General features: G+C 41.2%; 1 protein-coding gene and 1 pseudogene across 2 annotated transcripts; both read left to right on the top strand.

Moving 5' to 3' along the window:
- The first annotated feature begins 204 nt into the window (after nucleotides 1-204).
- Nucleotides 205-13,475, top strand: LOC140909026 (pantetheinase-like; annotated as a pseudogene). The gene is made up of 6 exons (XR_013635565.1): nucleotides 205-285; nucleotides 5,296-5,469; nucleotides 7,204-7,495; nucleotides 8,863-9,234; nucleotides 10,192-10,362; nucleotides 10,634-13,475. The product of XR_013635565.1 is annotated as a pantetheinase-like (transcript).
- A 4,891-nt stretch (nucleotides 13,476-18,366) lies between these two features.
- Nucleotides 18,367-28,466, top strand: VNN1 (vanin 1). The gene is made up of 7 exons (XM_073337344.2): nucleotides 18,367-18,617; nucleotides 18,691-18,821; nucleotides 21,421-21,613; nucleotides 22,448-22,739; nucleotides 25,135-25,508; nucleotides 27,606-27,776; nucleotides 28,103-28,466. The coding sequence occupies exons 1-7, from the start codon at nucleotides 18,405-18,407 to the stop codon at nucleotides 28,211-28,213; spliced, it is 1,485 nt and encodes a 494-aa protein (XP_073193445.1). The 5' UTR covers nucleotides 18,367-18,404; the 3' UTR covers nucleotides 28,214-28,466.
- The last annotated feature ends 32,482 nt before the right edge of the window (nucleotides 28,467-60,948 follow it).

Raw genomic sequence — 60,948 nt, 5'->3', positions numbered from 1 at the left:
CTCCTGAAGATGCTTTGATGCTGATGAACAAAAATATGGATATTTGTGGAAGGGGCCATCAAAGCAGCAGCCCTGCGGCTACTGTCATTGGCTATTCTGTACTGAGATGTATTTATTTAAGTGGAGACTTATTTAATTTAGTCTGTTTTGCCAGGATGCACGTATCATTGTGACTCCTGAAGATGGTATTTATGGCTGGGTTTTCACAAGAGAAACCATTTACCCCTATCTTGAGGACATCCCAGATCCACAGGTGAACTGGATTCCATGTACTGAGCCTGAAAGGTATTGTCTTTGCTACTAAAAGGGGGAGTGGGATGGTGGGGGAGAGGCAAAAATCTCCATTCAGCCGTGGAGATGAGCGAATTCATAAGGGCTTGGTTTCAGTGGTAGCTGTGTTAGTCTGTATCAGCAAAAAAACCCGAGGCACTTCAGAGACTAACAAATTAACCTGTGGCACTTCAGAGACTAACAAATTTATTTGGGCATAAGCTTTCATGGACTAGAACCCACATCATCAGATGTATGTCATAAAAGATACAGGAGCAGGTATATATACACGAAAGGATGTGGGTTGCTTTACCAAGTGTTAGGTCAGTCTAACGAGAGTAGCCTAATCACAAGAACGTACTATCTGATAAGTTTTTCATGATTTGTTTTTTCCCCATAAAGTATAGTCTAATATACAGGTTTCAGAGTAGTAGCCATGTTAGTCTGTATTCGCAAAAAGAAAAGGAGGACTTGTGGCACGTTAGAGACTAACAAATTTATTTGAGCATAAGCTTTTGTGAGCTACAGCTTACTTCATCGGATGCATCATTAGTCTAATTACAGTTTCTCGGTTTCATTTAATGTACTCGTTGGGTTCAATGCTTATTTGAAAGAAAAACATGAAATGCAAGTTATAAGGGCTCTGCTTTTTCAATGAGCTCTATGTGGGAGCTGGGACACGATCAGGACCTAAGAAATGTTCACTATTGAAATGGGGGAAACCTGCTCCAAGGTTTAAAAAATAAATCCTATAATCTGTGTTTTTATCTGAACCCCAGTTGAGCAATGAGCTGTGACATAATGATCTTTTGTTAGTGCTTGAACGCATTTTTGGTGATTAAGTAAAAGTCAAAATCCAGTCAGTGTTAACTGGCGATCCTTGTAACCAGGTCCTAAGAGATATTCTGTGATGTCACAGTGCAATAATTTATGAAGAGCAAATATGAAAGAAATATTTCTAAGATGAAGGAATAACTTTATTTTAATAGGTTTAGGGTGCATTTAAGGGAAAATAATCCAAATAACTTTATGCATTTTAGTACTAATATGTTAACAGTGTAAAGAAAAACACGACTGAACAAACAAAAATCAAAATTCAACTTGAATTACTTCAAAGAAGGACTTTCAGACCCTAATAATTTAAAGTCCTTGTTTTTTTTTAAGCAATTGCTATCTCTGTATCAGAGTGCCCTGTTTAGCAGAATTGGGAAATGATTATAAAGTAACGGAAGCTGTCAACCTTTTTTTTTCCTTTGTAAACTGTAACATTAGTTGAGATCATAAAATTTCAGTTTTTAAAATTATTTATTTTTCAATGATCTTAAGACACATCACATCATCTTTAGTATTTTAATATGGTAGGATTACAGGAATCTCCTCAATCAATAGCTAATCATAGGAAAGGAAGGACCTCGAGAGGTCTTCTAGTCCAGTCCCCTGCACTCATGCCAGGACTAAGTATGATCTAGACCACTCCTGAGAGGTGTTTGTCTAATAAAAGGCAGTGATGTAATTTGGACACATCAGGGTACAATCCAGACAAATGAGTAGCTGTCACCCCGCCCTTAACTTGGGGTGTCCTTTACTCTGCTTTGTTGATGTAGCCTCCAGATAATCTGGACCGCTCACAAACAGCAGCAGCAAGTCACTCCCAACTGTGTATGCTGCAGCCTGCCAACCACACCCTGATTTGTGTTCCAGGGTGACACCTGCAACACCTCCCTCTCCTATATTTTCCCCTAGAAATGTATGTCCTGTGCTGCTCAACCCCCTCCTGGACAAGACAGTCATAAAAAAGTCTTTCTTTAATAGAAATAATATGCACACATATTTGTTACCCCAAATTGAGTTTCCCAGTTACTTCAATTTAAACACACTGGATTAGATTAAAACACTAAAACAAGTTTATAAACTAACAAGTGAGAGATTTTAAGTGAATACAAGTAATGAGGTATAAAAATTAGATACAAGAAAAATAAATATAAAACACAACTGGTACTTGTTAAATTTAACTGTGTTAAATTCAAAGCAAAATTGTTCTCACCACATGTTCTCAGAAGTCTTACTGGCCAAACTTCTTAGGCCAGGACCCCTTCTTCTATGTAATGGTTGCTTCCTTTGTCCCTTCTCACTTAGTTAATCAATGGACACAGTGAGAGGAAGGAGGTGGGGTGCCTTGGGGTGTCTTCCCCCTTCTTTTTATAAGATGCATTTCCAGCTGGGAGCATGGCAACAGGCAGTCTGTGTGGAAGGGAACTCCATGCTGCTTCTTTGTTAAGATTTTTTTTTTTTTTGCCCCTGCCCCCTTTCTTGCCAAAGAATGGCCACTTAGCAGGTAATGGCCTGTTGACCTTGTTTACACCTAGCTGAGGCACTCTGAGGAACTGGTTTGGCCACTTCCCAGACTCTTCTGGAAAACATACTTTTACTCATGATCTCAGCTCATGTTTATAACTTCACATATAACGCTGCTATGTGAATTTTGCCACGATATTATATTGATCAGCAAATGATGAGTTTTTAAATGATATCTCCTAAGGCATACTTTGTACAAAGACTGTTACAATAGCGTGTAGAGTGTGGACATGAGTACATCCCGTCACAGTAATGTCAATACAGGACAGCAATAGTGCTTGGCTACAATTAATGATTAATAATATATAGTCATAGAAATATTTGTTAATGTTTTGCCACTAGGTGGTACTAGAAGAACGAGTCAGTTTGTTTTCTCATCTACACAAGGGTGATTTTCCCCAGCGGTGTTGGATTGCAGATATTCCACCATCACTTGCGGCTAAGTCAAGCCAGAGTTTAGCCATTCTAATGTTTATAATACAGTAAATACTGGCTTTGTGTTTCAGCTGTGTTTACCTTTAAAATATTGTTGTGACTGTTTGAGCAATGACATGGTAATCAATATTGTACAAAAGTAAAGAGATTTGGAGTTAAATACTAGCTCCATTGAAGTCCAATGGCAAAAATTTCCACTGATTTTACTGGGGCCAAGATTTTGCCCAACAATTTGTATAGTGAGGGTGCTGTGAGCCATTGAACCCAACTAAATCCTGTATATAATGGAAACCACTTCAAGACAGGGGGTGCTGCAGCATCCCCCAAACCCATAGTTCCCTGCATCAAAGAATTTGCAATCCAAAGCGGAAACAAGCAAAAGAAACTCAAATATTTTTGAGCTGGAGATTTAGGCTGAAGTGGGTCTTGTTTAAAGGCTTAAACATAGTTATGGGTTCCTAGAGAAAATGTTTAATACATCTTGGACCATCTTTCAATAATTTAATTTAAAAAAAGCTGTATGTACATTAATCTCTGCAAACTATTATGGAACAGCCCCAAATTTTAAAATAAGTTTAAAAACTCACTTACCTCATATGAGGTAGCATGGTGTGTGTGCATGTGTCCAGGCGCCTAGACAAAAAACTCAGTTAAGATAGAAACCACATGAAAATTTAAGGGTAAAAAACATTACAAAGGTATTTCAGTTATCCCAGAAACTAGCATTATAAATAGAGTTGGGAGAATGACTGACTGATTTTTTGTTTGGTTGGTTGGTTTGCTGGCAGTTTGGAATAATTAAAAAAACAAACAAACAAAAACTCCAACCCTTTGGTTCAGGTAAAACTCCAATTTTATTTATTTATTTTTTAAAATTTTGACTAATGGAAAATGTCTGTTCCAAGTTCACCAAAATGTTTTATGTTACATGAAGTGTTTTTGTTTCTGGGCATTTTAAGGGCTAGATTTACAAAATTGGGGGTTAGGGGAAGGAAAGGTGGTGGTGTTGGTACACATCCCTCCCCCCAATAACCTGTAGCCCAAGGTTAGGTTATTCACCAGGGATGGTATTGGTTACTTAAGGTAGGTCTCCGTCAGCCTTTCCTGTTGAAACTGTTCAACTTTGTGTAAAATATTTGAATGCTCATTGGGCCAGAGGACAACTCTGTAGCCTGGTGATTTTGCCCATGTCTAATTATAAACTCAGGGAAACTCAAGAGTTTCAAAGCAATTCAAACCTGTTAAGGTGTGGAAATGTACAATTTAAGCACTCAAACAATGTTAATTCCTGCCCTGTAGTGATGCCATTCAATAACCATACAGTTATGACAAGGGCATTGTAGTGTTTGTGGTCATAGATTAAATTAAATTGATTTTTAAAGATACATTGATTTTTTTACCCCATTTTCCCCACTTATGGTATAGAGGCCGGGCAAAAGAATGAAGGGATTTGCATGAACAGAATAAAAACTTCCTTCTGCAACGAGCTCCAAGCAGGTTCCAGGGTCTGCTTATGTGGAGCTTATTGTAGGATCAGAGCCTAAGAAATGTTCAGCATTAAGATAGGTGGTACCTGCTCAAAGATAAGATGGCACACAACATGTGCAATTGTTCCTGAACTCAGATTGAACAGTGAGATGTGACATTGTCCTTATCTTATATTTTGGTAACTAGTTAAACATTTGGATTTCAAGAATAAGCAAACAAACAAAACCCATACATCCTCCCCGGGATGTTTGTGGGGTGGGACAAAGGAGGGTTTGTTGTAATGTTGTTCTTTCACTTTTCCTCTTTCCCAAACCTCATTTCTGGCACTTAGTTTTGGCATTTCCTAATTGTGGAACCATAATAATGTTTGTTTATTTGTTGTGTGAATACACGTACATGTGTGTGGGGTTTTTTTCAGTGGAACCCAAACCCAATTCCTTGTGAGAGGAATCTAGTCTAAGACGAAAATGAGGTGTGGTGTGTGTGGGGAGAGACTGGAAGCACAATATCAAACTGTTCTGTCCAGTTAGGATAACCCATACTGGCACAAAGGGAGACTTCTGGATTTTATTCTGAACACTTTGATAGACTCACCAATGGTCTATTCTGTACTTTCATTTGGTTACCCTACAACAGCAGTCTTCTAATTAAAATGATTAACTTAAATCCATCCTTCTTCTTCTCCAAAGTCTAAGAATTTTTTTTTTTTTAAATTTCTCACTGACCATTAAATTTGCTCCGCACCAGTGCAGGAAAGACTCAGCTGCATGGCAAGCAGCAGTGCTATCTATGTGGTTGCCAATATTGGGGACAAGAAGCCATGTAATTCCAGTGATCCCAAGTGCCCCAGCGATGGTCACTATCAGTACAATACTACATTGTCTTTGATTCAGAAGGAAATTGGTGGCACGCTACCATAAGGTAAGAAATAAACAACTTTGCACAGTTCAGTGCAGTAATTAACTCCTTTTAATGATATCTAGCATTTTCCCCCAAATTCTATAACTAAAACTATTGTGGAATGTATTTCGTGGTATGCAGAGGATCGGAGTGTAATGCCATGTTAAAGCAGGAAAGGTCACGTTTTCAGTGTCTGTAGTCAGAGGAATTCGTTTTCCCAGCCAGAGCTGCAGAATCTGAGCTGAGGAAGCTTTAACCCCTATTTGTCAAAACATTAACCTTAAATGTTCCAGTCCAATCTAGTTCTTGCTTCAATGGGCAGCCACAATTGACTGCTCTTTCACAAAACTTATAAAGGGCAGAAAATTAATGCCAAAAAATTAGCGTGAACCCCAGGCAATACCTACTTGGACTCTCTTAGGGCTTGTCTACACTGGCACTTTACAGTGCTGCAACTTTCTCGCTCGTGGGAAAGGGGGGGGAAACACCCCCCTGAGCGCAGCAAGTTTCAGCACTGTAAAGCACCAGTGTAGACAGTGCACCAGCGCTGGGAGCTGCGCTCCCCACTCTGGTAGGGGTTTTTTAGAGCACTGGGAGAGCTCTCCCCCATGGCAGCACTTTAGCTTTGCCGGTGTAGACTACCCTTAAGCAGCTGGTGACTTAAGTAGTCAGCTGAACTTGTGAGGCCGTACATTCAATTTGATGGTATTTCTTTGTTTGGGTGTAATGCAATAGCTTCTGAATGCCACATCCAATCAATTCCAAAGTTACAGGGAATGTTCTAGGCATCAGTGGGAAGAACCCTATGGATTTTGGTGAAAATTAGGAAAACCTGAAGGGTATAAATCTGATTAGCAGAGCCAGCAGCTGCAACCACTTTTGTAATTGTCTGTAGAACAAAGAACCAATTGACAGCAACCATTAATACTGTCCAGCATAAGAGCTTCCCCATCTCCGCTCTCTCCATCCTCCCGGTTGTTTAAAGTGTAATGCCCTGAAAGAGAAAGGAAAACATGAGAATAAGAATAGTGGTAGGAGGAAATAAGGAGCCATGAAGGTGCACACAAAGCCTCTGGTATGGGGCGGGGGGGGCTAGGAGGGAATGGAGGACACAAAGAACCCTGACATTAGGGTGTCTCTGAAATGGAGGGGGATGGGAGGATGGTAATGAAGAAGCTGGGTGGGGAGGAGTGCAAAGAGCCACGGGTGTGTGCACCCTCCTTCGCCTCTTGGCTCAGTGTGCAATGCTCAGCCTACAGATGCAACAAATCATGTCGCTCTCTAGTAAGGAATTATGAGAACAAACGGTGAAACTACAGTAAGTTCCCCAAACTTAAATTTATATGTAACTAAAATCATGGTTTAAAAGCAAGGACACTAGAAATGCTAGCCACTAACTTGCTGTATCACTTTTTCTGCTATTGTTGAAATTTAATTTGAGCTCCCAAAAGGCCATTTGGTCCCATTTATAAATATGAAGGGACAATCTCTGTGGGGTATGAAAAATCCAATATTTCATAAACTTCCTACCAATGAATAAATGCAAATACCATTCACGGAAGAGAAAAGGGAATCCTGTATAGTCCTGTCTGACTTTCCTTTGTATCGTAATCCAGCCTCTTTCGATGTGGAAAAAAATAGAATTTAACAGAAACATAGACTCTGTGTTCCCTGTATTTATGTAAACAATTTAACTGCACTGAGTTCTGATTTATATGGCCTAATATATTTCCTTTCTCTCTTTCCCATAAACAGCACAACCTCTTTGTGACAGAAACTCAGTTCGATTACCCTAAGGAGCCAGAGTTTGTCACCTTCAATACATCCTTTGGAAAGTTTGGCATTTTCACTTGTGCGGACATACTTTTCCATGATCCCGCTGTGGTCCTGGTGAGCAAGTTACAAGTGGATACTGTGCTGTTCCCGACAGCATGGATGAATACTCTACCACTTTTGTCTGCTTGTCAGTTCCACTCTGCATGGGCTATGGGAATGGGTGTCAATTTTCTTTCAGCGAATACACACAACTCCAGTTTAGATATGACAGGTAATTTACAATCTTGGGTTAACTGATTTGGCATCTTAGGCCCTGATCCTGCAAACTCTTATGCACCTGCTTCAAGTTCAGCATGTGAATAGTCTAACTGACTTCAGTAGAGCTACTCATATACTTAAATTTATGTATGCGTGTAAGTGTTTGGAGGATCTGAGTCTTAGTAATGAATGTTTACAGATAGAGCAGAAATAAAATGTTAAATTCAGAACGAAGGGATTTTTTAGGTTAATCTGTAGAATTTAAATTCCTTGTGAAGTAATAATTGCTGAAGTTCGATTTTACAGTTCAATGTAGTCTCACCACAGACCTTGATTTCAGAAATCCCATGTAACTATTGTTTGTTAATCTGATATAACAAACTTGTATCTCCACTAGATAGAGACTTAGTACTGATGAATACTCTTAATTGAGTTGTGATGGCTGATTTTCATGCAATATCTGTTTGCTTTATAAACTAGTGTAAAACTTTTTTTATAGACTTGTGTTCATTGACATTTTTTTTCAGACAGTTGCTAGGATTCATACATTGTAGTTGTCTTATGTTCATTGTCACAGAGCAATAGCGTAGTATACAATATGATATCTGTTAAGGATGGGCCTAACACTTGCATAACTATTACATTAATATGAACAGACTTGTCATTCCTTTTTCATATATGAGGCTTTTCCAATTTATAGCTTAGTATTACTGTGGGGGAGCATTTCCAGCTGATAGCTAGCACTAAACTTTTTGCTACTTGGGCTCTTTATTTAGGCATCTTCACAGCCATCTCCACTGATTTTGAGTCATTGCTATGCTAAAGTTAGATGGCCCCATTCTTTCCTCAGACATGTTTTTTGGGGGTGGGTGGGTGGGATGTTTTTGGTATTGTAAAATATAAAAATGATAGCCACACATTTAAGACCTACGTGGAGGTTCAAAGGTAAGGGATTTCTTGGCACATGTTTTCCTAAAATGTTGTATTTGCTTTACAGTGTTACCGGCCACTCTGCCAAATAAAAACTGCATAAGAGAGACAAGACCAAATTCAACAAGGAATATAAGAGTGTAATTTACACCTTCCTTCCCAATCACTGTAATTTACAACAGTTTAGTCACACTTACTAGCATGTGATTTATCGCCCATTACATGTCACTTACCTGCTGTGAAACCTTTGAATTTGGCCTTGTTCCCATTGACATCAATGAGCATTAGACCAGGCTTATAGTGTGTAAAAGCTTTAATTTTGATTTTAAAATAGTTCTGACAATAACAGAATAAAACTCTGCACATGTTTAACGTGTGATGATAAAGTGCATAATATGAAATGGGTAATTCCTTTCTGATTAAAAGCTCCCTCTTGTCTTTCACACACAGGGAGTGGCATCTATGCACCAAATGGACCCAGGGCATTTCATTACAATACAGAAATAGAACGGTCACCTCCTGGTTGCAGAGCTGATTTCACACCCTCGTCTTTCTCCCACTTACCCTATTGTTGTCAACTAGAGCTCATATACCACAAGCATCAAACGATTCTCACCAGATGACCATGATTTCAGCGGAGTCATTTACTTTGATCAGTTCACCTTCACTGAACTCACTAAGCCTGAAGGAAATCGTACACTTTGCCAGAAGGACCTTTGCTGTCATTTGAGCTACAGGATGGCGGAGAAGCGAGAAGATGAAGTTTATGTGCTGGGTGCTTTTGATGGCCTTCAAGTTGTTGAAAGAGAATACTATCCGCAGGTAAAGCTTTTCTCTTTATTTCTGATGGGGTAGGGTGGCGGAGGGCTGGAACATCCCTTTTCCATTTGGAGCTCTTCACATCTGCCCCAAGGGATAGTTAGATACTTCATCACACAGTGCTTTTCTTAAAACAAATGTTTGAGAAATAGGATGCTATTAACCCCACAGGTCGTCTTTACCCAGTTTAGGATCTTGATGCTTCCTGTTCTTTCTCTGATGTAAGTGATCAGAGGTGTTTTTCTTTTTCTTTTTTCTTTTTCTTTTTCTGGTCTTTTCCCAGCCAAAGGCCTGGATTTATCTTTGATTATAAGGGTTCAGAGAAGTTGGTGTCTGAACCTGGAAGGGAAGGCACACAGCCCCTCCCTAAAACCCATACTAACTTTAGGAGGACAGCCTGTTGCAGTGCTTCATGACTCAGCAGATATGCTCTATCCTGTGGGACAGCTTGTTTCAGCTGTGAACATTTTGCAACAGGTTGAAGCGATGCTTATGCTGATACGACTTTTTTATGTATTACTGGGATTGCAAGCTAATGTATCTAAGAAACAGGGATATAATCCACTCTTTACACACAGCTTTTGAGTTTGTTCTTATTTCCAGTGTAGTACCATTTCTACAGCATTGTGTAAGCCTAAATGGATCCTTCTGTGTAGGACAGGCAAATATCCCCATTTCACTGATAATGAAACTGAGACAGAGCTGAAGTGATTTGTTCAGGCCACAAATTGTGTCAACTGCAGAGCTATAGTTGAGTGGATAAATACACCCACACACCGGTGGCACAGGTGAAGCATTCTGTTGAATTACAAGGCATCAGAGCATCCATGGGTCTGACTTAATTACATGAGTAAATATTTTTATAATGCCTTGACAATGAGAGGCTTTTCCTGCTGTCTAAGCCTGGCTCTTGTTTACTGTAAGCTCTCCAAATGTATCCCCTCTGTTTCTTCCCCATAGATATGCACACTACTGAAGTGTAAAAGCACAGACTTGAAAACTTGTGGGTACCTAGTGGCTACTGCTGAAACCAGCTCTGACACATTCTCTCTCAGCGGCATGTTTGCCACTAGCTACGTCTTTCCAGATGTCTTGCTCACTGGGGTTCAGCTGGTGCCTGGAGAATTTCAGGTAAAAGGATGCCCTTGAGCTGTTTCAGACTTGCATTTCAAAGGATCTTACCCTAAGATGACAAAGGCTGGTGCTAAACATAAAAAGTGTCCAACAGTGACAGCTTGGGTATGCTTAGAGGCCTTCTGCTCTTGGTAATTGGCTTGAGTCAGAGATTGGGTTGTACATTACATGCCTTTTTTCCAAGCTAAACTGAAATACGTGAACATATGAATGTTGTCCACACACTGCTTTGTTAATGGTACTGTTTATCTTTCTTCTGTCAAACTAGGTATTAAGTGATGGATGTCTGATAAACCAGAATGGCACTTCTAAACCAGTCCTGTCAGTGACACTCTTTGGGAGGTGGTATGAAAAGGACCCTCCACACCCACAACAAGGTTTCCCAGGATGTGGCTATTGATGCTTTTTAGCCTTCTCAGAATAGGAACATCCTGAAATGTTAATCTGTGTTAACTACAGTCATTATCTAGTATCTTTTATTTTTCATATTCTGCAATGTGAATATATTCTGTCTAGTCAGTGCACATTACTTTATTGCCACGATTCCATTAGAAAACCAATTAATTGGACAGCAGCTCTGCATCTTTATTAACTGTTAGCCTCTACTTGCTACTGGCTTGATCTTGCTGCCATTCAAATTGATAGAAAAACTTCCACTAACTTCAATATGGTGGGATCAAGCCCTTTATCAGCAGATATTGGCCTGAGCAACAAAACTCACTTTAGAACCTGGATTTTTAATCCCCTTAAAACTTTTACTTTGCGAGTTGGGGTAGAGGTCAATTCTGGGATTTTGTTCAGGCCCACATCTAAACAAAACTGCTGATAAATCAGAGATTCATATAAACTACTAATTAGATCCATTCTCCTGAGTTGTCAATCCAATACCTTCCACAAGTACTATAATTACTTTGAAAAAGAGAAAAAATTGAAATCCTTCAATTATACAATGTAGTTACATTTTCAAAAAACATAGTCTTCAAACAGTGATCTGTACCCATGCAATAAGTCCTGAAAAAGCCAGGAAATGTCCAATAGCGTACATGCAGGTCTTTGTACCCTCACTATTTCTAATGCACCCATCACAATCAAAATAGCAAGATAAAAAAAAAAAAGGATTTGGGTGTGTTCTGTTGAATGATCTGTGTTTTTTAGGGTCCTACATATACTTAACCATATGGTTAACTTGACTTGTATTAGTTGTTCTGTTGTAGTCCGTGTACTCACGTGTGTAACTTCATATGTCTGAGTGTTCACATGAGTGAGGCCTATACTTTACTGGAAGTAGAACATATGAACTTCTTCTTTCTGGAGTGATTTAAATGGGGTGTTTGTTTTTTGACTCAGTTACTTTTCAAATTAAGATATGAGTATCCATTTTCTAATTATAATTAAATGCAATTGTTTAAGATGAAAAAAACCCTGCATTCAGATTGTGGTCTTCAGCAATTTTTATTTCTGCTTTTATTTTGTAGACGTACTTAATCAGGTATTCAACTATTGCACATGTGACCAAGGTTAAACATCATAAGATAGACTCACATTTTAGTCTGTATGCTGTCACTAAAATACAACCACCCTACATAACCCCAAAGGCAGCCAGAATAAAGAGAATGGGAAAAACTCTTTTTAACTCAGGTTTCAGAGTAGCAGCCGTGTTAGTCTGTATCCGCAAAAACAAGAGGAGTGCTTGTGGCACTTTGGAGACTAACCAATTTATTTGAGTATAAGCTTTCATGAGCTACAGCTCATTGGATGCATTCAGTGGAAAATACAGTTACTGTATACTATGGGAGCAGAAGTGATTTGAAAAAATCCCAGGAAGAAAGGGAGAATGGAGGATATATGGATCAGTTGGAGGGGAAAAACGTCAAGTTTAAGATAAGGTGAGATTCCCCATACCAAGACAAAGAAACCTCTGTAAGGAAAGGCTTGAATAAGACTTGTGATTCCAGATTCCAAGATTCATTCTGCCTCTGAGAAATTGCCTTGTTGAACCTAGTTTCTTTCTGTGACACCACACTATCAACAGCCTCTGTTTCCCCAGGACAAGTCAGGTCTTAGCATGCCGCACTAATCAGGTTTTCTTGCTTCACTTTAAATCAAACTAAATAGTGTCAAGCTCTTAGGCCAATGCTGATGCATCCAATGAAGAGAGCTGTAGCTCACAAAAGCTTATGCTCAAATAAATTTGTTAGTCTCTAAGGTGCCACAAGTACTCCTTTTCTTCCGACATATCGCTTCATAGGCCCAGTTTATGCAAGATGCTGAGCCCCTTTTGTCTTACGAGGAGTTGAAGGGACTCAACTCCTCACTGTATGTGCTCCTCAACCTTTTAAGCCACCATTCTTAATTGGGAAAAGCACTGTCTGTCTGATACCTGTCATAATCCCCACATCAGAGGGAAGAGATATTACCCTGTGTGATTTTGGGCAAGTCATTTTTCTGTGGGAGAGCAAGGAATTGAACCAAAATCCCTGAGTCCCACTCCAGTGCCTTAACTGCAAAACAGTCCTCCTCTTCTCAGTGCAGTGTGTGCTGTGTATTGCTTCTGAAGGATGGGTGACGCTAAGCATTCCTTTATTCACACCCTACACACTATTGTAGTAGTCTTTGTACAAGATGTCATAAATATAAAGGGAAGGGTAACCACCTTTCTGTATACAGAACTATAAAATCCCTCCTAGCCAGAGGCAAAAGCCTTTCACCTGTAAAGGGTTAAGAAGCTAAGATAACCTCGCTGGCACCTGACCAAAATGACCAATGAGGAGACAAGATTCTTTCAAAGCTGGAGGCGGGAGGGAACAAAGGGTCTGTCTGTGTGATACTTTTGCCAGGACCAGGTCAGGAATGCTCTTCAGAACTCCTGTAAAAAGTTAGTAAGCAATCTAGCTAGAAATGCGTTAGATGTTCTTTTGTTTAATGGCTGGTAAAATAGCTGTGCTGAATGGAATGTACATTCCTGTTTTTGTGTCTTTTTGTAACTTAAGGTTTTGCCTAGAGGGATTCTCTGTGTTTTGAATCTGATTACCCTGTAAGATATTTACCATCCTGATTTTACAGAGGTGTTTGTTTTACTTTTGCTTTAATTAAAATTCTTCTTTTAAGAACCTGATTGCTTTTTCATTGTTCTTAAGATCCGAGGGTTTGGGTCTGTGTTCACCTGTACAAATTGGTGAGGGGGGTCTTTCATGCAGGTCCCCACATCTGTACCCTAGAGTTCAGAGTAGGGAAGGAAGCTTGACACAAGATATGCCTTGTGAAGTATCATTTGAAAACTAATAACTCAGTGATAATAATATTTTTGTGTTGTATGTATGTGATGGGTATTAAGAGTTATGAATATATGCTGGAATTGTGCCTGAAGAGTGTGTAACTAGGTATGGCAGGGGAACTTGTTAAACAGGTTTATCCTAAACAAAATGTGTTTACCTCAATTTACATATAAGCATTAAACAAACCCATCAAGCTAACAAGGGATGGAGGTAAATCTCACAATAAGAAGTTGCGGAGAAGACAGCATGTATACCCAGAAGAAGAGAGAAGCTTGGTCTGGGTTTTACTTTTCAGAAGAATTCATTTGGAAGGCTTACTGGTATGGGCGTGGGTGAACCGTGGGCTTGGGGAGGCTAGCCCCTGCCAGCCTGCCCCTTCTGTCTGGGGCGCCGCCCCTTCCCCCACCGGAGCCCAGAGGCCCCTCCCCCAGCCCTGGAGCACCAGGCAGGCAGCGTGGCCCCGAACCCCAGAGCGGCGGGCGGGCAGACAGGTGTGTTGAAGTCTGTGGCTGATCATGGCCCTCAGCATGCTGGGTGGGCAGGCAGCATGAGCACCAGCTCCAGCCGCCCAGAGCCCCTGGCTGCAGGCCAGCTCCTACTAGCCCCAGCCCAGGGCAAGGGTGTTGGAGCTCTCCCAAAAGTGGGCATGCCACTGCCCTGGGGCCCTGGTCACAGGGGAAGGAAGAGCTGCAGCAGAGCATGGCGGGAAGCAGGAGGAGGTCTGGGGGAGGAGTGTGGGCAGGGCCATGCAGGGAGTTTGGGTAGGCTGAGCCTTCCCCTGCCTATAATACCCGCTGCAGTATAAAGACGGGGGGCTGAACAACAAGTGATAAGCAATTGAATCAACTGATTGTATACAACATTACTGTATTATAAAAGTGTATAGAGAGAACTTTTCTGAAAGCTAATAGCACACTGGTGATTAATATCTGTGAAATGTGTGTGTTAACACTATAAGGAAATATGGGTACTTAATTATATTCTGTATTAAAGTCTGTGGTCAAACATGGAGAAACAGTTTCCCTCCCAGACGGGAGAGAAGGCAGCTATTTACCTGTCTGCATGATGGAGCATGGTGTAACCAGAAACAATGGAAGCCATATTTACATAAAAATCATACAGGGTGATGGGAAGCCCACAGGAAGGGAAAAACATCCTCAGGTCATCTTGCCTCTTGAACTTTGGAAGACATAAGCAAGGACAGAGACATCTTTGAAATCCATCACAAGACAGGCACAAGAGGCCTGAGCTCTTGCAAGATGAGAAAGATAAGTACTTCAACCAAAGGCAGGGGGATTGAAGTCTCTGGAACTGACTGTAGATGAGAAACTTGCTTAAGCAAAACTCTTTCACCTGGGAAGACAAGGGAAGCTAGCACCTTTGTACTTTAGTAGAAGGTCCTGATTGAGGTAAAGTCAGCTATGGCTCAGAAGAAGAATGACTGGTGAGAGAAACCATCTTGAAAAAAGTCTGTATCTTGTTGGATTAGGTTTTAGACTTTTTTAGATGCCTGTTTTCACTTTTATTAGCTTGTAACTCTATCTCTTGGATTTTAAGTGAGTTCAAGTGTATCTTGTATTGTTAGTAAAATTTGTTTTACTATTAATGTAAACCACCAGAGCATGGGCAGCAGGCAGACTTCCCCCCCGCCCCCCCTTCGGGTAAGCTAGCCCCACAGCAGGAGCCCTGAGCCTCCCCACGCCCCTCCTGCGGACAGAGATGTCCTGGGCCAGCAGAACCCCAACCCGCCCTCCCGCCACCACCATAGAAGCCCTCTGCTGACCCCAGCTGTGCTGACTGACCGACCCAAGCCAGAGGCCAGTCCCAGCCACGCTTGGCCGGGTGACTGGCCCCAGCCATGGCAGCCAGCCAGTCTACCAATTTGAGTCCTGGGCTGGCCCAAGCCACAGGCCAGAGAATGGGGAAAGGCAGTGTTCCTGGTCTCCCAAGACCCCCAGAAACCCAGCAGAAGAGTGCTGAGCTTTTTATATGCACCTTTTATATGCGCTTTTTATATGCGACGTTCTGCGGTGGCTGAGGAGGCATCCAGGGAGAATACTGATGAACCCAGGAAGCTGAATAGCAGATACCACTGCCTCAGCTGCCCCGGAACCTGCATAGCCCATAATAATAAGCAAAAACCTGCAACATGGTGTCCCGCAGCAGTGGCTCTGCCAGGGGAGGCTTAGCCTTCCCTGGCCTATTATATCTGCTGCCCATGCACCATAGCTGTTGTTTAAATGGAAGGGTGTATTTACCCCAGTTAATAAGCTGTGTTGTGCTCTTGTGTCTTTAGAAATACAAACGAGCCCTATTATTTCTCTGAACTGTCGAGGCGAGAGCAAGACATTGCAGAGCACACAATTATGGGGAGGTCCAGGACTGGGAGTGTATTGGGATCACCCTGCAAGTAGTAACCAAGGGTGGTGGAAGCCCGAGTGGGGCAGTGGGACTGAAGACAGGATGATGGGTTCAGAGCCACTGAACCAGAGCTGTCTAGCACACAGACAGAAACTCAGGGTTTGACCTGCATGCTCATAGGCTGGTTGTGAGCATCCCAGGTTGGGAGCAACAACAGCAAAGCATTGTGAGGCACCAGAGCTGCAGGGCAAGTGGTGACACAACTTCTCACTGCTCTGAATTGCACCCTAGAACATGACAGTATGCATAACCAAGTAGCTTGAAAAGTAAGATCATTTCTATAAAATTTGTCAATTTACCCTTTTATTCTGTCTGGTTTTATTCAACTAAAACACTCATTGTATTCGGCCACATATGAACATGTGTCCAGAAGCAAGGACTACAACAGAGCTAGTCTCCAGGCCGCCTCATCAATACAGCTGGCCTGCAGCAGACTGCCTGATTGGCTGGAGAAGCCAGCAGGCTGGCTCTTAATCCAGCAGCAGCTCCTCGCTGCCTGCTCAGTGCTCATGCCCAACACTGTGACTTGTCCTGTGTTACTTGTTTGTTTCCGTTGCTCACCTCCAGATTGACCTTCAGCTCTAGCTTCTGACTGCTGACTCTGGCTCCACCCCTCGTTCCAATGCTTGGTTTCCTGCACCTGTTGTGACCACAAGGCTAGGCCACCTGACTGAGTGTGAGGAGCTACAGCTGGTTCTTACAGTTTTCCATGCCAATCTGAAGGGCAAAAAATGAACTCATTTCAGGGAGGCTTCCAATTTACCAAAAACATGGAATATTAGTTGCTTCCTTTTTAAAGGACCATATCTGCAGCCAAAAACTGAATAGCTGACATCCTTGTCTAGACCTCTTGTTAGCAATAGTGCATCTAAATTAGTGCGGAACTTTTTAAATGTAAACACAGCAAAAGACACACTGTGCTCGGCACTGCTTTAAAACCACGCTCGACGCTGGTTTTGTAATATTCTTAATAAGTATGGAGAGCTTATATTTAACAACAAAAATGATTTTAAATTAAACATGGCATGACACAGCAATGAGAGCCTGCTGTAAACTTCCGCCAGCCACAGTCTGTTCTGTCCCCTGCAGTCCAGAACCCTTCCTTCCTATATTGGAGATGAGCAAGAACTGGCTATTTAATTCCATGGGAAACTTCACATTGCTAGAAGAAAATCATTTGGAATTGGAACAAGAAGTTGGAAATGAAAAATTTTGCACAGAACAGCTTTTTTTAAAAAAAAATAAATAAATTCTAGGCAGGGAGTAAACCAGCCAGGGAGGTGGCCATCCAGACAACCCATTAAAGGGGGATTCTGGGAACTGAGCAGCCTGCTAGATGCCTGGCCAGCTGGCCGGCAGGCTGGCAAGAAACCAGGCTGGGCAAGCTAGTCAGTCAGTTTGCCTGACTGATTTTGTTGCTAGTTTCAATGGAATCAACACATTCCAGTGGGATTCTGTTGAAACAGCATTTTCCAAAGAAAAACTATGAGTCAGAAAATTTGTTGACCTGCTCTAGCCAAAATAGAGACTGAACTTTGGTCTCTGCAGTCACTCTGTGTGGGTTTAGTGCACCCGTTCTTATTGGCTACCCTAGTGTAAACAAAACTAAAGAGGCCAAACTGTCTTCATTTTGCTCACTGAGATTGGGATTACTCACATGAGCAAGGTGAGCTGGATTTGGTTCAAGATGTATTTAAGTTCCCCAGCTATGTTTAAAAGAGCAGCATAAATTGTTTAAATGTTGGCCTACTCTCGTCAATTTGGGCTCCTGACAGCTCTGTGTTCTTGGATCAGTTCTGAGAGACATTCTGTGGCCTTCCTTGTCACTTTACAAAACTGTGTGTTAATGTTTATTCTGAGGGCAGCTGGTACAAAAGACAAGACAACATACAATTCAAACTACTACCTGTGTGAATTGCACAAGTTTGTCTAGAATTGGCCTTAATGGGAGTTGGACTGGACCCAAGCACCAACCTGGTACAAATTCTACTTTGCACAAGTCTACTGAAGTCAATGGAATTGCACATTATAGCAAAGCAGAATTTGGGCCTCTATTTCTAGACAGATGTCGTTTAGTGTGTCCCTTTGGCACAGTTATTCTCATGTCAGTGATTCAGTGAATATCACTCCCCTGTTTAACTGTGTAGATGGTTTGTTGTTGTTTTTTTTTTTTTTTTTACCTGTGGTAATCTTGTTACACAATGCTGTGTTTTCCCAGATAATTTCACAGAGAATTGTTGCCAAAGTAAACTAATAAGAAAGCTGGACTTTGCCACCTGTCTTCTTTTCTCCTTTACCCTTCAGAAACTTGCTCTGTTTTCCATTTACCACTGAGCATCAGCAATGATCATGTTCCAGCCTCATATATATGCTACGGTTTTTATACTCTCAATCCTTCAGGCCTTTGCCTTGGACAGCTACATTGCAGCAGTGTATGAGCACTCTGTTATATTGCCAGATGTCACTGGGAGTCCTGTTTCATCTGACGAGGCTTTGACGCTAATGAACAAAAATATGGATGTTTTGGAAGGGGCCATCAAAGCAGCAGCCCAACAGGTATTGTCTCTTAATTTTCTTGGTTATTTGTTTTGTTCTTGGTGGTAAGTGCTTAATTTAGCTGTTGTTTCAGGGTGCACATATCATTGTGACTCCTGAAGATGCCATTTATGGCTGGGTCTTCAAAAGAGACACCATTTTCCCCTATCTTGAAGACATTCCAGATCCACAAGTAAACTGGATTCCCTGCACTGACCCTGAAAGGTATCCCTTATGAAGTGTCTTCCAAATAGCTTTAAAATAATGTGTTAATGGTCTGAAGAGAAGTGGATTAATGATAAATGCAAAAGACCTGAGAGGTCTTTTGCATTTGACTCCAAGATTATTGTACACAACAGTTAAATAACCGAATGTCTGTCTAAAATGTTCTGCTTGTAGGAGAAGCAGATAACATGGGTTTTCAAAACTGGCATTGTTGGTGGAACAGAGGAGGCAAAGGGGTAACATGATAAGAAACAAGTGCAGATATGGAGCTTTCGGGGTGGGGGATAAGCTATGAAGAGCTTTAGAGGTATGTACAAAAGATGTGTACTTGTAGTGTAGAAGGGGGAACAAGTAGAGGAGGGGAAGTAACAGGGTCAAAATAACAGGAACAATAACTTCTCCATTGGAAAAGTAACACATACACTTTATCAGGTTGTCGAAGTCTACGTTACTGAAGTCAGAGTTAAAAGTTTGCATTATAGTTCAATTGCGAGGAATGGGGTGTGTGGGGGATGGGTTACTGAACATACTGGAGGTTTCTGAGACGTATGCATATAGGGGCAGAGTCTCTTTGGCTATGTCAGCACAGGAGCTGAGAGTATGCTTCCCAGCGCAGGTAGACAGACACATGCTAGCACTGCTTGAGCTAATGATCTAAAAGTGGCCGCAGTGGCTCACGCTAGCCACCCACATACATCACCAGGGCTTGGGTATGATTGTACCCCTGGGAGCTGACTGACGCCCCCAGTCAGTGTGTTGTATGTGTGGTGGGGGGTACAGTGTATTCAATACATCTTAACTGGAGCTTTCATTGCTTTTAAGGTTTTGCGTGGCTGAGTATTGGTCTTAACCATCCTTAAGTGGGTTTAACTAATTTTTTTGTTTGAAGGAGCAGACAGAATGTCTTTTGGTATGTAAGCCATGCCTCTAAATCGATTAGAATATTTGTGAAAGGATTAATTTTCATATTAGTTTACATAGGATCTCACTTAAATCCAATTTGTAAAATATAGACTCCTTATCTAACCTTTGTGTATAATTTTACATGCATTTCTGTCCCCATTGCGTGAAAGACGAGGCTTTTAAAGATGAGGGTTATATGGGATTATACCATCCCCTAGGCTCTGATTACCGTGTTTGCAGGTACTGAACTCGCAAGTCTGTTGTCAGCCTGCTGAATGGGGAAGAAGCATGATATTTCAATCCTGCCTGTGTCTCAAGATTCATGAGGAATTCTCAGAGCATTTGCACAGGTCTGGGGCATTTGTGCTGAGGATCAACCTTCCATGCTGCTACTACAGCTCTCTCCTACTCGCCCTGCTGCCACACAGTAGCACATGAAGCTGTACCTAGAATTTTGGATGTGTAATTGAACATTTCTATGAATTTAAAGGGAAACCGTTGTGTGTGTGTGTAACAATTTGCTAGTCAATAGCACCACAGAAGTCTCTCTCCATTCTTTTTCTTTTAAAGGGGCAGATGAACCAATTTTAGTAGTTTGAAATGAATGTTTTGGACACACTTGAACTCAGCCCCATGAGCCATCATCTTGGCTATAGTTTTAATTGTTTTTTTTTAATAATGCATTATATTTATAGTGACAGGTAAAGGCTGCTGCTCATGTTTTGAAGATCAATGTAAAAACCAGACTATGATCACACATGTGAAGAGAGGTGCACTGTCTGGGGGAACCTGAAGAATAAGGAAAGCAGGCCCTGCTCCCTCCATCCTTTCCCATTAAACAAAAAGCAAGGCAAGGAGAGGGATTCAACATGCATTTCTTTATATGCTAAATATTTATACTGCTGTACGAAGTTGGGAGAAATTTTTTCAACAAGTAGATTTTTTTTGTTGAAAAATGCATTTTTTGGTACTCTAAAACTATTCACAAACTCGACAAATAGAGCTAAGAAAAACAACTTTTTTTGATAAAGTCAAAATGTTTCATTCCTACTTTTCGTTTCAAAATAAATTAAAATTTGGCCAATTTAAAACACACACATACATGATGAAAACACCCCAAAATATCTGAATCAAAATATAAAACTAAAAATTCATTTTGAGTCAACACAAAATGAATCAAAAACATAAAATATTTGAAAACAGTTTTTAGTTTTTTCAATCTGATGACCAATTTAGGAAAAAATTGGTTATCTTTCAAATTGAACTGACAAATCCATACTACATTCAGCTCTACTGTAATAGCCCCCGTCCAGTTTCAGGCAATCGTGGTAGGTGCTGTACAAATACCTAGGGGGATTCACACCCTGTTCCACGCAGCTGACATTCTAAGGCCTCCATCCTGCTGTAGGATCATTGAGAGCAGACCCTTCCTTCCACCCATGCAGAAGTCCACTGAGGTCAAGGAGCTGTCCGTGAATTCTGATAGTCTGCCTGCACAGCTCCAATTGCAGGATTAAAAAATAAAAAGCCTCCTAATACTCAGCTGCTCCATAACAGCTGCTGCTCTAAACACCAGTGTGCCATTCAAATATTAACTTTGAAGCCTATTTTCTCATTTTTTTTCAGCTTTGAATTTAGTTTGATCCTGGGTTATTTTTTTGTTTTATGCATTTTCCTTTTGCCAAAAATGAACTAGATTTACTCCTGCGGCAGTGCAGGAAAGGCTCAGCTGCATGGCAAGAAATAACTCTATCTATGTGGTTGCCAATATTGGAGACAAGAAGCCATGTAATTCCAGTGATCCCAAGTGCCCCAGCGATGGTCACTATCAATACAATACTAATGTTGTCTTTGACTCAGAAGGGAAATTGGTGGCACGCTACCATAAGGTAAGAAATAACATTACACTGTTCTTTTCTGTCAGTCTGGGAGGGAAATCTCTCAAGGTGTCAACATTTTTAAACTGCACTGGGAGGATTAGTTGAAACGGGATGGGGGCAGGAGAGTGCTGCTAGGCTGGAAGGTGTTAATGGCTGTCATCAACCAGTTCTTTGATCTACACACAATTTCAAATGTGGTTAAAGCTGCTAGCTCTACTAACCATATATCTCCCTTTACCCCCTTCTGATTTTCCTGATTTTCACCAAAATCAATAGGGATCTGACCATTGATGCCTAGAACATCCCCTGAAATTTTGGAGTTGATCAGGTGTGGTGTTCAAAAGTTATCGCATAACAGACAGAGAAATATCATTAAGTAGAGTGTTAGATCAGGCTTCACTCAACTGGTTATTGGGACGGACTTGGAAATGTAGAGTATGTTTACACTGCAATAAAAGGCCTGCATCACCCCCGCATGGCTGGACCAAATCAGCTGACATGTACTTGGGCTGTGGGGAATTGCAGACATTCGGATTGAGCTCTGAGATCCACCGCCTTGCGGGGTTTCAGGCCCAGGCTCCAGCCCAAGCCCGAATGTCTATGCTGCCATTTTTATCCCATAGCCCAAACTCCGTGAGCCCAAGCCAGCTGACCCAGGCTCTGAGACTTGGTGCCATGGTTTTTTTATTGCAGTGTAGATATACCTTTACATGTTCAATATGAAGACGTTTAGATTTTTTTTCTTTTTAAATGCAGGTCACCTTTAACAGTTTTATAAAATGTTTCCAGGTTATTGCATTAGGTGCCTTTTAACGGTGTTCTTCCTATGGTTTGTTTTGTCAGTATAATCTCTTTATGTCAGAAACTCAGTTTGATTCCCCCAAGGAGCCAGAGATTGTCACTTTCAACACATCCTTTGGAAAGTTCGGCATTTTCACTTGCTTCGACATACTTTTTCATGACCCTGCTGTGACTCTGGTGAGCAAGTTACATGTGGATACTGTGCTGTTTCCCACTGCTTGGATGAATGTCCTACCACATTTGACTGCTATTGAATTCCACTCTGCCTGGGCTATGGGGATGCATGTCAATTTCCTTGCGGCTGATACACACAACACCAGCATGGCTATGACAGGTAATTTGCTGTTTGGGGTTAAGTGAATTATTTTTGTAATACTTTTTTCATGCCCATCTTGATTATCATACACATTGTAAGGAGAGTGATCGCTTTAGATAAGCTATTACCAACAGGAGAGTGGGTTTGTGGGGGTGGGGGGGGGAGAAAACCTGGATTTGTGCTGGAAATGGCCCACCTTGATTATCATACACATTGTAAGGAGAGTGATCACTTTAGATAAGCTATTACCAGCAGGAGAGTGGGGTGGGGGGAGAGAGAACCTTTTGTAGAGATGAACACCCATTTTTTCATGGTTTGTGTGTATAAAAACATCTTCTGTATTTTCCACAGTATGCATCCGATGAAGTGAGCTGTAGCTCACGAAAGCTTATGCTCAAATAAATTGGTTAGTCTCTAAGGTGCCACAAGTACTCCTTTTCTTTTTGTAATACTGGCTCTTTAGTCTCTGTCTCTTCTTTGAGATTATTTTATGCTGCACAATGTATTTCTTCTGAAGCCAAAAACCACCATGGTAGCCTCATTCCTAATTTCGATATTCCTGATGGCAAATGAGGACAGAGCAAAACTCACTGTGTTTTTGCTTTTTATGTTTTTTCCTCTCTCCTTCCTAGCTTCTCAGGAACTTCCTTTGTTCTTTTTATTGACTTGCTGTGCATGAACAAAATCTTGCAGCTGCTTTGCTTGGCTTCTCTGAGCCATTAAATCTGGCTTTTTGCTGATAAACAGTCCTCTTCAATCTCCCTTCTCAACACATATCACTAGGTTGCCTTCACCCTCAAATGCTCTCTAGTTCAGCTAGTTCACACAAAATTTTCAATAGCTAAAGAACAAAACCCATTCTAGATTACTATAAAATACAGTCATAACGCTGGGTAATAAATGAAAACCAGCATGCAAGATTCCATTTATACTAACCAAACGCAAGACTAGTTTGTAGCACCATTCAGCAATGTTCAGCCCCTTAGAACCAAGTTTTCAGGGCTGTCACGAGCACTGTTCTTCTCCCACTTATTTTAAAACAATGTGACCTTGTGTTTACTGAGAACTAAGTAAATGGAATATGATCTTTTAGCAAAGGACCACATTTGCATTTTGAAACCTATTAGATCTCATGCTTGCATGATTTTAGGGTAGGGTCACTGATCGTATTCACGTTGTCTGAAATACAAGGGATGTCTCCCAGTCTCGCCCTCATCTGTTATACGAGGGCTTATCAATCTAGCAGACAAAGGTAACAAGATCCAATGGGTGGAAATTGAAGCTTGACAAATTCAGGCTAGAAACGAGGACAATTTTTTAACCGTGACGGTGATTAACCATTGGAAAAATTTACCAAGGATTCTGATGGATTCTCCGTCACTGGAAATCTTTAAATCAAGATTGGATGATTTCAAGAAGATATGCTCTTCTTCATCCCCAGCAGATAGACTTGAAGCAGGAATTCAAGAATGGAAGTCCTAAGGCATATGTTTTGAAGGACCTCAGACTAGATGGTGATAATAGTGCCTTCTGGTCTTAAATTCTATGAATGAATGAATATGGGATGGCTGTCATAGGATTCATCCCATGCATAGAAACTCTTACACAGTGCTGACTGGAGTGTCATGCTGAGAACATCTGATATTTTGTCCCCCATGGTCCATTATGATTGGCAGAGATGAAGAGATTCAGGAAAGTATATAGGTGTGGCATGGAATCCAATACTCTAATAAATGGTCCAGTTTCTCTCCCTGATTTGCCTTTATCTGGTCAGCCAGATTCCCCTGATATGGAGTTCTCAAGTGGGGTAAATCCAGCATAGCCAGCCCTGGGGTAGGGCTGTAGGGTGAGTGCATTGGGCTCTGGCTGTTCTCAGCTGGTGGATGACCCTTTTAGGTCTGTTGTCAGCTAGCATACGTCACAGCAGCCCTCAAGCTGCTCTGTTCTGCAGTGGGGCCAAGCTGAGCAGAGACTCAGGGAGCCATAATTGGATTCCTGACAGCACTGCATGCTACCATGCCCCAGCCCCCTTCTGTGGTGCTGAGGAGATCTCAGCCACAGTGGAGAATCTGGCCCATTGTCTCAATAAGAACACCATGTACCCTAGGATGACCAAATGTCCCAATTTTATAGGGACAGTCCTGATATTCAGGGCTTTTCTTATATGGGCACCTATTCCCTCCCACCACCCCAATTTTTCGCACTTGCTATCTGGTCACCCTAATGTACCCTGTCCCTTCTCCAGGAATTTTAAGAAAAGACTTGAGTTCTTAAAGGTTTGATTTGGGAGGTTAATTTTTGGTAATGTTCTAGACATCATAATAGAATAGAACAGCATTGGGGAAAATGAAAAGGACAATATCATTCAAATGGCTGATTCTTTTGGACTGAAAATTTTGCCTGTCGCTCACAGGGAGTGGTATCTATGCACCTGATGGACCCAGGGCATTTCATTACAATATGGATACAGAGAATGGTCACCTCCTGGTTGCGGAACTGAGTTCACACCCTCATCTTTCTCCCACCTACCCTGCTGCTGTTAACTGGAGCGCATATGCCACAAGTGTCAAACGTTTCTCACCAGATGACTGGGATTTCTGTGGAGTCATTTTCTATGATAAGTTCACCTTCACTGAACTAACTAAGCCTGAAGGAAATCGTACAGTTTGCCAGAAAGACCTTTGCTGTCATTTGAGCTACAGGATGGCGGAGAAGCGAGAAGATGAAGTTTATGTGCTGGGTGCTTTTGATGGCCTTCATGTTGTTGAAGGAGAATACTATTTGCAGGTAAAGCTTATTTTTGGGGACATATACATCATATATATGTTGATGAGGCTTCTTTGCGTAGGAGATGCTTTTGGATCCTGGGAGAAAAAAGGGACAATGATGTATTCTCATGTTCCTCTGCGTGGCCCTTTGGTTGCTAGTGATGAGTTGATGCTGTAATTTCTAATGAGTCTGCTTGCCCTTCATGCCAAAAATAGCAAGTCTTGAAATGACCCTGGGTACAAACTCAGAGTTCATGTGAAATGAGGGAATTGATCTTATATTATAATAAATTATTCCACAATAGAATAGATCTTTATATTCTCCACCCCTTTTTCTCTCCCGTCTTTATTTCACCATTTGCATTGTCCACTGTGCTGTCTTAGAGACAACTTCAGGATGCTAAATAGCGGAAAGATGTATTTGAGATGCTGTTAGTGACTTTGAAAATTGGAATGAAACAATCTTTTTCTGTCTCCTTCATCAGAGTTGATCTTTATCTGATGATTATTTTTAAAATCTCAGTTGATTGCATCCAACTGTACAAGATATTTTACTCAGCTGAATTCATGAAGATTGAGTTTTTTCTTATTTGCCATGTCATGTCAATGAAGCATATATAAAGTATCAAAGTTTTATTGGAAATATCCAATGTTTTGTTCTGTTAACCAACCATTTGGGAAAGACCATGATTTACCATTAAGTGCTATCTTGCTGTAAATATTAATTTGTTTAGTCACATTACATAATATGGACTGTCCTTTGTTTTTTGAGCAAATCTATTATATTGGCTAATTACTGACAGGTCCTTTTTAAATTTACTTTCTTCTACCTGTCACCAACCACTTTCCTTACCAGCTGTCACAGATTATAATCCCATTATGTGTCTTGATATTTTAGCCACTCTATATCTCCTTTGATACATTTTCAAAAAGTCATTTTGATGGAATCAAAGTTCTTGTTTGGTCCAGTTGATAAAATTATTTTAGTTCTTGCCGAATGTCCAGTGCTGTGGACCAAGTCTTTTACTTCTCCATAAAACAGGCTACAGCAGTTTATACTGCCTCATGTTATCCAACCTGGAGGGATTGTCTCTGGGAATAAAAGGCTAAGTCAGTCTCTGTACCCATTCCAACCTTGGAATCTCTGCTGAGATGGCCAGCAACAGGGTGTCAATTATGGTGCTGGCTTTATTATGTAGACACCTATCCACCAAGAATTGGATGGAGACATCCAAATTAATATCTGATAGACCACCAGCTAGGCCACTAAGTGATTTTGGTGCTAACAATGTGTATAAGATTGCCTGAGCTCTCCATCAAAGAACTTGTCTCAGTTTTATTGGTTAAAAGTCAACTTTTTGATGGAGGAGTGGGAAGAACAAGTGGAAATGGTAGAGGTGGCTCTTAAGGAGAGCATAAAAAAGGGTCCAGGGCAAAGGTGCTGACTTTGTTTTCCCTGGGGGTGCTCCACTCTCACTCTGCCCTAAGGTCCTGCCCTCACTCTGCCTCTTCCTGCCCCCATTTCGCCCCCCTCTCCTGAGGACATGCCCTTGCTCTGCCCCCTCCCCATAGGCCCTGCCCTTACTCCATCTGTTCCCACCCCTGCTCTGCCCCCTCCCCGGACCTTTCCCCGCCCACTGCTCTCCACCCTCCCCCAAACCCCTCTGTCAGCCACCAAACAGCTGTGGCTGGTGGGTACTCCAGCCCCGGAGTACCCATGGACTCAGTGCCTAAGGTCTAGAAAAGTGGAACAGTCTAGGGTGAAATAGGACAAAAGAAGGGGGACAAAGTGTCAAGCAGGAGCAGAGGTATCCAGTGGGTAGGTGGATCTGGAAAGGCTACAAGGCCAAAACCAGCTGATAGAGAGAAACCACTGCCTTTGTGTGCACTAGGTGAGGGAGGGGAGAGCAGTGTGGAGAGACATGCTAGGGAGACAAGCTGCAGAGCTGGAAACCCTTCGATCAAAAAAGTTTGTTCCTGATGCAGTACCTTAGTGGTTCGTTGGCATAAGAATTGAGCTGAATTGGTACCATCTGGTCTTGAAGAAAACACAGTCAAATTTTACTATTAGTAAAACGATTCTCCTAAATGCACGTTCCTTTTCTCTTCCTCATAGATATGCACACTACTGAAGTGTGAAAGCACAGACTTGAAAACATGTGGGCTGCCAGTGGCTACTGCTCACACCAGGTTTGAAGCATTCTCTCTCAGTGGCACATTTGGCACTAGTTACGTCTTCCCAGAAGTCTTGCTTAGTGGGGTTCAGCTGGCGTCCGGCGAATTTCAGGTAGGAGGATGTATTTGAGCTGCTTCAAACTAGCTTCCCAGGGGGCTCATAGGGGAAAGTAACAAAATGCTGCAACAAAGTCAAAACAAACCTAAGACAAACTTGTTAATAGTGGGGGGGAAAAAACATGTATTTGGTGCCCTTTCAGTTCAGCAATTGGCCTCAGAAAGCAATTTGGCTTTGTATGTTATGGTTCAAGACTTTCCGTAATTAAACTGTTTCCTCAAAATATTTAACATTTACCTTATAAATGCATGTCTCTTGTGCACCATGTCATATTGCTGCTTTGTTAAGGATGTCATTTTATTGTCCTCTTCTTCATCTAGGTATTAAGTGATGGACGTTTGATCAGTCAGAGTGGTACATCTAAACCAGTTTTAACAGTGACGCTTTTTGGGAGGTGGTATGAGAAGGACCCACCACAACCACACATCTGATGAAGTGAGCTGTAGCTCACGAAAGCTTATGTTCAAATGAATTGGTTATTCTCTAAGGTGCCACAAGTACTCCTTTTCTCTTTACACCAGATACTGTTATTTCAGAATAACAATGTCCCATAATGCATCATCTACTTAAACAATAACCACTGTGTTCCTTGTTTCCTTTTATAATCGTCCTTTGTTTAGTAAATATACAGCAGCCTATTTCATTACTGTTACATATTGAGAAATAAATCAATTGTGACCACTATTTTATGACTACTTATTCTTTTATCACTGTTGAATAGCAGTTGCCTTTGTCTCACTGACTTCTGGAATTTGTTTTTTCTAGCGTGCAAAAAACTGAGCGTTATGAAATAAATTGGTTAGTCTCTAAGGTGCCACAAGTATTCCTTTTCTTTTTGCTGATGTTAAACTGTATATCAAAATACTATTGCATATTTTATAATTTTAGATAACTATGGGATTAATAAATAAAATAACTAAAGGCCTGGTCCTGCATAATAAATGCCAGATAGAAAGGCACACAAATGCAAGGAATAAAACCTACCCAGCATGCTGCCCAAGGATATGTGGCCTATTCACATCCCGTGTTTCCTATTATGAGTCCAGCAATCACTACGCTTACCACAGCTCCTTCCTTTCACACAGTTTCTCCACGATCCTTCTGTGTGCCATAACCTCATGCTCTCTGGCACACTGGACTATTGCACTATATTTAAGGTCCTTTGTTTTCAGTTTTAAAAAACCACAGGGTTTTAAAAAAAGCCATTATTTGGTTTTTTTACCAATTTTCATGCTAATTTTGGAAGTGCCAGAACTCCCTGGAGCCAGCTACCTGCTGCAGAAGGAGAGATGGGTGGGGGTCAGTGTGGCGATGCTGACTCACCCCCTGGGAACATAAGGGCAGAAGATTTTAAAAATTGGAAGCCTGGGTATTAGAAGCCCTTTCTCCAGGCAACAAGTAAAGCAGCACCCGCCCTCCCTTCCCTTGAGGTGGCAAATATCAGGTTTGGTTAGCACCTGCTGTAGGCATTGCGCTAACTGCACCTTTTCAGCGGGCCTGGGAAGGAATTTTCCCCTCACCACCATATTGGCTTAGGTGAAGTGGGGGTTTCAGGGAGGACCTATTATGGTGAGGAGGAACGGGAGCTAGGCAATAGATCGCAACTCATTTTGTAAGTGTAGGGCAGATGTCTGCTGAGAAGGATCTGGGGGTTATAGTGGATCACAAACTGAATATCGGTTAACAATGTGATGCAGTTGCAAAAAAGGAGTATCATTCTGGTGAGTATTAACATGATTCTGGTATGTAAGGCACGGGAGGTAATTGTCCCACTCTATGCTGCACTGGTGAGAGCTCACCTAGAGTATTATGTCCAATTCTGGGTGCCACACTTTAGGAAAGATGTGGATAAATTGGAGAGAGTCCAGAGGAGAGCAACCAAAATGATAAAAAGGTTTAGAAAACCTGACCTATGCAGAAGGTTAAAAATACTAGACCCATTTAGTCTTGAGAAACAAAGACTGAGGGGAGACCTGTGATCAGTCTTCAAATATGATAAAGACTGTCATAAAAAGGATGTCAATCAAGTGTTTTTCACATCCACTGAAAATAGGACAAGAAGTAATTGGCTTAATCTGCAGCAAGCTAATTTTAGGTTAGATTATAAGGAGACACTTTCTAAGTATTAGGATAGTTAAGTCCTGGAATAGGTTTCCAAGGGAGGTTGTGGAATCCCCATCACTGACGGTTTTCAAGAACAGGATGGACAAACACCAGTCAGGGATGGTCTAAGTTTACTTGGTCCTACCTCAGTGCAAGGAGGAATTGATAGGGTGACCAGATAGCAAGTGTGAAAAATTGGGACAGGAGGTGTGTGTGGGGGGGTGCAGGGTGGTGGTGGTAATAAGTGCCTATATAAGACAAAGCCCCAAATATTGGGACTGTCTTTATAAAATCGGGACATCTGGTGACTCTAGGAATTGACCTGTTGAGGTCCCTTCAAGCCCTACGAATCTATTATTTCAACACTTAAATGTTAGAAAGGGAACAAAGTGGGGTGGCTTCAGGCAGGATTTGCCATGGTTGTCCCCCCACCCCCCTTTTCCTTTTGTCGTGAGTGGGTTTTATTCTTTAAACTATTATGTATCAACTATTATGGCTCAACAATGTTCAATGAAGATGGTTGTAACAATATTATGTTTGGTTGTTGTCTCATCTGATTTCAGGCCTAACAGTATATGGATGGGAAATTTCCAAATCAAGTGATACAAAATATACCTAAAATATTTTTTAGAACTCAAATTGACTGACACATTTCCATGAGTTATCAAGAGACATGTTGAATGGTTTGTCAATAGGTGGTACCAGAACTACAAGTTCTTTGAAAGTTTTCTGTTCCTCTGTCATTTCGGTGCTATATGTAGCAAGGATTCAGCAGGCGTATAATTGCTATGGCTACCTTTTTCTAAGTGCTGTTGTTGCACTTGTAAGCTTACTCTGTTAGAGTGATGTAGCTTTGAACAGCAAGAGGCGCACAGCCTTAAAGGAGTGAAGCTACTTTAAAAGGCTGGAATTTAACTTTTCAGAGGGCCCAACGATGGACTCTACCTGATAATTATTTTAACCCTGATGATAATTTTATAGAGTTAAGTTTTGTATTAGATTTGGCCACAGTGACATTCGTCCTTTTTTTCCCTCCAACCCATTGCACAGCTCGATGCAGGTTCAGTTAATTTAGCAGTAGAAAATCCAACTTTGATTCCAACTCTGCTTTCCAAAGGGTTCTGATGAACTCATCAGCTTTGCTGGCTATGGGCATATGGAACTGCAAGACAACTAAACATGGCCATAGATGATGCTGTCCATCAGCACAAGAACATGGATTTGAGCTCGAGTTAGCCAGTGGGCCAGCAGCATAGTCCATCAAGTGAGCCACCTATCCATGGGCAAATCAGTTTGATATGGAAAAGAGTAAGGAGCTGTTGAGAGGGACAAGAAGTCCTCTCCATGTTAACCATGTTTCTTCTTTGTGTGTGTGCAAGGGGAGGGTGAGGGAGGAGTGTGCGTGTTGTTCTACACCTTGTCTTCTGTGACTGTCTGTCACTTCAGGGTGTGTACGGTATTCCCATTCAAACCTAGAAAACTACCTTAATTCATGTTGCAAGGAGCTGGGGAAAGATACTGTATTGTGAAAAGAAAAAAAATTAAGAAATTAGAAGCTAGGTTTTGGGTTGCTTTTTTTTAAAGCTTAACAGACCCAGGGTTTTAAATTAAGATAAGAGCAGAGCAGTAATGAGATGTAAACTAGAGAGATAAGTTTTTGGGAAATGAAAGAATCCATGGATTCATGCCGTTCACACCACCCAAACGGAATTCAGTGATTGAAATATTAACTCTAAGGCCAGGTCTACATTACAGAGCTATATCGGTATAACTATGTCACCCAGACATGTGAAAAATCCACACCCCTGAGCAACATAGTTTTACCAACCTAACCCTTTGTGTGGACAGCGCTATGTCAATGGGAGTGTTTTTCCCACCTACACAGCTACCGCCATCCTCATTCAAATTCTTTTCAGGGACTGAGGTGAGGCTGACCCGTCTGTTGTTTCCCGGGTTCTCCTTCTTCCCCTTTTTAAAGATGGGCGCTATATTTGCCTTTTTTCAATCATCCAGGACCTCCCCTGATTGCCACGAGCATAGGCGTCAACTCTGCGGGTGCTGCGGGGCTGGAGTACCCATGGGGAAAAATTAGCAGGTGCTCCGCACCCACTGGCAGCCAAGCTCCCCCCGCCTACACCCCCTCCTCATCTCCTCCTCCCCCAAGCACGCCACGTGCCCACTCCTCTCCCTCCCAGTGCTTCCCACCCGCTGCCTAACAGCTGTTTGGTGGCACTTAGGACTTTCCGGGGAGGGAAGGGGAGGAGTGAGGACATGGCACGCTCAGGGGAGGAGGCAGTAAAGAGGTGGGGCAGGGGCAAGGACTTGGGGGAAGGGGGTGGAATGGGGGCGGGGCGAGGGGCATGGGGGGAGTTGAGTACCCATGGGGCAGAGGGGGAGTTAGCACCTATGGCCACAAGTTTTCAAAGATAATGGCCAATGGCTCTGCAATCACATTGGGCAATTCCCTCAGCACCCTCAGATGCAGTAGATCTGGACCCATGGACTTGTGCATGTCCAGCTTTTCTGAAATCTAAGTGTAGCACTCACAGCCAATTTGGGGCTCTTGTCCTGGTTCTTAGCAGTCTGCCCTGGTACTCACATTCTTGAGTTACTGCAAGACCGCTTAACAACCACCCCACTCTGTTGAAAGCCATCCTGTCTGTCACTCACAGGGAGTGGTATCCATGTACCCAATGGGCCCAGAGCATTTCATCATGATACGGAACTGGAGGGACAGTCACCACCTGGTTGCAGACTTGAGATCATGCCCTTGTCTTTCTCCCACCTATCCTGCTGCTGTCAACTGTCTTGAAAACTTGTAAGCAATTACTGGCTACTGTTAAGGCCAGGTTTGACTCACTATCCTTCAGTGGCAAGTTTGGCACTAGTTATGTCTTTCCAGAAGTCTTGATCAATGGGTTCAGCTGGTCCCTGGAGAATTTCTAGTCAGAGGATGCTCTTGAGCTATTTTGAATGGATCTTGGGGGTGGAAAGGAAATAGATATGGCAGCTAAGTTGAAACAAAACCAATGCCAACTGTATTTGATCATGTTGGCCCTGATTCAGGAAAGCATTTAAGCACATGCTTTAAGTCCATTCCTATTCATGTTAGCCCTTAAGCATTAAAGTTAAGTGTGTGCTTAAGTGCTGTCTTTAACAGGGATGCATTTCTGAGTCAGGGCCTGAGTCCATAAATAAAAGCTTTCAGGGAATGATTTTTATTTTAATGTTTCTGTACATGGCTAATATTTTAGGGGACAGGGAAATCAAGTAATTTGAGAAATATTTAACCTAATAAGTAGTTGAACATATAGAAAAGTAAAAGTACTATGAGTATCATGCATTAGTGGAACTCATAAAAAAAAATCAAAAATGTTGACGTTTTTGTTTTATAATAGTTCATTTCAATTGTTTTTTTTTTCACACAATGTACAGTCAACCTGTGGAACTCCTTGCCAGAGGATGTTGTGAAGGCCAAGACTATAACAGGGTTCAAAAAAGAACTAGATAAATTCATGGAGGATAGGTCCATCAATGGCTATTAGCCAGGATGGGCAGGGATGATGTCCCTAGCCTCTGTTTGCCAGAAGCTGGGAATGGACGACAAGGAATGGCTCACTTGATGATTACTGTTCTGTTCATTCCCTCTGGGGCACCTGGCATTGGCCACTGTCGGAAGACAAGATACTGGGCTAGATGGACCTTTAGTCTGACCCAGTATGGTTATTCTTATGTTCATGATTTTCATTTTCATTTTTTTAAAAAATAACAAATATTTTTACCACAAAATGTTTTCATTCAGAAACTTTTGACCAGTTCTACATAAGAGATTGAATGAAATGTTAATTAGCTCTGAGGAGAAATCATAGTAAATAAACTGGAATGAGTTTGTGGTGAAAGTTTACCTTACAGAAATGCTCTTGTTCATTTTGTACAGTTGTCTTGAATGGGACTATTGCTTGCTGCTCAGTTCTGGACAATAAAGCCTAACTGTTCAAAAGTGATTAGTGATATTGTTTGCCTCAGTTTTTATATGCCCAAATGCAGACATTTTAAAAAGGGGACTGAATTTAGAAGGGTGTGCCTCAAGATGAGTACCTGAAAATTTGAGGCATCCAAAATAATTAGTTGCTACTGAAATATCTTGGTGAGGGCAGGGGCAGACTGTTCTGTCTTGTACAGTTCCTGAGCACAGCTGGCTCTTAAATAATATACTTTGTCAAGGTCTAGAAAGAGTCTCTAAGTGCTTTGAGGATTGATGTAACCATCACAAATGTGTGACTGTTCACTTAATGTTGACTAAATTAGCTATTAGCCATAACAGTTTGCACAAATGTTTCTAAATATGACTCCATCATGATGAATTAGCTTCAGAAGCGTCAATGTTTTAAAAATGATGACTGTGAACCTTGTTCTGTTTTTTTTTTTGCTCCCTTTTTCCTAATCTCTTTATAACTTTGAACAGAAGCTCCTAGAAGACTTAGACTGTTACGTTTGTATCTAGGCACTTATCGGCCTGCATCACTACACCATGGGAGAAGCTCATAAATATGTAGTGAATTTATCATGTAAACTCCCTACCTATGAGGTGGATGGTATTCTCCTCATTTCAGATGTGGGAATTCAGGAAGAAAGACTGAAGGACTGCTCCAAGGACCTACAGGAAGTTTGTGGGAGAACTGGATGAAATTTTTCAGCCAAAATGTTTTTTCATTGAGAAATGCAGATTTGGTGACACTGAAATGCTTCACAAATCTCTATTAGTTTTACGGGATTATTTGCTTTAAAAAAAAATTTTAAAAATTGAAATATTTTGTATTGGCACTTTTAAAATGAAATGTTTCAAATGTTATGTTTGAAATGAGTTTTTGATTAAAAATTTCCTTTATTCTCACTTTTTAAAAGTCCTAACATTAAAAAAATAGTCAAAATTAAAATGAAATGTTCTCATTTTGTCAAAATGAAACATTTAATTTGACCTGAACCTTTTTTTTTGAAACATTTTGAAATTTTCAACGAACAAAATGGAAAGTCCATTATTCTCACAGCTCTGCCAAGATCATCTGAGCTCCAGTCCAGTGATTTAACCACAGATCTATCCTGACTAGTCAGTTTTTGACTTGACAGAGATTTAGGTCATGTGTGTCATGTTCCTAAAACTGCCTTTCGTTAGAATGCTGCATCAAAGTATTTTACATTTAAGTTATACACTCATGCCCTTTTATATATCTGACAATATTATTGCTCTATTAATGTTTTATTTTTCATTCTTTCTTTAAGTAGATATAAAGTGATGGACTTTTGAAAAGCAAGAGTAGTACATTTAAACCGGTCTTATCAGTGACACTTCTCCGGAGGCAGTGAGAAAAGGACCTACCGCACCTATACTGTATCTCCCCATGATGTTACTGTTGATAGTTTACACATTTGCCATCACTTCAAGATAAGAATTTCCTGTAATGCATCATCTCCTTAGAAATATGGCAGTAACTGTTTGTCTTTCATGTTATGCAACCTTATAATCGTGCTTTACTTTAGTAAATATAGATCAATTTATTTTCATTGCTTTCAGTTGCTGAGAAATAAGTCGATTGTCCTGGTATTTTGTGTCTATCTGCCTACTTCTTCCTTAATCGCTTTTAAATAGCAGTTACACTTGGCTAATTAATTCTTCAAATTTTCCTGCAACACATAATTTTCAGCCTCACTTTCCTGTTGACTCAAACTTTTTATGCAAAAAGAAAAGGAGTACTTGTGGCACCTTAGAGACTAACCAATTTATTTGAGCATAAGCTGTAGCTCACGAAAGCTTATGCTCAAATAAATTGGTTAGTCTCTAAGGTGCCACAAGTACTCCTTTTCTTTTTGCAAATACAGACTAACATGGCTGTTACTCTGAAATCTTATTATGCTTAGTGTGAGGTTCCCTCAGGGATCTGTTCTTAGTCCTAGTCAATATCTTCATCAATGATCCTGAAGGAAATACAATAAAAAAAACTCATTGCTAGTAAAATTTGCAAGTGATACAGAAAATGGTAGAGCGTTCACATGAGATGTATGTGTTTTTAATGTAGGCAAATGCAAGGTTAGATATCTAAGCACAAAGAGTGTACATCACACTTGAAAGATGGGGGAACTGTATCCTGGAATGCATTGACACAGAAAAGGACTTAGGGTATATCTATACTGCAATTAAACACCTGCAGCTGGCCTGTGTCAGGTGACTCTGGCTCGCAGGGCTCGGGCTCGTGCAGCTGTAAAATTGCAGTGTAGCTTTGTGTAGATGTTTGGGCTTGAACTGGAGCCCAAGCTCTGGGACCCCAGGATGGGGGAGACTCCCAGAGCACAGACTCCAGTTCAAGCCCAAACATCTACACTGCAGTTTTATAGCTTTGTAGACTAAGCCCCATAAGCCTGAGTCAGGTCACACAGGTCAGTTGTGGATGTTTCATTGCACTGTAGATATACACTAAGGGGTCGTGGGAGATAACTAACTGAATGTGAGATCCCAGTGTAATGCTGTAGCTACGATGGCAAACAATCCTTGGATGTATAAGGAGGGGAAGATCAAGTAGGAGTAAGAAGGTGGTAGTACCACTGTATATGACACCCTGACTGGAATACTGTGTCCACGCTTCAAAGAGGATATTGAAAATTTGAGATGGGCTCAGAAAAGAGCTTTGAGAATGACTAAAGGTGAGGAAAACATGCCTTAGAGTTAGAGACTAAGAAGCTCAATCTATTTAGTTTATCTAAGAGAAATTGACTTGATCACAGTCTACAAGTACCCTCACGGGGGAGAAATTTCTTATAGTAGATGGCTCTTTACCGGAAATGGATCCGATGGTTGCAAGCTGAGGCTAGACAGATTCAGACTTGGAACAAGGTGTACATTTTGTTCTGATTGAAAATCCACTATTTAGTTTACCTACCATTGTGGTGGATTCTCCACCATTTGACGTCTGTAAACCAAGACTGGATGACTTTCTAACAGATATAGCTTCCAAGGCCGGAAGGTACTGTTGTGTTCATCTAGTCTGACCACCTGTATAACACAGTCCATAGAACTTCCCTAAAATAATTCCTAGAACAGACCTTTTAGAAAAACATCCTAATATATAGCTGTATGCTATAGCTCAAACAGAAGCAATAGGTGCAACTCATCAGAAAAATTTAAAGGAAATATTTTTTCATTGGAATTTGCTGATTTGTCAAATCTATATATTCGTAAGAACATAAAAATGGCCATACTGGGTCAGAACAAAGGTCCATCTAGCCCAATATTCTGTCTACCGACAGTGGCTAATACCAGGCACATCAGTAGGAATGAACAGAACAGGTAATCGTTAAGTGATTTATCCTCTCGTGTTCACTCCCACCTTCTGGCAGTCAGAGGCTTAGGGAGACCCAAAGCATGGGGTTGCATCCCTGACCATCTTCGCTTATAGCCATTGATGGACCTATCCTCCATGAACTTATCTAATTCTTTTTTGAACCCTGTTATAGTTTTGGCCTTCACAACATGCCCAGGCAACGAGTTCCACAGATGGACTGTGTGTTGTGCAAAGAAGTACTTTTTGTTTTAAACCTGCTGCCTATTAATTTCATTGGGTGACCCCTGGGTCTTGTGTTACATGAAGGAGTAAATAACACTTCTTTATTCACTTTCTCCACAACATTCATGATTTTATAGACCTCTGTCATATACCCCTTAGGTCTTCTCTTTTCCGAGCTGAGAAGTCTCAGTCTTTTCAATCTCTCCTCATATGGAAGCTGTTCTATAGCCTTAATCAGTTTTGTTGCCCTTTTCTGTACCTTTTCCAATTCTAATCTATCTTTTTGAGATGGGGTGACTAGAACTGCTTGCTGTATTCCAGGTGTGGACGTACCATGGATTTACATAGTGGCATTATGACATTTTAGTCTTATTTTCTATCCCTTTCCTAATGATTCCTACCATTCTGTTAGCTTTTGACTGCTGCTGCACATTGGGTGGATGTTTCCAGAGAACTATCCACAATGATCTCTTTCTCAAATGGCAACAAATGGCTAATTTAGATCCTATCATTTTGTATTTATATTTGGGATTATGTTGTCCAATGTGCATGTCTTTGCATGTATCCGCATTGAATTTCATCTGCCATTTTGTTGCCCAGTCACCCAGTTTTGTGAGATCCCTTTGTAACTCTTTCCCAGGACTGACTAGGGTAGGTTTCTGTCTGCCAGGCAAGTTTTGAAACCTGGCTGGTTTCCTGCCAGCTCTGCAGGCCTGGCTGCTCCTCAGCACAGTTTTCCAGGCTCCCAGCTCCTCCTCAGCCCACCTGACAGGGAGTGGAGAATCTGGAAGCTCTGGGAACCCCAGTTTCCAAGTTTGCGACTCCTTGGTAGCTCAGACTCCCTGGCTACAGGGCAGCTATTCATATACAGGCTGCCTCAGGGTCAGCAATTTGAGGGTCTCCAGCTCCAAGGAAGCCCACCAGGTGGGCTATCTCAGTCAGGGTTCCCAGGGATGCCAGGGTCCCTGGCTCTGAGGGCAACCTATCTAGCAGACCTTCCTAGAGTCCGGGATTCCATTAGAGCTGGTAACTGTATTTCTCAGTAAACCAGAGAATTTTGAATTGGAAGTGAATTTTAGCAAAAAGCCAATTATCTTCCTCTGCATTGTTAGTCTGTCTGAGGAAAGATTTATTATCGGCTTATCTTTTCAGAATGGTTAATGTTTACATTATCCTGTTGGCTAAGATTTTTTCAACAGACCGTAAAGTAGTCAGACTCATCTTGTGCAACAGCGGAACTAGTGAAATTCATATGGAATGGGTCACTAATGCACTGGAATTGCAGGCTGCTCTGACTTTTTAAGGGACTAACTACAGAGATGGTATCGTAAGCTTCTGTATCTTACATTCTGAACTAAGATTTGTTTCTAGTCTGATACCTGTGAAGGGAGTTTTGTTTCAAAGCTGTGTATTCTGTGCTAAAGACTTAAGATAGATCAGTTATTCTGCAATGAATATTAGGTGTTACATAAGAAGCACTGACAGAAATAAGACTTTTGTAGTAACTAGATTTGTGTTGGCTTGTGTGCAGTGCACACTGACAATTTCCAGTCAGTTGGTGTATGGTATCTAGGGCAACATTGCCAATTGGTGCAAGCTAGAGAAGCCTTCAGGATGTTCTAACTTGTGCTGGGACCAGGACGGGGGGAGAGAATCAGGGAATTGTAACTGGATAACACAGATTATTATTTAGAACAGTCACTGTTGAACTTTAAGGAAGTCATTCATCTGTTCATTGACATCCTAGAAAGAAAATAGAGAAGAAATAATATTTAGTTCACTTTGTGGCCAAAAAACCCCAAACCCAAACAAAATAAATAACAAACAAATCAATTCCCATCCAAGCCCTCTTCTTTGGGAAGAAAGGAAGACAGATTTTCTGAAAGAACTGGGATTTCCTTATCTTGAACAGATGTATTGGGGTTGAAGAAACAAATGAAAATATATACAAATAATAAACTCAACTACATCCATGTTAAGTATCAGAGGGGTAGCCGTGTTAGTCTGTAAGGTGCCACCGGACTCCTTGTTACAACCATGTTACTTTGTTTAGTTTCTCAAAGCAGCTCCAGATGGTGTTCTAATGAACCACAAAGGTGAGGAAAATTTACTATAGTCTTTTCTGAGCTGTAATAATTTGCTGTTTACTTGTCAATATTCCTTCCTGACACCCTGCATGCTTGCCAAGGTAAACAAGATCCACCTGTCCATGGCATATCTGATCACTCAGAAAGAAGGCAATACTTTTGAAAAGGTCCTTAACAGAAGGTATTGATGCACGGCTAAACGTTCAAATGAAATTGTAAAATGATAGTGTTATAAAAGTTGGATGCCACACATTGTTGACTTAGCTAAGATTGGCTGTAAATTTAGTGACATTTTTGTCTCCTATTAAAATATTATGGCTTACAAGTACCTTTTTGTTGCCTGCATCATATAAGATCCAAGCACTGCTTGTAGTCTCCTGAGCAAAAATAGACTAGTAGAGCATCATAATAGCTAAGGTTTCTTTTTTGTTTTTGTTTGTTTTAAAGAGAACAAAACCCTTTTGTTATGTCCTCTTATGTATTTTTTATCCAATGTGACGTCATATGGAATATACATAGTAAAATAGAAACTGATAGTCATGTGAAACAGAAGGTGGACTACAAAAGTTTTGTGATAAAATTTATTAGCCTGTGGTGACTGCTATTAAATTGCAGATCAAATTATGAGCCTATTAAAGTCTGTGGAAGTTTTGCACATTAGTAGTACAAAGATTTGACCAGATACGTTTAATTTATGCAAACCAAATGCTCATCATTATTTTTCAAAAAGGCCTTTTAATTTGTCTTGAAAAATATTGTCACAATGTTACTTATATTGAACTCTGACAATCATCATACAAAACGTTAAGCAAAACTTTGAGTTTTTTCGCATACAAATATATTTTACAAGTAACAAAAACAAAATAAATCAAAGCTCTGCAGATACTTTTCTTTCTTGGATTTTAATTAATATCTTTAAAACAGTTTAAAATGTAGGAACATAACTCTCAAAGTATGTTTCTGAATAAATAGGTTGGAACTGTTCAAATTTTGAAATTTAAATGAAATTTTTGAAAGTAAAAGAAATATTATTTTCTTTTAGACCAACTCTAATTTCTATGTGTATATAAAGAAAACAAGGAGTTGGAAAGTACGGTAGAGAGGAGACAATTTAAATAGGTATACTGTACTTCTTTCATCAGACCTTATCATAAGATTATAGTGTCCTCGCATGGGAGGAAGGAAGTAATACATTCTATAGTGTGTTGTAGAAAAGTCAAAAGCAAAAATAGATTTTCTTAATAAATCTAGGAAACCCTGAAATACTGGTCCCTTCCATGGATGAATCTTGCTTTATCTTTTATAATCACAAATTGTCTTATGAAGTTCTTGGCAGCTTGCACTTGCTCCGCCAAATTTTAGTCTGAATTTGAAACTCCATGGAACTAAATGAGCAGAGGCCTTTCGAACCTAAGTGTTTTTGTTTAGCATTTATTATTACAGTATCTAAATTCTGTTATCTAATAGCTGAAGATTTCCTTCTACTTTCTCCATTTCCTCTCCACTAGGCTATCAGGAGTCCCAAAAGTGAGAAGGTATCTGGCTCTTCATTAGGCAGTGCTGACCTTGTCAATCAACCCTGCCAAGGCTCTTAAAAAGTTGAAGGGGCCAATTATAGATAAAAGGATCTGGGAGATATTAGGAGAAAGGAAGTGGCCCTGGAGTAAGAAGTGTTCGGGAGGAAATCCCGTTACTGTTTCTTTAAGGGAATAGGGCCAGGAGGCTCCCTTCTCACCCAGCCAATTGGGGATGAGGGGATAGAAGGGGACTAGATTGAATACTCCTCCCCACTCACTGTGGGGCAGACAACAGTACGAGGAGGCTGCCAAACCCTCAGAACTTGGGGGCTAAGTGGGCCAGCTGAGAGAGAAGCTGGGTAAGACCCTACAATGGGTTGAATTGCAACTCAGCTCCAGGAGGAAAGCTGGGAAGTCCTGGTAAGGAGAAGGATAATAATGACTTGAATTACCCAGCTTCAGGAGGAGGGCTGGGGCTTCTGCCATCAGGAGAGAACACAGAGACAGGCCTGAGTGGACACTAGGAACAGCACTTAGAAGGCAGGTGCAACTGGAACTCTCTAAGCCAGAAACACGTTGTTTATTTGGGACTTTTTGTTATGGATCCGTTTGCATGAGGTTCTGTAATGAACCAGTCCCAAGGAGGGTACTATTGAATCAAGCATCAAGATTGCTTGAAGTGGAGTTATTGGCGTTCTGAGAAGGGAAACTGAGGCAAGGAGTACACGCAGTGCCACACTAACTCAGTAGGGGGTGCTACCGGCATGGCCTATGACACTGATGTAATGATCATTTAAATGGGTTTTGATAAAAACAAAGGGGGGCAGATTTGCATTTGATGTAAACTCATATAGCTCCACTAAAGTAAATGAAGCTACACTAATTTACACCAGATGACCCCGCAGCTGTATAGACAGAAATGTTCCATATTTAGTCACGTATTCATGGGGTCTCTGGATTTCTTCCCTATATTCTGTCCATCAAAGATCTCAGATCACATTGGCCTGGCATAAGAAAATGGGATTTAGCTGATTCTGGAGGCCAGTGACACTGCTCAGAGCATCAGCTGAAAAGAGTTACTAGGTATGGTGCTTCCTGGTCCACAGGCAGAAGTTGAGCATGTTGCCCCTGCAGAACTCCCAGTCCCGGATAGGCTGCGGACTGCATAAATTTAGTTTCTTGAAAATGTGACTGTGTGTGAGTGCACGTGTACATCTGCTTACACACACATGTATGTGAACAAAATAGGATTTGGGTTTGTTTGTGACCAAAGAATCAAAGCTTCACAGAAATCTGATTGAAAATATACAAGATTTCATCACCCATTTCGTCCTCCTCTACTTACCATCTTCCTCCTTCCTTTCATTACCATAGTTTTTATGCTGAACTGCCTTGTAATACTGTCAAGGTTCCTTCCCCACTCTGAACTCTAGGGTACAGATGTGGGGACCTGCATGAAAAATCCCCTAAGCTTATTTTTACCAGCTAAGGTTAAAACTTCCCCAAGGTACAAACTATTTTACCTTTTGTCCCTGGACTTTATTGCTGCCACCACCAAGAGTCTAACAAATATAACAGGGAAAGAGCCCACTTGGAAACGTCTTTTCCCCCAAAATCCCCCCAAGCCCTACACCCCCTTTCCTAGGGAAGGCTTGATAAAAATCCTCACCAATTTGCACAGGTGAACACAGACCCAAACCCTTGGATCTTAAGAACAATGAAAAAGCAATCAGGTTCTTAAAAGAAGAATTTTAATTAAAGCAAAAGTAAAAGAATCACCTCTGTAAAATCAGGATGGTAAATACCTTACAGAGTAATCAGATTCAAAACACAGAGAATCCCTCTAGGCAAAACCTTAAGTTACAAAAAGACACAAAAACAGGAATGTACATTCCATTCAGCACAACTTATTTTATCAGCCATTTAAACAAAACAGAATCTAATGCATATCTAACTAGATTGCTTACTGACTTTTTACAGGAGTTCTGACCTGCATTCCTGCTCTGGTCTTGGCAAAAGCAACACACAGACAGACAGACAGACCCTTTGTTTCCCCCTTCTCCCCCCCCCGCTTCCAGGTTTGAAAGTATCTTGTCTCCTCATTGGTCATTTTGGTCAGGTGCCAGCGAGGTTATCCTAGCTTCTTAACCCTTTACAGGTGAAAGGGTTTTTTCCTCTGGCCAGGAGGGATTTAAAGGTGTTTATCCTTCCCTTTATATTTATGACAAATACATAATGTAAACAACTAGGAAAACACATAGTAACTACCCAGTAATTCATCCATAGAAACGTATTGTTTGGGGGGCAGGGAGAGGGAATTGTTTGCCCAAGCAGAAATACAATTAATACAAGAAGGGAAGAGTAAGTTTTTTAACATGGTCAGTAGAAGAAATTGGCCAGCTTTCTGGTAGCTAGACTGGAAAATATCAAGTACTGGCAGATGTGAGTAAAAACACTTGTGGTAGAGCATTACCTAAGAAGATGTCATTCAGAAATGTTTCAAAAGCCAGGGCATCATGTGCCTTTGTGTATAATGGTCAGAATTATAAAGAAAAAGCCTAAAATCAGTCTCTCTTTTTGTAATATAGCAGAACACTCAAACAGTCATTTTCTTAAGACTTTATGAAACTATGTTTAAATGAACAGAGTAGACACTGTATTATTGCATGCTGATACATTAGATTTTTACCAGACTGTTTGAAAAGAAAAACTTAATTTGCAAGGAATGATTTGAGCTCTGCATTCGCTTTATGGAAGAAGTAGCCATGGAACTTCTGGAACAAGAGTTCTCAGTCAGACACCTTGATGTGGGTCATTTTATACAAAAGGGCTTTTATTTTTCAATCAGAACTTTTCTTATGGTCCACCTCCTCTTCTACTTCCAGTGGTGTGGTCCACATCAATCACACAAAACATCCCTGTGACTACTAGAAACATTTCCTTCTATAGAAAAATATTAAGAAAGGCTCTTGTTGGTGTATTTTTAATTGTTTTCTGATTTAATTAAGCAGCTGGAAATAAAGTGGAGGAGACAGCACCATGTGACCAACCAGCTTTCGGCAGACCACCAGCCAGTGTTCCATAGATCACAATTTGAGGACCTGCATTCTAAAGTTTTGAAATTAATTTCTGGGTTACAACTGATCTTCCAGGTACCTTCCTTGCTTTTTAAAAACACCATGGACTCAGTCCAGCCTTCCATATCTTGTTAGACTTGTCTCACTCCATTTTCCTCTTCACTCCCTATTTAGCACCAGGTGGCTGCTAAAAATATTCTTTGAGGGGGCTAAGCCCACCCCCAACTCAGCCTGCAGCAGCACCTGTCCCGTGGGGCTTGGCCCAGCTCCTCACTCCAGCCTGTTGGCTCTTGCTGCTTGGAGATTCAGAGGCTCTCGCTACAGTGTCACTTGACGCATGCATCAATGCACAAGTGGGGCCCTTCCTCTGCGACACCCTGCCCCTTCCTGTCAGGGGGAGCAGAGGGCTGATGGGCCAAAGGAACTGATAAGGGTGTGCAGGGGCTGATGGGAGCATGGCTTAGGGGAGCAGAGGGAAGTGGAGGGGATAGTGGGGCACCATTATTATCAGAATATTTATGAACATGATATTTTTTCTGAAGAGAAACCCCCCTCCCCCGCTTCATGGAGCACTCAAGAAGAGGAACCCCTTCTGAGTCCCCACCCCATGGAGTCCCCCCCCACCATAGAGCAGTGAGGAAGGGGACCTCCCATCTCATGGAACTGCCCCCCCAACCCCATGGAACAGTCAGGAAGAAGAGGACTGCCCCTCATACTGGGGACAGACACGACCTATCTTAGGGTATGTCTACACTGCAAAAAACACCCGAGTCAGCTGACTTGGTTGCAGGGGGCTCAGGCTAAAGGGCTGTATAATTGCAATCAAGATGTGGGGTCCCAGAGCCCAGGTTCCAGCTCGAGCCCAAACATCTGCACCACAATTATACAGCCCCTTAGTGCAAGCCCAAGTCAGCTGACACGGGCCAGCTGCGGGTTTTTAATTGTACTGTAGATGTACCCTGGGAGCTCAACAGGCTCTTATTGGCCCTTCCTTCAGGCTCTCCAGGACGATGAACAGTGCTCACTTCATGAGCAGCTATTCAACATTTTATTTTGTTCTCATTACTTAATGTGCACATTACTTAATGTGTAGCCCAACCTTATTTACTGCACACTATTCAAACTCTGCTCCAAAGACAGAATTATTAATTTCTTCATGGACTTTCCTATCGTGCTCATCATTGTAAAATCTGAGTACCTTTCCCAGAAGAGCTCTGTGAAAGCTCAAAAGCTTGTCTCTCTCACCAACAGAAGTTGGTCCAATAAAAGATATTGCATCGCCCAGCTTGTCTCAAACATTAACTAATTTTTCATCATAATACCCCGGTGAGATAAGGGGTGGTGATATTCCCACTGTGCCAATGGGGAGTTGAGGCCTAGAAAGGTTAAGGTCAAAAGAATTCAAGCTAACTTTGAATTTCCAATGTGAGATTACTAGGACCTGATTTTTCGGAGTACTTACTGTTATATAGCACTTCTTATACTTCACAGGCAGTTGTAAATGCTCAGCACTTCTGCACTTCCCCAGGGTCTCAAGTCAGGTATTCAGAAAATGAGGAAAATTAGTGACACCTCTGACAAGTTTGGTTTAAGTGACTTGCCAGCATCACACAGGGAACTCTGTGGCAGAAGCAGGGATGGAATCCAGTTTTCCAGGGCAGTGTTCAACTGTCTTAACCATGAGGCGCTCCATTCCCTTCTTGCAACCCCCTGTCTTATTCACTACACACCGTCTAACTTCTGCAACAAATGAAGTAGGAGTTCTACAAACAATAGCCTCCTTCACTACATAACCCTGATTTGTCCCCAGAGCAGGTCCAGCCACTTCCAGCCCTAAGTGTCTCTTCCTTGGCTCCTCATCCAATCTCAGTTCCCCCCACCCTCTCCCTAGCTCCTTATCCCCATCTTTTTGCCCAGCCAATCCGAGTTCTCTCTCCATAACCCAGCTCCTGGTCAGCTCTCTCTCTCTTTCCCTTGTTTTCTCAACACAGGTTCCTAGTCCCAGTCTCCTTGTCCAGCCAGTTCCAGTCTCCCCTAGGCCCAGTCTACCTCCCTCCTCCCAGTCAGTTTCTTTCTCTTGCAATCCCAGTGTCACTGGACTTCTTGTTCTAATCTACTAATTTCCCATCCTCTGGTCCAGCTTTTACCTCCTCTACATTTGAATCAGATAGTTTCCTCTTCCATGTTGCCTGACTGCCACAGGATGATCATTTAGATGATTGGAGAGGCAGAGTTCCAGGGCCTGTCCCCAACCTAGCCTGGAGAAGCTATTACAGGGATAGGCCTTCTGAACCTCTGTAGCTCTGGGCTGGAGCATGTTCAGCCACTCTGTGGAGATGGTGCCTGTGCAGTCTGGTCACTGTAGGAGCTGTGAAGGGGTGGGGAATGCTCTGTGAGTATGAAAACTTCAGAGATTTTAGCTGTTAAGCTCTAGCAAGTCTCTACTCTGCATGTGAAACTGCAGTTTCAAAGACTTATAGCTTGGCCAAATTTGGGCACACTGTCATAGACCTGGAAAAAGGCACATCCCGGCCACAAAGACCACTCATCCCTGCCCAATTTCAACTCCCCGGTACAAAGCCTGGGGGCACTAGAGCATATCAAAGAAAAAGATTGACAGAATTTTTTAACCTGGGCAAAATAACATACTTTCCCTAGCCTTGTTCTCAGAAATGGCTGAACCATTTGAGCTAAACATTTCCAAAAATGTTCAGCCTGAGGCATACCTAGCATGGGCAATTTCAGACCAAATGGCTAAAGTTTGGCAAAGGGCAACTGAAAACAGGGACTTATAATGGGAAATGTCGGGCAACCTTAATAATAAGTAGTGCTACCAGCCATACTGTAATTAGATCACAATAAACACTTGTCTTTATTTAGTATACTTATTTCCATGACCCTAGTGTTGAGTTAACAAAAAGCATTTATCTTCCTCTGTATTGGTAGCTTGTCTGAGGAGACGTATTATTTGCTTATCTTTTCTAATAGTTAATGTTTACATCATCCTGATAGTGATGATTTTTTCAACAGCCTGTAAAGTAGAGTCAGACTCAAATGTGCAACAGCTGAACTAGTGGGATTCATGTGGAATGGATCACTAATGCACTGGAACTGCAGGTTGCTCTGACTTTTGATGAGGAACTAACTACTGGGTAGGTACTTAAAGCTTCTGTATCTTACATTTTGAACAGAATTAGTTTCTAGTCTGGTAGCTGAGAGAAGAATTTTGTTTCAAAGCTGTGTATTCTGTGCTAAAGACTTAATCAGATCAGTTATTCTACAACGAATATTGGGTTTGACACAATGACGCATTGACAGAAATACGACCTCTGTAGTAGTGGAAAAGATCAGCAAGAAAAGCCAGTCACAACGGCTGAAAGGATAACACAGCTAATAGTTACAATTCTGCTCCCAGGTACAGCGTTCTGAATTCAGAATAAATCCATTGCTTTCTGCAGAATTACTCCAGAGGCAGAGTGGTATAACCGAGAGCAGAATTTAGCCGAAGGTTTTACAATACTTTGGTTTGGATCATATATTGCTATTCCTTATGATTTTTCCCTTCAGTTTTTCTTTGGATTTGGGAGACGTTCCACTGTAATGAGACAGGAATGAATATTTGTCAACTTGGGATACAGACCTGCAGTCCCTGAGCACTCAGAGCTCCAACTGACCTCGCTGAGAGGTTTGGGGGCTCAAGAAATGGAGGATGATTGAGCTCTGCTTTAAGATGTGGGTGGGAGTAAAAACAAGTCTTTCACACAACGCAAATGGAACAAATGCTATGATTCTGATCATTCTCTGGAGCATCACAGAGCTTATTCCTGCTCCTGGCATTGATTTTAGTGGGATCAGGAGTGGCTCCTTGCTCATGAGTAAAAAAAAGTGCTATTCTGTGACAGAGGATGGATATTAATTAGTTAGAAACATCATCATGGCAGTGATATTGAGAATGAAATCTCTGTTTTGACATTACGCTGATGATGTCATTATGCTAGTGGATTTGGACAGCTGAGTTTTGCTTTGCTACAAAACCACTTTTTTTTTCTTTATATATTTGAAATTAATTCATTTTATTGTGCATTTAAAGAGGCTTAAATTTTCATTTTTGGGGGAAGATACATCATCACTTCCCTCAGCACAACACAACTAGAGAGAACGATACAAAATACCAGTTTCGCATGTAAATAGCTATTCCCAAGCCTTATGCTTGGGAGAAAAAATATCTGTTTACATTAGAGTAACTGAATATACTGTGGGAAAAAATGTAGAGGTCAATCACTTACTGCTCTAAATTACCCTGGTGTAAATCTGGAGTAGCTCCAAATTAACTTCAGTGAAGTTACTCCAGATTTACATCAATATACTTTAGAGCCGTATTTGGCACAACCTCTTCTCATTTTATTCCTGTGATTAAACCTTTACTTTGGGAAACAGTGTTTAAATGACAAATCTAGCTCGGTCTCCCACATAGCCCCCAATATGTTAAAATTAACATGATTAACTACATTAAATCATATGAATCAAGGTCAAAATTGGAGTACATTTGTTTTTTGTCCACTTCCATTTTCTTCTGAGGGTTGTAGATATGGGTGGGTAAACCTCATGAAATTTAAGGTTTTGTAAACCTATTTGGGAGCCTCTCAAGATTTACAAAATTAATTTGCAATTTTTTTTTCTAATTTCACACCCAGTTTTTCTCCAAGGGGGAGTCAGTTTTAAGAATGTATTCTAGGTAAAGGGAAATCTGTGCTTTGTATGAGGGATAAAATATCCCTGACCCCAAGACAGGTAGCTTAACTTAAGTGATACCCTGTATATGGTAGGACTATTGGCCAATGGAGTTTGAAGCCAATGGAGTTACATCAGGGATCAGTTTGGCCCTGTCTTTTATTTTTCATTATGACTTTTTCTCATTCCCCTCCCTGATCCTTTCCCACAGTCTTTCCTAAGGCCAAAAGCCCAAATTTGGTTTCAAGCTGAATTTTTGAACACGATGTTGCAGTAAGTTTGAAATTAGGCAAAACAAGTTTGCCCATTCCTAATTGTGCTGTTTTCCATTAAAATCATCCCTTATGTTTAAAAAGTCTATTTCTCCACACATGCAAAACCTAATTGTTTCATGTGACCTGAGATTCCCTAGGCATTTGTGTCTTTTTCTGCTAATTAATTTCCTTTCCAAAAAACCTGACGACTGAACAGTCATGGCACTGTAAGTATAAGTCTCACAGAGAAGAAAGAAACAGCAATACCCCTTCAGGTACACTTTTATTCTGAGTTTAAAAAAAAAAACAATAATGTTATGTTGTGTGATTGTGATTTAGGATACCTACCTCAAAGAGCTGTTGAACAGTTATTCTATGTGAGTGCTTTGAGATCCTCTGATAAAAGAAGCTAAGTATTCTTCTCACAAGTACTATAAATATTAACAGTGAGCATATCAGTTTGAATCTAAACTTGTAAAAGCAGCATGAAAATTTACTCTTTTTTTTTATTTCCACTAGTAGAAATAAAAATCTCACTGTGTGTTTCTAGTGCCACTCTAATATTATTGAACCTATTCTTGGAGCTGATGCTCAGGGAACCCAGAAGGAGCAGTAGAGAACATTCTCTCATGTTGCCCGGTAGCTCCATGGGAATATCAGATACTGTATATTTTTGGATCCTTTCTCAAACCAAAGCTGTTTACGTTCTTAAGCTGGCAAAGAAATGGTACCAGCCCTTTGGGAATGACCAGTAAGGTCAAACAAACTGTAAAGATTAATAAAAATTGAACCATTTGCAAAAAGTCTTAAGAGGATGAAGTCCTCTTTGTTTCACACAGTAGGAAAAAAATCACTACTAAAGTGCATTCTTTGGCTCAGATGCTGCTCTGCTGCAAGGAAGAGCTTGACACAGCTCCAGGAAGGGAGTGTTCAAACCTGACTTTAAGCAACATTTATGCCCTACTGATCCTGGTGCTGGTCCAGTCCCTGTTTCAAGTTGGAGCAGCCTCTCTAATTTGCAACAGCAGCCAGCTACCCCAAGGGGCAATTTCATCTGCGGTTTACTGGTGTATAACGATGTCCTGGCCACACTCGCTGTCCTGGTGGACAGGAAGGAGACAATGCAACAGCCACTATACAGGCTCTATGCCCCTCATTGATGCCTTGTGTAAGGGGAATCCTACACTGGCTGGTTACACTGGTTTAAGGACAATTTTGCATCATGGGGGTGACCCAAAGGTGGCCAAGCAACTTGAAAATTTAATGCTAAAGTGTCCATGTACTGCTTTACATTAATTCACACCTTCCTTGATGTTGAAGTTGAGTTAATTTACAATCATTTCACAAAATACACTGTTAAACACCCTTCTCAGCCCTGCTTTAACTTGCACCTCCCTAGAAAGCCTTTGCATGTGAGTTAGACTTATTACACATCAGCAGAGTGAGTCTAAATAAAGTTACTGTAAAGAAAACTAGGTTATACCACTCGGATACATCACTTCTCAATTTGGTCCTCAATCTTCCTATTTCCCACAGGATTTCTTTGCTAATTTATTGGATACTCAATAAGTAGCAATGCAAGATTGTGCCTTTGGCTATGCACTTTGACCATAAGAGTGGAGTGCATTTGGAGTGTAAACTGTTTAGAGTTGGGTATATGTGCTTATCTTGATTTGTCCATTATAAATTGCTGGGGTAGCCTCTGAGACCTTATTTACTTGATTCCCAAGAACTCAGCTCAACTCCAAACTGTTCACTGAGCTTTCTTCATTGGCATACAATCAAACTATCAGGCTTAAATGTAGGGGGTGGGTACAGAGCATACTACATAGTTACAGAGCAAACCTCTTCTTTTATATACATTTACACATTACATTGTATGTACTATACATTGCATCACACATTTTGGGATTGGCTTGGTTACTTTGCAGGAACCAATTCTTGTATAGCATGCTTTAGCTATGTACCACCTATTACCTAAGCTAGTTCAGACATTCTGTCTCTTAGTTTACTGACCCATTTACCTCCCTAATCTTATCTCCCAAGAAATGAGGCCTTACCTATGACCATTTACTCATGTAAAAGCAGGCCTACATAAATAAGTACTTGGAAGTTGGAGTGTCTTGGTTGTGGATGGAAGAGTAAATATGCCAATAAAGAAACCTTGGCCCTTCAGCTCATGCCAGGTGACCAGAGGGAGATGGGAGAGGCCACTGCAGCTAGGCAGTTCCTCTGTGTGTGTGTGTGTATGTGTTGCTTAATTTGTAATAAAAGAGGTGCCAAGGTTCAAGCAATTATGTTCTGGGGCTCAAGAAATTTTTTTATTTTCATAAGTGATGCAGCAAGCCCAGAGATGCCGGGGCTATGAATTGCCAAGCCTAGAGGCGCCAGGGCTCAGCCCTTGGCAAGTCCTGGCACAAATTAAGGTAGGTAGGTAGGGGTGTGTGTGTGTGTGAGAGAGAGAGCAAGAGAGCACAACTCTGACACGTAACTAAGTCAGCATGTTGAACTCACGTGTGTGTGTGTGTGAGACAGAGAGCACAACTCTGACACGGAACTAAGTCAGCATGCTGAACTCACTGCCAGACTACCTTGTAACCAATATGTTTGAAAGGGTGTAAGTAAACACAGACTTTGCCCTATTATCTGTAAAATCTAGCTTTATATAATATATATAAATCAATATGGTAAGTTACCGAGGGTGGTATTCACAAAGTTACTTCAGCACCTAGCTCCCATAGATTTCAGTGGAAGTTTGCCACCTATGTACTTCTGTGAATCCCACCCCACGATTATTAAAAAGAGACTGAGCTATTGGGCATTAATTTAGACCCCTGTGCATACAAAGTAATGCATCAGTTGACCTATAAACATGGGGGATATTTTGCTACAAACAGTACTTTCTCTAATAGTGGAATAATGAAGGAGTAGCTAATTGTGTTTGTCCTGGAAAGGACAAACACTTCACTTTGCATTTGACAAAATCAGCTAGGGCCACCATATGTTACATCAGGGGCGTTCAACGTAATGCTATATCATTGATGTTCAGCAACATCACAATTTTAAAGGAATACTGTGACATTTCTATTGGGAAACAGGAAATTGTTGCTTCTCAACAGTAGACGTTATACCTCCAGTAATAGGTGGTTAGGTATTTATATTAAATGCATTTCTAGTAGCTGCTTTTAGCAAGTAGATATTAGCTGATTAGGCTGCTGGATTCAATCTGTTTGTTCAGTAGAGTAAGCAGAGCTAGGCTGATAAATGTACATGATATCAGTCTTTGTACACAATGAGCCTTTTAAAGGAGATATTTTGTGTTACCTTTCTAGAAGTTTGGGTAAAGGTGACTACATACATGGTTTTGTTCCACTCTTAGACAATCTTGTGATGCTCATAATATGTCCATAACATTTATTAAACAAGTAAACCTCCTTTAAAGGAACTCAATTTACCTATAAACATTGCCCTTTAAACAAATAAGTGTCAGAATCATACAACTATTCTTAAGTGGGCTGACGAAATAAATGGTTTGCTTGAAACACTATTAATGTTAGCAATGGTTTCCTAGAAATGGCTGAGGGCTGTATTCATTAACAACTAGGGTCCTCAAGCAGTAGCCCGGTGGCCTCTGTGGGCTTCTTTGGCTGTGTAGCAGGGGTCTATGCCCTGAGAATTATGGTCCCCACAACTGTCATGACAGCAAGGAGCAGGCTAGGCTGTCTCTTGAGGCCGTCTTTAAAAGTAAAGAATGCTGCTAGAACAAGCAAACAGCAAATGAGGATCAAGAGTACAAGTCCTGGAAGGTGGGGAGAAAGGTAGGAGGCCAGGCCTTTAACAATATATATTTCATATTTTCAGTCTCATAGAATTTAGACTGCATGAGCCCAAATGTCCTTCTGTGATCACAGAAGAAATGTGCTCCTGCTCTCCATGCTGAAATCTTCCATATGTAGCCCTTGTTTCAATTGTTATGGTCCCTCCCTCATGTGCTTTGGTTGTTCGTTGTTGCTCTGGCAGAAAGTCACATGCCTGATATTTGTTACATTTTACTATTTTGAATGGATTGTGCTATTCTTAAAAAGAAGGATCCACTAAGATTTTTCAAGATGGCACCATTTTCATGGTAGGTCAGATGTTTAGATGAACCAGTTTCATTTTCAAAGGCAATATCAAGGTTATTAATATTTTATATAAGGAAGAAAACAAATGGAAAATACACCATAATTATATTTACCAAAGAGTCCCTGAATCTAAATACAAATGTACAGGCTACTGTTTCATTTTTTACAGTAATATTTTTCTGAACATTAAAAAATATATACCTTACAAAAATTAAAACTAGTTTTCAAGGTTTGTTATGTATTAAATGCCCTTATAAAACAGATGCAAATGCAATCAAGTGTTACTTTTAAATATGAAGCAGCAATCCAGGAATGAAATTTGTGTCTTCAGGTAAGCATTAGAGCTGAGTGAGTACTGGGAAAACGTTTGAGAATATTTGTCTGGTTTATTTTTCATGGTTTGCTCCTCTTTTGTGTTTGCCTTGTGAAAATATTTTAGGAAATGAATTTCCTAATGTTCACAAAAACAGTGAGTGGTAAGTGAATGTTTTAGAACAGTAATAGAAAGTGACTTCTGAATTAGTAATCTTGCATAACGACATCAGAAAATGGTTTTATAAGAGTTACTCAGCCAATCAGGAAATAGAAGTAATACATGTGACCCCTATCTCCAATCAAGATAGCTTGAAATTCAAGCATTGAATGTTTTCAACTAAACGTTTGCAAACAAAGTACGGACTAAAACTTATTCACAGAAATGGTTCAGGAGATAATGTCAAATGATGAATAAATCCGAGAAAATCACAATACTTTCACGGACACTTTTTGATCAGAAAATGAGGTGATTTTTTGCCTTGCAAATTACTTGTAAATTATTTGCCCAGGTCTAGTAATCAGTAAAGGTCAAATCTGAAGATGAGCCTGAATCAGAATCTTTGAACTTTGTGGATTTGAGTTTCACAGCTAGATGAAAATTTTACCTCTCTAGCTCGTGTCAAATGTGTCTTATCCTGAGTGGAATCATTTCTGGGTCCAACTCCAAAGAAAATTTTAATCAGACTATAGTCTTACCCCCAGTTTATATGCAATGAGGTTCTGACACTTGGAAAATGAGGCTATACTTAAAAAAAATTGAAGTTATATTTCAGGGCATAAAATCATCACATGATGGTCATTTATCCACGGAAATCCCCTTCCTCTCCATAATTACTATTCCAATTATATAGAAGACAAAATCTGTAAATAGTGCTCTCTAATAGCAAACTAAAGGTGGCAAGGATCACAAATGCATTGAACGGTAGAGTTGAAATACAGTAGAATTGTAATACATTGGAAGAATGGGGTGAAATCAATAACATGATATGTTCAGCAAAGAGTATTGTTTGTTCAGGTATGAAGGAATAATTAAAAGGCAAAAAAAAGTTCATTAACACAGAGTAAGGTTGTCCAGTGACAACTTACGTTGCCCAGAATGTCAAGTTCAGTAAAACTCAAACGTCTGAAAAGGGTTGAGTCCCCTGATGTGTGTTAGAAAAGGAAAGAGGCGCCTATGTACCTTGCGGTTCCAGTCTGCATCATTTCAATACAGAATTGTGTAGATAGGAGGGCACTGAGAACTTCTTCCTATGGTATGGTCAGTAGTGAGGTGGGATCTGAGAGCAGTCTGTGGATTTAATGCTGGGTAGGGGAAAGCAGAGGTTTAGGTGGTGTCCTGTGCGCAAGTGTGAAGGGGGGATGAAGTCGTTAAATTTTACAACTGTGGTGTTCTGTCAGGGAGCAGATTCCATGTTTGAATGTAGAGCAAGAGCAGGAAGTACCTGTTCATTACAGTGAAAAGCGGAGTGGAAGCATGTGTGTTATGGGTGTGTTTGGGGCATTGCTCAAAGAGGACAGAGTTAAGGTTGCATGGGCATTTGCTTTAACTCTGTATTTCCTGCTTTCAGAAGTTTGAGCTCTGTGTTCTCGAAGGACAGGCACTATCACCAGGCAGCCTGAACTCTGCATTAGCAAAGTATTTTACCATTTAATTTCCTAATTTTTTAAACAGAAGAGAAATGTTTGTTGGCAGGAGTTAATGGTCATTTAGTTGTAGTTCGGACTTATGTTTACAGTTGACAACATGCTACTACAGCTAGGTAATAATCTAAAGACCTACCTTTTATTTAGTGCTTTTCACCAGAGGCTCTCAAAGAACTTTACATCATTATCCCCATTTTACAGATGGGAAACTGAGGCATTGAGAGGTGAAGTAATTTGCCCAAGGTCACCAAGCAGGCCAGTGGCAGTGCTAGGAACAGTCCCAGTCCAGTGGTCTTTCCACTAGGCCACACGGTTGCTCTGTGATTTCTCAGTGCCTTCCCCCCTACCTTTACATTTTGTTGTAGTGGAATGGAGATAATGGTTATGCTCTGAAATGTTTGCAGGGAGTTGCTAAAAGGTCAGTGAGAGACATTTTATCCATGGTCTATGTCCCAAAACCTTGCCGGTTTTATTACATGGTTGTTCCAGTAACTTTAAGCATGTGAGGAAAGACTGGTGTCTCTCTCTCATTTTCCATCCCTGACCAGCATTTTCAGCTTCCCTCCCCTTTTCCATCCCATTAAACTGCAATGTACAAGACCCATTAACATGTATGTAGTTCCTTATTGTCTCCTGCCCTATGGTGCTGTGTACATATACCACAGGCAGGAGCTTACTAGAAAGCCACATGCTACCTTGGTTACATAGCCTGAGCTGGACAGAGATCTGGACTCTCATTCCTACTGCCCACCTCCAGCTGGGCCTCCTGCCCCTGCTTCAGCCAGGCTTCCCCAACGATGTCCCATGTCCACCCACTCCACTCCTCCTTGAAATTGTGCCCATTTCCCCCACACACTCTGGCCAGCCCTCCACCCCACCTAGGGGTGATGTCTATCTTACCTGTTTATTGTCTGGATTTCAGATGTTCAAATGTGTGTTGTCCTCGGTCCCTCCCACCCCAGATCCCAGCTCACTTGGAGGTACAGAAAAGAGGATCTCAGACACCTCAAGAGGCGCAGGCTTGCCCAGAACACACAGCTCAGACCCCTTGCAGAGAGGTGGGGCTCCCCTAGTTTCCAGTAGAAACACAGAAGGGGAGAATTTGGGGCTGAAAGCCTGCCCCACACCCCGAGCCCACCAACTTCCTCTGCTATCCCTGATATTGTCCACCCCCTCCCGCTTACATTAACCCCCCTCCCCTCTTCCCTTTCCTCAGATTACATTTCTCTAAATATGTCTATATGAAGAAAAATGACCCTTGACGGAGGCAGATTTTCCCCAAATGTTTTCAAGTTATTCTCAGATTTCTGCCCAGGGTGAGTTTCAAACGTCAGCTCTGCAGGCTCAGAGAGGTGTCCAGTGACCCATTCATCTCAGGCAGATGTTCTCAGCTGGAAGAGATGAATACAGTCTGGAACAAGAGGGCTGAGACAAGGGATCTACTCCATTCATGTCAGTGGGTGTTCCCATCCTCCACACATGTGCTGGAGATTTTCTAATGTGTGTCAAGCATACTGGTTCTCAGGCTATGTCCTCACCCCAATATCAGCAGTGTGTGTTCTCGGTTTATGTTCCAAAGATGCCTGTGCTAAGCTCCTCATTCAGAGGGTGGCTTCCCTGGATTCTGGCTTATATGTGGAGGTAGGGAGAGGGTCCCAGAAAAGCAAGATCCCCCAGACCCTGGCTCACATGGCAGGGAAGGGGGTCAGTTGTATTAATTTAGATGGAATATATGGACCCAAAGAATTAAAGTTTTTAACATGACCCTGTCACTGTCCAGCATTACACAGGGTTAAACAAGGTTCAGGGTTGGATGTCCAGAGACCTCAACCAGCTTAGTTTCGTGGCAAACACACCATTAATTTTTTTAAATCTTTAATTAAAGATACATAAAAAGAAGGAAAAACAGTTAAAGCATTTGATATGTAAAGTACTAAATAAGACTTTCATTTTAATTATAGTCCTTGATCCCTTTCTCATTAGCAGAAGATTGTTTTTAGAGGCAAAAAACCCCTATCTGATAGTCTCTTAAATGGTAATAACTGACTGTCCGTTCAGAAGAAAAGAGAGGAAGTTAGTTGAGATGCGCGGTCATTGCTGAAATATGATCACATTTGATCCCAGAAGACAAAACAGGACACACACAAAAGGGGAGAGAAAAGAACAGCAAAGGTAGGAAAAGCAGCTTCTATCTCTGGTGTTGAGTCACTTACAACCTCACGTCTGGAAAAGTTCAGGCACAGCACATGATCTTATTAGTCACTCCAAGAGCTGGCAAACTTGCACCGGTGTCAGGCTGTTTAGGGTATTGCATTTAGTTGCCTTTATGGTCACAGGCTTACAGCCGTATTGTAAAATATGCAGTCTTGGCCAGCTAAGCCAGACTGTTATTAGAGAGAAAGAAAAAGGAAAAAGATGAGAAATAGAAGAAATAAGATAGAGAAGGAAAAGGACACAGTGGTGCAGGAAGGCGGGGCGGGGGTGGAACACAACAAAGTGTGGTGGTTGGGATTTAACCAGTGGAAGTGGAGATGCTATCCGAGTACCTTGTTCTGGCATGGCCCAGTCTGGTCAGGACATCTCTCAGGATGAGGTCAAAGAAGAGCCAGTGGTGTTATGGCCTGGTCATTACACATATTGAATTTATTTCCCCATGTTAAGTATCCTCACATCTTGTCAACTGTCTAAATGGGCCATCTTGATTATCACTACAAAAGTTTTTTTTTTCCTGCTGATAATAGCTCATCTTAACTAATTAGCCTCTCACAGTCTGTATGGCAACTTCCACCCTCTCTGCATGTGTGTCTGTCTATCTATCTATCTGTCTATCTATATGTTCCATTCTCTGCATCCGATGAAGTGGGCTGTAGCCCACGAAAGCTTATGCTTAAATAAATTTGTTAGTCTCTAAGGTGCCACAAGTCCTCCTGTTCTTTTTGCGAATACAGACTAACACGGCTGCTACTCTGAAAAGTAGTGTTAGGGGGGCAGGTACGTCTCACTCCTTCCCCTCTTTTAGTCAGCAATTGTTGCATTTCACCTTACCTCCATTCAAAGTCCATATGACACACCTAATTTTGGTTCAATGATTTTCTGTCCCACACTTCTCTTTTTTTTTTTTTTTTTTTTTAACCAGGCGTGATCTTAACACTGTCCTTGAATTATATTACTAGGCCTTTTTGTTTGTACTAATTTAGTCTGTTTGTCTCCCTTTTGTGCCTTTTCCCATCAACATATATTGATTTAGCTTATTGTGACACTTTATAAACTTGAACTCACTTTTTACAGGTGTCCTTACAATTAGAGTAAAGTTGTAGGCCCAATTATTACAACAGATCACACCCTCACAAATGCGCCGCCTCACTGCAAATCCTGGCACACATGGGGGGCGGGGAGCAGGGCTCAGAAACCCCACCGCAATAGGCATATCCACTCCAGAGCTTGGCTTACATAAGGGAGGACAGGAAAGGAGGTGTGTTTCACCCCTGTAGATGTGCTGTGGGCACCTGTACATGCAGGATGGGAATGTGGGGCAGACAGGTACACCTGACCCTATTCTCCCCAGTCTCCTTGTCACTTACCCTCATATTCCTCTTCCCAGTGTCCCACTGCTCTCATCCCCTCCCCATAACCTGAGCCGCCACCCCTTCTCTATCTCTGCCTACCCTTCCATGTTATAACATTCAAAAACCAGTTGGAGAACACTTCAATCTGTTTGGTCACTCAATTACAGACCTAAAAGTTGCAATTCTTCAACAAAAAAAACTTCAAAAGCAGACTCCAATGAGAGACTGCTGAATTGGAATTAATTTGCAAACTGGATACAATTAACTTAGGCTTGAATAGAGACTGGGCGTGGATGGGTCATTACACAAAGTAAAACTATTTCCCCTTGTTTATTCTCCCCCCTCCCATCTCCCCCCGCTCTCTTGCTGGTAATAGCTCACCTTAAGTGATCACTCTCCTTACAGTGTGTATGGTAACACCCACTGTTTCATGTTTTCTGTGTATGTAAATCTCCTCACTGTATTTTCAACTGAATGCATCCGATGAAGTGAGCTGTAGCTCACGAAAGCTTATGCTCAAATAAATTTGTTAGTCTCTAAGGTGAAACAAGTACTCCTTTTCTTCTTCCATGTTTAATCACTCTCCCCTCCCAGTGAACATTTGCTCATGTATTTATTTTATTTTCAAAAACTAGTTTTAGTGCTTTCTGAATATTCTCCTGTACTCAGATTACATTTCTATAAAATAAAGATCCCCCTTTGATAAAGGCAGATTTGAGCAATATGCCTGCTTTTTTAAATTCAGATTTCTGCCCTGCAGTGGAATTGAACCCTCAGTGGCTGCGGTGGGGCTCAGAGTCAAATACTATTATACATAGTTAGACCCACCAATGTCCTATAATGTAGAGGTAGTTTTCCAGGTAGTTAGCCTCTCTCTCTGCACATGCTTGGTATAATCCATTAGGTGCACAAATAGGCATGCAGACCTTCTCAAGCACCTAACCGGAGAAGCAAACTCTTTTTAAAATGTTTTAATTTGATTTTCCCGCAAGAGATGGTGGGTGCCAGGCACTCCTTCCGGGTAACCCTCCAGCACTGGAGACCCTGCTGCATAATGATTAAGGATGGGATTTTGTCATGGTGGTCACAGATTCTGTGACTTTCCAGAACCCCCAGGACTTCCTCTGGGGAAAAACTGGATCAGCTGTCAGCCCCAAGGCCACTAGAGCAGCGGCCCCAGGGCTGAAGCAGTAGCTGGGGTTGGGCCAGCATCTCTGGGGCTGGAGCAACGATTGAGTATTTTTAGTAAAAGTCAGGGACAGGTTACAGGCTTCTGTGAATTTTTGTTTATTGCCCGCAACCCATCCCTGAGTTTCACTAAAAATACCCATGACAGAATCTTAACCTTAATGATGATCTCAGCTCTGGTTTAACGTCTATCTGCGAACAGAAATAGGTTCCCAGAATCTTTCAACTTTAAAAAAATGTTTATTTTTTCTGGGTGCTGTTCTGCAGGAACCTTGTGGTCAAATGCCCCAAATTTGGATCACTAACAGAACCCCACATCCTGATGGGTCATGCCAAAACTCAAGCAACTGTGTGGATTTTAGAGCACTGAGAATAATCAAGCTTTCAACAGAAAGTTGGTCTTAACTAGAACTATAGCAGCTTGTTTTACTTCAATGAATAGTCCCATTGACTTCAATTGGAGCAGAATCTTGCCCAGAGTGTTTGTCTGACAGACAAACCAACCAACCAACCAAAAATAAACTCATCTGCTTAATCTTATCGACTTGTACAATCCAGTCTTCTTTACCATAGTAACATGGCACCCTCTAATTTCCCCTATCGGATAAATAACAGATGCAAATTGGCAGCAATGGTGTCAGATGCACAAAAGTGGAACATGAAAAATATAAATCCCAGAAGATTTATTGTGTAACAAACAATTACAATGACTTTGACAGGGTATTTCCTGGGTATTACTGACTGGAACTACCAGGTGGGTTGAGGTTCTATTTCAGGCCATAAAATCATTGCATGTGAGTCATTTACAGACAGGAATTCTCCATCCTCGCTTTGATTATTATTCTAATCATATAGAAGATAAAATGTAAATAGTGTTTGCTAATAACCAACTACTGTGTTTGTCCTCTGTAAAAACAGAGGACATAAAAAAGATTTCTTCCCTCTTTCCTCATTTGTTTGATGGAAGCCAATTTTTACTGTCATCCAAGCCCAGATTTATGTCC

The sequence above is a fragment of the Lepidochelys kempii genome, chromosome 3 (genome assembly GCF_965140285.1).
Source record: "Lepidochelys kempii isolate rLepKem1 chromosome 3, rLepKem1.hap1, whole genome shotgun sequence".
Taxonomy (NCBI): Eukaryota; Metazoa; Chordata; order Testudines; family Cheloniidae; genus Lepidochelys; species Lepidochelys kempii.
This window is presented reverse-complemented; position numbering and strand designations above follow the sequence as displayed.

Coding starts and splice junctions, on each gene's coding strand:
- VNN1 (XM_073337344.2), top strand. CDS start 18,405: ATGATCATGTTCCAGCCTCATATATATGCTACGGTTTTTATACTCTCA. Junction 18,618..18,690: donor TCAAAGCAGCAGCCCAACAG/GTATTGTCTCTT, acceptor CTGTTGTTTCAG/GGTGCACATATCATTGTGAC. Junction 27,777..28,102: donor TGGCGTCCGGCGAATTTCAG/GTAGGAGGATGT, acceptor TTCTTCATCTAG/GTATTAAGTGATGGACGTTT.